Source organism: Acomys russatus, chromosome 6, assembly GCF_903995435.1.
Source record: "Acomys russatus chromosome 6, mAcoRus1.1, whole genome shotgun sequence".
NCBI classification, from domain to species: domain Eukaryota; kingdom Metazoa; phylum Chordata; class Mammalia; order Rodentia; family Muridae; genus Acomys; species Acomys russatus.
Genome location: NC_067142.1, coordinates 30,413,461 through 30,483,848, shown reverse-complemented (window position 1 = coordinate 30,483,848; position 70,388 = coordinate 30,413,461). Strand labels below are relative to the sequence as shown.

General features: G+C 48.7%; 1 protein-coding gene and 1 pseudogene across 1 annotated transcript; both read left to right on the top strand.

The window, feature by feature from the left end:
- Positions 1–13,695: 13,695 nt before the first annotated feature.
- On the top strand, positions 13,696–62,882 carry Mapkapk2 (MAPK activated protein kinase 2). Its single transcript, XM_051147339.1, has 10 exons — positions 13,696–14,091; positions 57,119–57,258; positions 57,436–57,500; positions 57,765–57,844; positions 58,267–58,393; positions 58,898–58,973; positions 59,772–59,896; positions 60,468–60,553; positions 60,668–60,748; positions 61,284–62,882. Exons 1-10 carry the CDS (start codon positions 13,852–13,854, stop codon positions 61,425–61,427), a joined length of 1,164 nt encoding a protein of 387 aa, XP_051003296.1. The 5' UTR covers positions 13,696–13,851; the 3' UTR covers positions 61,428–62,882.
- LOC127191279 (uncharacterized) lies at positions 39,489–39,581 on the top strand (annotated as a pseudogene).
- Positions 62,883–70,388: the final 7,506 nt, after the last annotated feature.

Below are 70,388 nucleotides of genomic sequence, written 5' to 3'. Positions count from 1 at the left end.
TCAGCCTGCTTTCTTATACCATCCAAGACCAAGGGGCCAGGAATGGTCCCACCTGCACTGGGCTAGGCCCTCCCACATCAGTTATTAACCAAGAAAATGCTCTGTAGGCTTGCCCACAGCCCGATCTTCTGGAAGCATTTTCTCAACTGACTCCCCCTCTGCTCCGATGACTGGAGCTTGTATCAAGTTGACAAAACAAATAAACCAAACAAACTAGCTAGTACAGCTATAGACTACCACTTAGATTTTTTTTTTTCTCTTAAATGGGAAATTTGCCAGCATGGATGAACCTTGAGGGCAACATGTATAGTGAAACAAAAAAGGGATATAAATTCTGCAGATGTCACATCTATGAGATATCTGAAAAAGTCAAATTCCTAAGGTTTAAAAAGAAAATGTGGATGGTAGTTTCCAGGAGTTGGTGGTGGGGAGAAAATGAAGTCAGCACAGAGTGAGTATAAAGTTTCAGGAAAATAGCATAAGCACACTCTAGAGATCTTCTGTACAATGGAATCTGTAGTCACAAATAAGATACTGTAATAAACTGCAAAGTGTGTTAGGAGGGTAGAGCTCATGACTCATGCTAAGTGCTCTTACCACAGTGGCATGACATGACATGGCAGGGGGTGATACAACATAAGTGTAGACAACAATTCTGGGACAGAGCATGACACAGTACACATGGAATATATGGTTTAAATGACACGGTGGTGCACCTGGGAAAAATGACAGTCTTGTTCTTTCTACTGGTTTTTTTTTTTTTTTTTTTTCCTGAGCCTAGACTAGGAAGCAATCTCAAAGGTTGAGGTGGGGACAAGGCTCATGGAGGGGAATCTGCAGAGATATACTGGGCCCAAGTTTCTTCATTTGGGCCATTGGGAAGCCATTGGTGACACCCACTTTATGATTTTTTTTTTTTCTGGGACATTGACTGAGTCAGCACGTTGGAACCACAGCCATGTCAGATCACAGTAATTACTCACTAAATGGGATCTATTATCATGACCTTTTAAATTTGTTTTTCTGTCTGCCATCAGTCATCCTCCAAACTAACCAGCCAGTAAAAATACAAGTGTCCTGTTTTGTGACCTGCATTTGGCAAGTCACCAGGATGATACAAAGTTTCTACAGCATAAATCTCAGGTGTAGTCTACTTCCCCAGGCTTCTGCTATTTTACATTTTTATTATCTCCCCCTCTTCACTCAACCCTTTGTTGGGGATGGCATCTAGGACCTTTCCCTTTCTGGGTGAGTGCTCCACCATTGACCTTTATTCTGTTATATTCAGTCCTTTCTTGGCAAAAACAAACAAACAAACAAACAAAGCACACAACAGGTGGTATTCCATCCAACTCCTCTTCCTCCCCAACACAGTTCTTTGAGGATTTGGGCTTCAAGTATCTTGATCAAGGAAGGCCAGGGAAAGCCAACATCTTTTCAGGCTCTCTGTCTTGGTGAGGAAGGCCTTGCCTGGGCGGAAGTTTTGGAGTTCACTGGTCCTCCCATTCAGCAATTCTCCTACACAGGTTTCCCTTCCCAGGCCCCAGGCTCCTCCACAGGCTTTCTGGGAAGCTGGAGGAAGGATGCTGTGTTAGGTAAACAAGAACCAGATTCCTGAGCAGTGATGTGGGTGGGCACACTGGTCCAGGCGGCTGAGATCACATGGAGAAATGACGAAACACTTCTGTGCAGCTCTGACCTACCTGGGGAGGGCCCAAGGGAGAGGCTGCCCTCCTCTCCCCCCTCCTCCTCCTTCAGTTTTCCTTGGCCTGTCCACCAATAGGATGGATCTTCAGATATAAAAAACCACCCAGCCTGACAACCGCCCAGCTCCTCATATGTTCATCTCCCACCCTTGGTTGGTTGCCTTTCATTCTTGTTCCTGCATGAGGGAGAATTCTGAAGAGCACTTTTGGTCCCAGGAGCTCGCCCTGTTTGATGGTCCTAGGAGGACCATGGTCCTGGGAGGCTCTGCTGGAGTTTGGTACCTGTCCATAGGTGGCCAATTCAGGAGACTGGATTTTCTTCTGAAAATAGGTGACTTATAGGTATAGTTAAGGCTTCCTTGAGATTAACGTAGAACCTTTTGGACTTTTGAACTATAAGAATATATCAATGGCTTTCGGGGTGGGGGTGGGGAGAGATAGAGACAGAAAGACACAGAGAGAGGAGAGGTAAGAAGGTAACCATTTCTGTGGTTTCCCTATAGTATGGCGATCTAGAGAGCAGCCTTTGCTTTGAATCCTCATGGCAGAAAGCTGTGAGACGCCACACTAGGTAGATGGCTAGTCTTCAGCCTTAGTAGGACTGCTAAAGGCTGATTTGGTTTGAGAGTTTCCAAGTGTCTGTATTCAGTACTATAAAGGAGGCACTGCTGTGTGCAATAAGCCAGGAAGGAGGAGGAGTCTGTGGATTTTGCAGTCCTGGACAGCACTGACTCTGTCATGTAATGGCTAGTAGGGACCCCTTTAGACGTTAAGGGTCCCAGGAGCAGCCTATCTGTGCCCTCTGTTGGTTAACTTTGTGTTTGGAGTGGAGAGGCCAGGGTCAGCACCCTGGAGAGTCAGTGTCTTCCCATTGCCAGAAGCAGCCACTGTTTTCCATGCACGTGGAGGGGTAAGAGGAAGCTACTGTTTAACAGGTGTAGGATTGCAGTTTTGAAAACAAAACAAAACAAAAAAACCGAGCACACATTCTGCAGATTGATGGCAGCAGTAGTTGCACAATAGTGTGTGTGTACTCTCAATGCCACTGAACTGTGCATTGTAAAACAGCTACAACAGTGAACTTTAAAGGCTGGAGCCGTCGCTCAGCTGGCAAAGCACTTGCCGCAAAACTGTTAAGACCTGAGTGGGAGCCCCCAGCACCTACTCAAGAAAAAGATGGGCACAGTGGTGTGTGCTTGTACTCCTGTAGCGCCCTGGCCAGCCAGCCTAGCCAAGTTGGTGCACTCTGGGTTCACTAAAAGACCTTGTATCCTGAGAGGTTTTTTTTTTTTTTTTTTTTTTTTTTTTTTTTTTTTGTCGTTGTTGTCAACTTGAAACAACTCAACAGTTGTCTGGGAAGAGGGAGTCTTTTTTTTTTTTTTTTAATTTTATTAATTTATTCAGATTACAATTCAATTGTTATCCCATCACTTGTATCCTCCCATGCCTCCCTCATGCTTTCACCCTATTCCCCTCCCCTAGGTCTATGACTGAGGGGGACCTCCTCCCCCACTATATGGTCATAGGCTATCAAGTCTCATCTTGGTAGTCTGCTTATTCTTTCTCTGAGTGCCACCAGGCCTCCCGACCAAGGGGAGGTGGTCAAATATGGAGCACCAGAGTTCATGTCAGAGTCAGTCCCTGTTTGCCACATAACTGTAAAGAATATCCTGTCCATTGGGTAGATCAGAGTAGGGGTTCTATATTTACTACTTGTATTGTCCTTGGTTAGTGCAATAGTTTGAGCAGACCCCCCGGGCCCCGATCCACCCATCACGATGTTCTTTCTGTAGGTTTCTAGGACTCTCTGGCTCCTCCTATTTCCCCATCTCCTATATTTCTCTTACGTAGAGTCTCAGTAGGATGTCCTCACATCTATCCCAATCTCCTGGTAAGTGAAGACTTTCATGGGACATGCCTTTTGGGCTAGTGCCCAATTCTAAGTGAGTATATACCATGTGAGTCTTTCTGCTTCTGGGTTAACTCACTTATTATGATCATCTCTAGTCCCATCCATTTGTCCACAAATGTCTGGATTTCCTTTTTTTAATAGCTGAGTAGTATTCCATAGTGTAAATGTACCACAGTTTCTTTATCCAAGGAAGAGGGAGTCTTAATCAACAAAATGCCTGTATTAGACTGGCCTGAGGGCTGTGTTCTTGGGAATGTCTTGATTGTTGAGATAGGAGGGTGCAGCCCACTGTGAGTGGTGCCAACTCTGGGAAAGTGGTCCTGGGTTGTATGTGAAAGATGCTGAGCACAGCCAGAGACAGCGAGGCAGGCAGCAGAGTTCTTCCTTGATTCCTGCCTCCAATTCCTGCCTGATTGCCCTCGACGGTGGACTGCAAGTTGTATCGTAAAATAAACCTTTCCTCTTCAAGTTGCTTTTGGTCATGGTTTTTATCGAAGCAACAGAAACCTAACTAGAATACCTTGCCTCAAAAAGTAAGGTGGAGAATGGCTGAGGGAGGCATTTGATGGCCTCTGACCTCCACACACATGTACACATGTGCATGCACACCTATAAGCACATGAATACCTACATACATAGCACACACATTTTTATATTGAGTATTTTCTTCTTCTCCATCTCTCTCTCTCTCGTGTGTGTGTGTGTGTGTGTGTGTGTGTGTGTGTGTGTGTGTTTATGTAAGCCTTCTAAAGAGAGTCATCTTGCTCCTCTGTTTGATGACAAACGCATCACAGATCGTGGACACTCTGGTGATCATCACAGCACTTGGTACTGGTGCTCAGTCAACATTGATTGCTTTGAAAGGGATCATGGAGTCAATAAGGGCTAAAGATATCCCTGACTAACAGGCTAGAACCATGTGTCCTTTCAGGACATTCTGCTGTCCTTTGCATCTGTGACTGGCCCCACTGGAGGAGGCCACCAGCATCATTGAGTGCCCTTTTAGGAACAAGGAACTTGTCTTCCGTAGGAAGACCCCTTTTATGGTGTGATATGGCACTTGGAGTTTTGAGAACCTGGTTTGTAAAGTCATTCACTTGTGTGGTTGGTGCTGTAGATGTGGTCTTAGGACAAGGGGAGGACCAGGCCCTCAGAGCTCCCTTTCACTGGGGAATGCGAGGGGGAGGGAAACCTCGCCCTGTCTGTCATTGGATGACAAAACCAAAATAACCTATAATACAGGCTCTAATCTGGAAACCTGAGACTTTTTGATCAGTGATAGGATGTTCTGAAATTTTAGAGTTTGGAACATTTGGGATCTTTGAGTTAGGCGTGCTCAATTAGTGAGTCACAAGCATTTTGGATAAAGATATGTGATCTGTCTATCTGTCTGATATGTGCCTCTTATATGAGGTCCTTCCTCACAAGCTTGCCAATGCTCTGAGTACATATTCATTACTGCTTGCTGACTCTCTTCTTGGCCTTTGACACTGTCATAGATGAAAGCCTCTGGCAACTGAGTAGTTTCCAGCTTCAGAGTGTGTCTCCCTCCCTTGAGTCACCAGGAGGCCCGCAGGTGTTAGGAGGCTGGACCACCTTCATGAGCATTTAGGGTCATGGGCTCTGACACATGCAGACACAGAGAGGGTTGGAATCCTGGTCTTTCTCCCTCTGCTTGGTTGATGACTTTTTACCTGGTTGATTAATTACCAATTCCTTTACTGTAACAAAATACCCAAAACAACTTAGAAAGAGGAAAGGCATACTGTGACTCACATTTTGGGGGTGTTAAGCCTGTTGTAGTTGGGCCTGTTGCTTTGGGGGTCTCTGGTAAGGCAGTACATCGTGTCATAAGCACATGCATAGTGAAGGCCCATTCACTTCAAGCCCAGAAGGAGAGAGGAAGGAGAAAAGACTAGCGCCTCACATTCCCCTCTGAAAGCTCACCCCCAATGGCCTAACTCTTCCCATTAGGCTCCACCACCACCTCCCACAATCTAGTAACACATGAGAGACTTTCAAGATCCAAAGTGGTTAGCAGTTTTCTGAGTGACAAGTGTTGTCAGTGGTGAGCATAACAGAGTGTAGCTGAGAAAGTAGGATGAGATGATTCTTTTTGTTGTTGTTACTGTTGAGACAGGGTCTTACCCTGTAGCCTATGATGTCTTGGAATTCCTCCTGTAGCACAGGATGACCTCAAATTTGTAGCAATAGTTCTTCCTTGTCCTCTTGAGTGCTAAAATTACAGGCACTAATAAGCATGTGTGTGTGAGTGCATATATGCGTGCGTGCGTGTGTGTGTGTGTGTGTGTGTGTGTGTGTGTGTGTGCGCGCGCGCGCGCGTGCGTGCACGCTCTGGCATTGAGCTACATTCCCAGTAGACTGGGATGATTCTTATGAAAGGAGCTGTCATATAACCATATAACAATTCACACTAATAGAAGCCAATTACTATGAGCCAAGAACAGCTCAAAAGAACAGCTCTAAATACCACTCTTGTATTGAATCAAGGAAATAACATCTCTTCATCATCCAAGGCAACGTTGAGGCGTGATTGGGATTTGAACCCCTGCATTTGGTTCCACTGTATTTGGCTGCCTCAAACTTACGTTCTTTAGTGAAGCTTTAGTGAAGATGCCATTGCATTCTCAGGAAGCCTCCACTCATACACATGCCTGTCCTCACTACCTTTCCTGCCCTCCTGCCTCCTGTTCACCAAGCATCATCGTCACCTGGATACCAGGCACAGACCTATGCATCCTTTTCCTTGATCCACCCTGGATAGCAAGTTTCTTTCTTCTTTTTAATCCCTTCCCCAATGCATTACCCAAACTGTATATTTTCCTGAGTAGCAAGTGGTATGCAAGACACACGATAAACAGGGGGCAGAACCCTTGATCCAGGAACCTGGGCTGGGTCTTCTGGAAGACAGGTAGCCATTTCCCTCACATCAGCCTAGTGGTGGGATTTAAACATCAGAGCCATTTGCCTGGGCCTCGCTGTGTTGTCTGTTGACTGACAGGGGTGACGTTTCTCTTCCTCTTTGGGCGCTTCCTCTTCCTCTTTCCAGTCCCATTCTTCACAGCTGCTCTGGCTGCTCCTCACTGTGGCTTCCATGGGGTGCAGATAAGGGTCCCTGCTGGGGGGAGCGTGGCACTTCCTCTCCTAGACGTTCTTGGGGAAGACATTGCTAACAACACTTGGTATGGGTAGAGTTTCTTTTCTGTGAGGTGGAAGGGAGGATGGAAACCATAGAGACTGTTCTGCTTTGGGAGGGGAAAAATAACTCTCTCATTTCCTCTATGAAATTTAGTCTTATGGCTTGAAGACAGCTTGGATCTTTTTGGCATCAAGCCATGGTCTGATATGTCAGCCATGCCAGCCACAGACACAAAGCTGCTCCATCTGTGTGCACCCGCCTTTCTTTCAGTCAGGCAGTGGGTGGCTCTAGCTTGTCCAAGAAGCTCTCTGAACATTCTAAGAAACTACCCTTCACAGATCTCCGTGCCTCTGCACCATCCACCCTTCATACCACATCAGAATAAAATATGAAACTTTCTCCTTGGTGGCTTGGATTTAGGGTTAGGGAAGTTTGGAGAAAAGACAGTGTCGTTGGCGCCTATATGGTTCCAGCCGTGCAGGTTTACATTGACCTATGCTATAAAACCAGAATAGGCCAAGGTGGGAATAAGTCTGTGAGCTTTAAAGTTGGTCAAAAATGGGGTTATAGCCAATGCTTCTTTAGAATACTTTTGCTTACAAATGGGAAAACCATGTCTTAGACATGGAGGGTATGTGGATGGAAGTGAGAGCAATTGGAGTATGGCATCTTGATAATTGATCACCTGAACGGATTCTGTCAATCAGGATGGCTAAATGGGTGGCCCCTTCCTCCCTCACCACTCCATGTGTGTTTCTATAAGGCTGTATGCTCCACCCAAAGGAACGGGGTCCTCTATAGAGGAAGGTCCCTCTTTGGTTAGTGATGGTAGTTGGCCTTTCTTGCCGGAAGCTCCAAACAGCTCTCAAGAGGATGTGTGGGAGTATATCTACTTAGGATGTACATGGGAGCCATGAGCATGGACTGTGGGCCAGAAAGACTTGGTTCTGACCTTTGCTGGAAGAACAACGCCAATGAAGTTATTTCTCTACAGGTTAATTTTTACATTTATACAATAGGTATTTGTGAATAACAACACATACCACGTAGGGGTGGGTTATAGTATAGATGTAGATGTAATAGAGACCCTAGAACACTAGGCACTTTGACAAGAAGGACTTTCATTTGTCTTCTGTATGAATGGCTGTGGAAGTGATTTAAGACTGAAATGAGTGATCTGTGTTCACTAGGACACAGGTTCCTTGACCTTTTTATCTGTCACCCTCAAACTATAGCTTTCATTTCCGTGATCCAGGAAGGCTGCCCAACCTCCAGAGATTTTCATTCTACCTAATAGGAAAGAGAAAAGAGGAGGGGGGGGGGAAGTTTTATGACACTATAACTGGGGAGACATAACAAACCTCTACTCACCCCAAACTAGGAAGCCAATGACAGAACAAAGTAAGGATACCACCAAAGTACAATTTGGTGAATCAAGGAGTTTCATTGGTGTTACTTACACAGATATGAGCAAGGGATCACTACAGGGCCAGAAGTGAGTCAAAGACAGCTGCATGAGCAAAGCCCAACCCAGTACGGGTGACATCTCATGAAAGCCAGACACAGAGTTCATTTATCAACCTGCAAGTAGCTCAATTGGCTGGAGAGCATCCTTTTCAGGTAATTAAGTTGGTTTGAACTCCCTCCTGGCAACTGGGCTGGTCTCTGTTTCTTCCAGGTAGCTTGGCTAGTCTGAACCTCTTTTAGACAACTTAGCTTGTCTGATAGTGTCTCTCAGCAGTCTTTACACCTGTGTGTGCTTGGGGTAGGAGGGACCTAGTGTATCTGGGAGTTTCAGGGACTTCCTGAAGCCTTTGAATTGTTTACTTCCTGTCCTAAGGACTTCCCCCACGTGATAGAATGTTTAACTTCCCCTTAAAACGTCCTATTGTTTCACCCTCATTTTAACCTCCTGTGTTTCAAGGAGTGCCCTTCAAAATGGGATGTTTTAGCCGCAGAGGAAACTCCTCCACAAGGAGGGAGAAGGAAGAAGACCTTTGATTTCCCTTTAGAACCCTTCTGTTTACAGGTCACTGGATAGAACTAAAAATCTTGCATAGGAACCAGCTGTAACAGAAGTGGAGAAATTAGTAGATAAAATTTGTATTTAGATAAGGCGTATGCTTATTGGATTTCTGTCATTGTCGAAGAGCTGGAGGATAAAATGGCGTTGATTGGCAAAAACAAAAAAACAAAACAAACAAACAAACAACCCCCCCAAAAAAAACCCCAAAACAAACAAAACAAAACCCCCCAGCAATCTCAGCTACAGACATTTGTGAAATTTAAAGAAGACAATCTGAGTTGAGAGAAACTGGAGCCACTGGAGGGGTGTGGAACCCTCTCGCCTGTTGTTGCCATCCCCAGCGCCGTCTCCATGAGGTGGTGGGAACGCTGTGAAACTACGACATTAAAGGGATCCATGCCTGCTTCTCTTCTCTTAAAAGATACTCTGAGCTTCATTGTTTATATCATTTTATTTAATTTTGGTTTGTTTGAGACAGAGCCATGCTATGTAGCCTGCCTGGGCTGCCCTGGAACTTACTATGTAGCCTAGAGTGGCCTCACATTTGCATCAGTCCTCCCATGGCAACCTCCAAAGTGTGGAGATGGCAGGCTTGAACCATCCTATGCAGCTTTTAAAGCTATCTTTAACTATCTCTTCATAAACTAAAACTGTACAAAAAGGAAAGGAAGGAGAAGGCGGATGGAGCGTGCAGGCTGATGGCTGTCTTGGGTAACGTACACAGGGATGAGCCGTAGGGCTATCTGAGGAATCAACTCTTTAGATGCATGCTATTGTCCAAGTCTGGGTTTGTGTTTTGGGTTATGGGTACACAGGTGCCTATGGCATTATTAAATAACTATAACAACAACAACAAAAGCTAAAACAGAAACGCAGAGACCAACGATCTAATAACAAACATGTGCCATGAACCCAGGACTCCAACTGATGCAGTTCTATATACTCATGATCTTTGTTTTCTTTTTTAAAATTTTTTTATTAATTTATTCAGATTACAATTCAATTGTTATCCCATCACTTGTATCCTCCCATGCCTCCCTCCCTCACGCTTTCACCCTATTCCACTCCCCTAGGTCTATGACCAAGGGGGATCTCTTCCCCCACTATATGGTCATAGGATATAAAGTCTCATCTTGGTAGCTTGCTTATTCTTTCTCTGAGTGCCACCAGGCCTCCCCACCAAGGGGAGGTGGTCATATATGGAGCAGCAGAGTTCATGTCAGAGTCAGTCCCTGCTCTCCATATAACTGTGGAGAACGCCCTGTCCATTGGGTAGATCAGAGTAGGGATTCGATGTTTACTATTGTATTGTCTTTGGTTAGTGCAATAGTTTGAGCAGACACCCTTGGGCCCTGATCCACCTGTCATGATGTTCTTCTTGTAGGTTTCTAGGACCCTCTGGATCCTTCTATTTCCCCCATCTCCTATATTTCTCTTACCTAGAGTCTCAGTAGGATGTCCTCACATCTATCCCAATCTCCTGGTAAGTGAAGACTTTTGTGGGACATTCCTTTTGGGCTGGGCCCAATTATATGTGAGTATATACCATGTGCGTCTTTCTGCTTCCGGGGTAACTCACTCAGTATGATCATCTCTAGTCCCATCGATTTGTCCACAAATTTCTGGATTTCCTTGTTTTCAATAGCTGAGTTGTATTCCATAGTGTAAATGTACCACAGTTTCTTTATCCATTCTTCAACTGAGGGGGCATTTAGGCTGTTTCCAGGTTCTGGCTGTTATGAATACAGCCGCTATGAACATGGTTGAGCATATGTCCTTGTTGTGTGGTTTGTTTTCATGCGTACTATACTACACTGCATGATAAATGCATTTGCATGTCAATATAAATCATAATTCTTTGTAAATAAATTTCCAACGTTTTTGTAATGCTTCGCTGGGGCTCACACCTGGGGCTTTGCACATGATATGCATATAATCTGTTACTGAGCTCCAGCCTGACTTCCAGCTTTTGAATTGCTTTACACATCCTTAACAGATACTGCTTAATTAGAGCATTACAGATAGCTGAGAGCTTGGTGTCAGACGAGCAAGACTTTGGGTTTTATTTCGTCTTTATAATATCGCCACAATGTGGGCAGAGCAGATGTTGTTTCTACTACTTTTTTAGACAAGAAAGAAGGAACTGAGGGGCAAAGGGCTTTCATAAGGTCACATGGCTAGCCAGTGTTAGAATGGAAGGTTCTGGATCTCTTGTAGAGTGTCTTTTCCTGCCGGGCATCCTCTCATCCAGCTATTCATTAGTTACCTGATTCATTAGTTCATACCTGATGCCTTGTCCTTTTGAGCTGTGTTCACATGAGTGCACTTTTGCTGTGTGTGTGTGTGTGTGTGTGTGTGTGTGTGTGTGTGCGCGCGCGCGTCTGTGTACATGTATTCATTCATGTGTGTGTGTGTGTATGTGCATGTGCGTGTGTCTTGGCCATCCTGTGTGCTCCCTAGGTCCATCTAGCCTTTGTAACTCAGGGAGAAATGCCTTACCGGGGTTCTGTGAGCTATCATTCCTAGGATCTCAGATTCAGGCATCTTCCCAGAATTTCCCTTACATAGGAAGGCTGCCCAGTGTCAGGAGCACGTCTACGCAATGGGAACAGAGCAACGAGCAAGGAGGCAATGCTTGAGGAATGGTGGTGTTTAATATTTCATAAGAGTTGATGCTGCCTGCCTTATGAAGAGTTCTCCTAGATGTCGCCTCATTTAATTCTTCCTGAGTTGTGAGTGGAAAATGTTAGGATTTTTCTCATTTTCCCAGAGAGAGGTATTAAGTGGTTTACCTAAGGCGCCTTACTAGGATAGTTGGATTCTGCTCATATCTATTTTGCAGTTTCCCATTGTGCCTTGATGCCTCTGAATAGCTCATCCAGCCATGTGGAAAGAAACAGACAACAGTCGAATGCTAACAAGAAGTCCGGAAGACCTTCTGTGGAAGCACAGGCCAACACAGAGCTGAGGCCGTGAGGATGGGAACTCCTTCTACCCGGAGCCATTGAAGCTTCCCTCCCCGTCCCCCTGTCTCCATCGCAGCATCTCCATGGCCCCAAGCAGTGACTTTGGAGCTGGGAGTTGTCTAGCTCCATCCTCAGGGTAGAGGGTAGCTAACCAGGGCAGACAGAAGTGAGTTAATCTGCGTTCTATTTCCAGGCCCATATCTGCCACGTGGGCAGCATTGAGCATGGTGCTGAAGAAAGCGCTGTCTGAAGGGGACCAGATGTCTGCTTGGTCCTTAGCGAGTCTTGATGGATCCTGTGAGGGTGACTACAGTTTTTCACCTGTTCATCTCTGTCTTCCTGGGGACAAATATCTTTTGGAAATCTGAAGAGGGAATAGAAACTAGCCCATGCGCCTTACCCTTCTTGGGTTGTCTCCAAAGCACTTTTCTCATCTCCAGAGGTATGTGTGTGTATGTGTGTGTGTGTTTATATATATAAAATTTATTCATATTACATCTCAATTGTTATCCCATCCCTTGTATCCTCCTATTCCTCCCTCCCTCCCGCTTTCCCCCTACTACCCTCCCCTAGGACTGTGACTGAGGGGGACCTCCTCCCCCTGTATATGCTCATAGGGTATCAAGTCTCTTTTGGTAGCCTGCTATCCTTCTTCCAAGTGCCACCAGGCCTCCCCATCCAGGGGACGTGGTAAAATATGAGGCACCAGAGTTCGTGTGAAAGTCAGTCCCCACTCTCCACTCAACTGTGGGGAATGTCCTGTCCATTGGCTAGATCTGGGTAGGGGTTCGATCTCCAGAGTTTTGTTGGGGCATATTAGAGACTATGTGTTGTTGGGGCATATTAGAGACTATGTGTGGCCACGGGTCAGGCCTCATCTTTAATTGGTCTGTTCAGTAAGTAAGCTGCAGCGGTGTACCTATTTTGTCCCTTTGTCTCATTTCTTAACTGCTCCGACAGTCAAACCCTCAGCTAGGCTAGCCTGAACTCACAGAGATCCGCCTGCCTCTGCCTCCGGAGTGCAGGGATTAAAGGCGTGTGCGCCACGATGGGTTTGTGGGTATTTTGAGAGAGAGTTTGCCTTTGTTGTCAGGCTGGCTCTCGGGACTTGGCATCCTCCTGCTTCAGCCCCGAGGGATTACAGGGGGCTACCGATGCTCCATCCTTTCCAATCTTGGGTCATTTTTGATTTACATAAAAATACGTTCAAATGCATAATAACTAAATTGTTCACGGTTACACGGCAATACATTTTCACTGAAAAACTAAGTCCACGAGGGAAAAAAAAAAAAGAGGCAAAACTCACAAGAATGTTAAGAAGGTCGTTACTAAAACCTGATACCTGATCCTAGGACGAACAGTTTCTGTAACCACAGCATAGCCTGGGTATCCGCCAACCCCCAGGGTCTATGTTGGAAGATTCAATCATCGTTTCCTTCAAAATGTACCTCCTCCCCAAATTCTCCGATGGCCTATCTTCTAGATCCAAGCAGCTGGAGAACTGTAGGTTTTGTTTGGATTATCCAGACGCCTTTCTTTTGCCCTCTCCTTTCCCTTTACCAGGCCCCGCTAAAGAACTAGAATTTCTAGGTGCTCTCTCCTTGACTACCAGCCCACAGTCCCTGCTAGCGAGCCAGGTCCCATTGGTCTCCCGCCACTGGACTTCCTCCCCTTTAAGGTCCACCCCTCCCCCATGCCCACGCCTCCCCTAAGCCCCACCCTCGATCCTCCCCTTTAAGGACCAGCCCAGGACGCAGAGCAGCCTGTGACGCGGCCGCCGCCCCCGGGCTGGTACTTCTCGGCGCGGCGATTACCCCCGAGCCAGCCCCCGCCGTCCCGCGTTCCCCGGAGCGCGTCTCCGGGGGAGGGAGGGAGGGAGCAAGGCTGGTGGGCGCCCGCGGCGCACAGCGGGACCCACGGGGCCCCGCGACCCGCCGAGCCTGGAGCCGGGCCGGGGCGGGGCAGCCGGCTCCAGCCCGGAGCAAACTTCGTCGCCGGGCGGGGCGTGGCGGGGACCCGGACCGGAGCCGGAGGAGGGGGCGGCCGCGGCCCCTGCCTCTGCGCGCGAGTCCCCCGGCACCATGCTGTCCGGCTCTCCGGGCCAGACCCCGCCGGCGCCGTTCCCCAGCCCGCCGCCACCCGCCCCGGCCCAGCCGCCGCCGCCGCCGTTCCCCCAGTTCCACGTCAAGTCGGGCCTGCAGATCCGAAAGAACGCCATCACCGACGACTACAAGGTCACCAGCCAGGTGCTCGGCCTGGGCATCAACGGGAAGGTGCTGCGGATCTTCGACAAGAGAACCCAGCAAAAATTCGCCCTGAAGGTAAGTCTGGGCCGCCTTGGAGCGCGCTGGGATCCGGGGCAGCTTCCGGTCACCTCGCGAGTGGCCGGGACCCGAGAGGACTTACGAGGACTGCCATGTTGGAGTGTGAGTGGGATCCAGCCGGGTGGCCACGCTTGGGTCGGGGACAGCCACTGTTCGCTTCACCCGGCGGCGAGGACACGGTGGCCTCGTCCCTCCCTCCTTTTCTGCGGGCACAAAAGGCCCTTTACTCATTGAGCTGGTTGGTCGGTCGGTTTGGAGAAGTTCGCTCTCTGAGGTTTTCTGAACCCTGCGCCTTATTTGGGAGCCAGAATGTGACTTCGCTCTCCCCGGCCTCGCGAGGTCGGCGCGCAGCGGTGGGGCGCGTCGGCGCAGCGCTGGAGACTGGGGACCCCGCCTCCGTGGCCCGCGATTGTCTGGAACCGCCAGCTCCTGGTTTGCGCTGCCCTATAGGCTGCGCCGTGCTGCTTCCATTGCTCCACGCACCATAGTAGAAACCTTGTTTGCAAGCCAGGCTCAGCTCAGTGCTGGTAAACTGGTCCTGGTAGCTGGCGACTCAAAGCAGGAAACGCTCTTCTTCGGTTTTGGAAACCCACTCCTCATCTTTCTAGGTCTGTCTGTCTCTGTGTCGCCTCTGTGTCTCTGTTTCTGTGGTAGGGGAGAATGGGGATTTCAAAAGGTCCCAATGAAGTGTGTGAGTCTGTCATTCAGGGTCACTACAAAGTTTTCTTCTTAAGGGTTTCAGGTTACACCCTATCAATAAAGGTCACTTGTCGGGTTTCTTTCCCCTGGGATGTCTCAATAATTGGAGGAGCAAACTACTTCCCGTGTTTTATTTTTCTCTTCCCCTTCAGCCCACACAACTTGCTTTGTTTCGGCTAGTATATTGTACAGATAGATGAGTTGTGGGTGAGACTGTTGTCAGACACAGTAACTGGATCAAACCCTGATTACTTTGTATGTATGTCCTGTTTCTACGATACTGTTTTTGTCGTTTTCATCCTCAACATCAGATTTTTTTTTTTTTAATAGCTGGTTGTTGCTTGGTGTTGAATGTTGTAGAGGGACTCTTAGCCTTGAATTCTGCAACATTTGTGCTTCTCATTTCGAATTCCGTCCATTTTAGTAGCCAAGGGAGGAAAGAGTTTTGATTGAACAGTGGCTCTGACCTTGGGGACTGGAGGTGAGTGAATAGTTTGGCCATAGTTAACTGTATTGTTTGAGGAAGTGACAGATGTTCTTTCCCGGAAAGGTTTCTCCGACCTCTGAGATGCCATCTGCCTTTACCCATCAGCAGGCTGGGGGGTGCTGGCTGTTCATTCTCTTGGCTACTTGGAACAAAATAGAAAGACTTCACAACAAAAGCACTTCACAACCCTTCCTATTCTGTTTAAACACACAGGCACACACCGTCTTCTAGAAATGTGTTAGGGTGTCAATTCCGATTTCTGGTATAATTCCCGGAAGAGAAGTTTGTATATTTTTCTCCTTTGAATAGTTTTGAAAGGAAAGAACCGAGCAGCTTTCCCTTCTTTAGGAGGAGTGGGTGAGGACTGAAGTCAGTCTGTTTTGACAGGCAGCCTTCCGCTCCCAGAATCTTCGAGGCTGACTCAGCTGCCAAATTCCAGATTTCTCATACATCTTTGTGTTAAGGTTTAATAATACAGGAAGAAGGAGAGCTAAGATGTTTGGAGAAATGGCAGCAGTGTCAACACACTTTCATACCCAAATATTGGCAGAGGCGTGATCGCAGCCGCGGGGGAATCCAGTGAAAAGAAATCCCGTTTCAGTGACATGTGCTGTGGAGATTGGAGATTGCTGCTTCTTAGACTTTAAAAACTAGTGCCCAGTAGTGAGATGCCTTCAGAACATGGAGCCTTTTTATCTTGCAGCCAGGGAAGAGGACACAGTGGAACAGGCTGGGCTGATGGTCCCTTTGGATGTTAAGAGGAGACCTGTGCTCTGTACAGTGTACTGAGCCTATGCCTAGGAACCTAGTGCACAGTGTAGTCAGGAGCCTGGCTCTCATGGGGCTTCAAAAGGCTGCTGTCCTTAGCCCTCAGAAATGTTGGAAAATGAAGGTTGCTAGTAGGTTCAACTCTTCATTCTAGTAAGTGAAACCGGAGCTTTAAAAATGGTCTAAAGATGGCTCAGCGCTTAGGAACATATGCTGCTTGTGCATAGGACCCAGTTGGGTAATGACTGTCTGTGACCCCAGTTCCAGGGGCTCTGACACCCTTTTCTGCCCGCTGTTCACGTTATGTACTTGGTGCACATACGTATGTACACACATGTGGGCAAAACACTCTCGCACTCGTATAAAATAAAAGTAAATAAATAAAGGAACCAACTGGTCCTTCTGCTTTTTTTTCCTTTGTGCTCTTCAGAGAGCGGATGTCTAGATGCTTCTTGTGGATGCTGTCACCTTGTTTCCTCATCCCTCCTCGCCAGCCCTGAGTCATGCCCACGCTTCCAGGCAGTTAGAAGCCAGTTGAGAGGCCGTCACCACCCAACACCTTCATTTAGTAGGTGAAGAAAACCAAAGCCCAGAATGAAGAAGGCATGACTTACCCAAGGCCGTTCACTTGACGGAGGCGGGAACTCAACCTAGCTCTTCTGTGTCCCAGTCTCAGGCCTCCTGACAGGCATACAGCTGGTTGCTGTTTCACATTGCTCTGAGCCGGAAGAACCGCTCCATTTGTTGGCCAGAGGACACTGGTGGGTATATGCCACCTTCCAGCCCCACTAACTAAATTTGGAGAGGCAGCTTCTAAGCCAGCAGCTTCATGAGTTTGGGTTGCATAACAGGCCCCATCCTCCCAATAGAGAGTTTGTGACACAAATCTTATTTAGTGCTTTTTGGGGGATTCTGGTATATTTTGGGGGGGGGGACACCTAATCTCAATCCATTTCTGTATGAATTGGCTCTATTCCCCATGGGTTGCTTGGCTGCCTTCTGCTTCACCGTGTCATGGTAACGCGTGGGTATTAGCTGAACAAATTTAATTAGAGCTTGTACTATTGTCCCACTCTGCTGTTCAAGGCTGATTAGGTGAAGCATGTTATTGCTTTACAGTGTTGTCATAACTTATCTCTGTTTATCTTTCCATTGCGTAGCCTAGAGGAAGCAAGGTCCTGTGGTTCCTTCCCTCTCTCCAGTATGACTCCTTCGCTAGGTCATTTAAGTGTCACAGTGACGTCACTGCTTTCTGTAACACGAGGGAGAGATTAGGACCTCTCACAGTTAGCCTGGATTTTGTCGAAGGGCAACACCAGCACCCCCGCCCCCTGCCCCCCCTCCCCCGCAGTATGGGCAATGTCCTGGTTTCTGTGTCCTCACTGGAGAGATGACCTGATAGCATGGCTGGCAGGGGGCAGTATCTAAGTTTGACGTGTGCTGGATGGAAACATGAGGTGAGGAAAGTCTCAAGGTCATGCCATCCAGTTTGGTTCCAGGTAGTTGACCGTTTGTGGAGCGTTTACGGTATATTTATTAGGCTAGAGGGCAGTGGCATTAGTGTCCCGTAAAATGTTGGGGGTCAAGGAGAAGGCAAGATCAGTAAATGTAGTCTAGGGCAGCGATGTCAAATACGGTAGTGACTCTTTGTATATAGCTGTTTATATTAAAAGTGGCCAACATGAAGGCATAAAAGCAAATGAAAAAAAAAAAAAAAAGGCAGTTGTCAGCCACAGTTTGAGTGCTAAGAAGATTGTTCCTTCCCATAGGAAAGTCTATTGGGCTTTGCTAGCCAGGGGGCTAAATTGTATGCCCGGGAATAAAGGGGTTCTGTAGGAGGGACATCTGTGAGGACTGATAATGCCAAGGGAAGCTTTGCCTGGTGGTAGTGGGAACTTGCCGGGCCTCCGAGCAATGAGTGGGTCTGCCAGAAGTTGTGAGACTGGCTGTGCCTAGAGCCGAGGGGAAGGGGAGGTCAGAGCATTGGGGCCAGAAGCTGGAACCGAATTTACTTGTCTTTGGGTCAAATCAGCTTCAAACCTTTTTGGAGTGGTGGGGGATGCGGGGGTGGGGCCTGAAGATGTTATAAAGAAAGGCTAGGCGTCATTGAAGTTGGGGTTTTGTGGACTTTTGGACAGAAGGGTCAAGTTTCTGCTTTCTGAGACTGCTTCCCCCTTTTGAAGAAGACTCCAGGCATGCGGTCCTGGTGTGGTCTTCCCTCTCTCTCCTGAATTGGGGTTCTGGGCATCCCTTGATACAGGGTTAGAAGTAGGTTAGTTCCATGGTCCTTTTTCATTTGTGAAATCTGGACTTTCACAGAATCTGAAAACCCTCTAGTTGAGGTTATGGTTGGGCATCTGAAAGGAGAGGAAAAGAAACAGCATCCTAGAGCTTCAGAGCCACATATTGGTGGGGGGCTGGGAAACAAAGTGCTCTTTCTAGGGGAGGGTGAAGGCATGGGTATCCATGATTGGAGAGACAAGGAGTTGGGGTGTTGTCAGTGGGGCAGGTGTGAGAATGGGAGCAGGAGCAAAATCCTGGGACTGGAGGTGGAGTCAAGCTCCTGTTCCCTACAGGCACCGGCGGCGTGTGAGGGGTCTGTGCCAGAAGGCGTGCCATCTAAGGTGGGTAGGTGTCAGTGCCTGGGTGGGAGTAGTTTTGAGGTGCCAGGGTAGACCTGCTTTGCTCATAACCATTTCTCTTTCTGATTGTTTCTGTGGCGTAGCAGTCCACGCTGGCCTGTTTTCTCTCTGTTTCACGCCCTCCTGTGGGTCATGTTGAGGTCTCACCCCTTGACTCCACTTTTGTGTGGTTCTTTGCCTTGGATGGAGGTGAGTGGGCAAGGCAGGGTTATTTGTAGGGACTGGAACACCTCTTGATAGTTGGGTAATAATGGACACTCCTTGGTCATCCTTGTCACCTCCTCCATCCCACTGAGGAAGAGGCTGGGCTGCTGCTGAAAAGGTGCAGTGCTGTGTCCCAACATCTTGCTTGCTTGTGGTCAGTGAGGCCATATGCTGTGGAACCTGCTCTTGGCGTAGGTTCCATAGGCTGTTCTGTTACCAGCAGCAAATGGTGTGGTAACTGACAATCTGTCAGCCTCAAACTCAGCTCCCTGGTCCCCTCACTAGTAGCTTTTCATTAGCTGGGTGTGGTGTTGCACACTTTTGATCCCAGCAGAGGCAGAGGCAGGCAGATCTTTGTGAGTTCGAAGCCAGTCTGATCCACAAAGCAAGTCCAGGACAGCCAAGGCCACACGGAGAAACCTCTGTTTTGAAAAACCAAAGCAAACCAAAACAAAACCCTGCAAAACCCCAACACCCCCCAAAACAAAACAAACCACAAACAAACAAACAGACACAACAAGTAGCTTTTCACATAGCTCCCGGTGTAAATGGGGGCATTGGTAAGGAAAAAGGGCCACGCTGGAACAGCTAGATTTTACATATACCAGTAAGGCTGAACTATCTTTTCTAATGTTAGGGCTGATACCTTTTAGGACCTTTAAGACTTGACATTTTATATGTTGAGGTATATATAAGTTACATGTAAGTTCAAATATAAATGAACATAGATAAGCTTGTTTTTTTTGTTTGTTTGTTTTTTTGAGGTGGTGGTGGTTATGTGCTAGATAAAAAATTAAAAACAACAACAACAAAACAAACCTAAATTCTGAAATGGTCTAGGTTTTGTACCCTGATAACTACTTGTGTTGACTTTGAGTAGGTCGTCACCTTCTGGTGCCCCACTGCCTGCCCACATCTGAGAGTTGGGCTCTAGCCATCACTGGGCAAGTACTGGGTGTTTGTGTGTGTGTGTGTGTGTGTGTGTGTGGTAGAAGAGGCCATGCAGGAGAACACAGGCTCGGGGCAAGACTCACACTGTATTGAATGATCAGCAATACTTGGGCCAGTGTGGATGCCCTTTGATAGGTGTAATGTGTCCAGCCAGCTAGTAACCTTTACTGACCAGCTGCTCTCTCCCATAAGAAAGCTTAGAAAGTATTCCAGCTTGCTGCTCAGCAGAGAGGATGGGCTATGTCAGCCTTGCCTTGAAATTAGAAGACTCTTAGTGGGGTGGAGGAACAAGGCAGAGATGGGGACCCTTTGTTTTCCTTCGCCAGACTCTTTGCCATTTGAAGTCTTTGGGACATTTGAAGGCCACTGCAATTGGCTGTGAAGGCAGTGCCCTACACTGGGGCACCTGACTTGGGGGTAAGTATGGCTGAACTGTAGCCATGATAGTACTGTTAGCTAACGTTTTGTCTTGGCATGAGACTTCATTCACTCCAAGGAGTACTTTTTAATTCATCCACAGTCTCAGTTATGGGCAAGGGGCTGTTCTGAGCCTGTGGATGGGGACTGATCCCCAGAGCTGATGAGGATGTTAGGGTTTCTGTGTGGGCCCGCTGGCTCTCAGAGGAGAGGGCACATCTGGAGGAGACTGCCCTTTCCTTCCTGTTGGCACCAGGCAAGAGCAGCGGTTCGGCGTGCACGTGGGCTCATGGGCTCTTGTGTGCTAGGTTGTCCTGATTTGCTTGGACGAGGCAGCACCGAAATGGAGGGACCGTGAGGTTGGGCTTGGACTCTGTTCTTGGAGACTTTCTCCTGTGGTCCAGTAAACATCTCAGTATGCCAGCTGGAGGTGGTGAAGCCTGCGACTTAGCTCAAGGTCAGCCTCTATTTGCATGGGATGTTCCCCCTTCAAGCTGCATGTTTATTCTGCTGGGAACTTGAGCTCTCCAGAAGGGCCACATGAAAGGGCATCTTATTCTTGAGGGACGGACGGCTTCGGGCATCTCCTCAGCAGTCCCAATTTGAACTCATCTGGGGGACGAGAGTGGGTAGCAGCTCTGTGGCCATCCAGGTAACAGGAGGGAGCTGTGGTGTTGATGTCTTCCTTCTAGTTTAGCTTCTAGATGAGTCTAAATATGTCTAGATGACATATCTTTTGTCCTTGGGGAGAAGAGGGAACCCAGAGGAGTCTTTCTGGCTTGTGCCTCAGCTGACGCTTGTATCTTCCCTTGGAGCTCCTTACCCTCCATCATCTTTGTGGCAGGTGATTTTGAGTTGGTCCTTTCGGTGGCATTTTGATTATCCATGTTATTGGGAGCCTCCCAGGCCACACTGGCCATTTACAGCCTGGCCTCCTGCCTCAGGCCCAGGACTCATAGGCAGCCCCTCTGTCTCAGTGTCTAAAAATAAACTCGCCACTGTTGCATTTCTCTCTTCAAAGCCAGGCCCTGGTGTCTCGCCCAGGTCTTCTTGCCACACGCTGAACTGTTTATCTCATTTTTCACCTGTGCCCTCCTTCTGTGCCCTTTTCCCTTCCAGCCTGAGCTTGGTAGGCACTTTGGGCCAAATCTCTGTCCTGTGGCCTGGGTGATGAGCCGCAGCTGGGGCTTCTTCAGGTGTCTTGAGTCACTTGGGACAGCTCTAAGGGGCTGTCCCCAGGCAGGAGAGGCCAGACAGAGGGAGGTGGGCAAGTGTTTACTTCTGCTATGCTTGCCTCCGTCTTTGCTGCTTCTTAGCTCTTACCAGTGTGTGTGAATCTGCCTCAGTGCCTACCCCGTCTCACCTGGGACTCAGTGTGCTACCTCTTTGTCCTCCTGCCCTATTCCTAAGTTCCACTCCCCACCCCACAGTGTGGCTTTATGTTACCACATCCCGAAGTCTGTGACCTCATTATATTGACTTCCAGGAGTGACTGGGCCCTGGCTTTCTGAGAACCTCCTTGCTGCGTTGGGTCACGGCCCTTCAGGGCCACCTAGCTCAGCCAGCTAAGAAGGGCATCAAGAGCAGAAGGCCTTTTAACCCTCTCACCGCAGGGGCAGAGGGAATAATTTGTGTCCTCTTTCTCTAACTCCTCCTGGGGGTTCTGTGACAAGGAAGCTCATGAGGTAGAGTGTCTCTTAGCTGGAGACACTGGGCAGGGACTCTCTCCTTCACTTCTGTCTGAGCATTCTGGTTCTTGGACAGGTGTGGACACAAGCCGTGGCTCAGATTCATGTGCTGTGTCTGTGTATTTGAGGGGCAAAGGTATGTGGGATGAGTGATAGGCACCAAGAGGTAAGACTTAGGGAGTCCTCTGGTTCAGTGGAGTTAACTACCTGGACCCTGGTTTGTTGGCTGCCCTCACCGGCCTGTTATCCCCAGGGCCTCATGTCGTCTGCATCAGCCATGACCCCATGGCCTCTCTAGATGGGAGTTGGGTGTAGTAGGTAAGAGTTTATTTTTAACTGTGACAGAAGGGGCCCCATCCTAGGAATAGCATGTTTTCTCGTTTTCCCATCTAAGCCTTCTTTCTTCCCCAGTCTCTAATTCTTAGGAGAAAGCTAGTAAAACCCTGAAGGAGCAGGCTTTGCAGGAACTGGGGAGGGAAGACACTAAGGGGAGAGTCTGCAGATTGCTTCAAGTGTCTTGCTGTAGGGGAGTGCAGGGTGGCCAGGGCCACGTGTGGAAGGAACCTGGAACATCCTAGGAATACAGGTAGACTGGCGGAGACCACCCATGTTCTGGAGTGGTGTTGGAGGCGCTAGGAGAGTCAGGGGGTATCTCATGCCTTTCCCCTCCTCACTACTGGCATCCAGGCCACAGTGAGAAAACAAACTATGTTGTAACCTTTGTTAATGCTTCCAAAGAAAGCTCGGCATCCTCCTCAGACCACCGGGCTCACAAGCATCTTTGCTGTCCCCCGGAGCAGGCCAGGGGTGCTCAGGCCTTGGTTGTCTTTCTTTCCCTCCCTCTGTGCTGTAAGAGGGCAGTGGGAACAGCACCCCTCTCCTGCAGCTCGCACTGTGTTCACATCACACCCTTGATCGCCTTGGCTCAGATTCTTTGAAAGGAAGTAAGATTGATTTGAGGTGTAAGTAGAAAAAGAAGCAATAGAGAGAAATGACAAGGAGCATGGGGGACAGTGAAAACCAGGGGACAGTGAGCAGTGGACTGGGGGCGGGGCTTCCTTCAGTTCCTTGGTGTGCTTAGTGGGTTAGTTTGCTGAAGTCCAGCTGTGATCATGCAGCTTCCCGATTGGGTTTCTTCTGTCGCCTGTTATAGTGACTCAGCCAGTTGGGGCTGGTTCTCATCAGCATCCCCCCTCCCGTTGCCATGTTTGAATATTTACCTGCTTTCTTGCCCCATTCCCATACCTTTGCATCGATCTCTCTTTCCCACTTTTAACTATATCGACTTTTTCCTGTCCTGCACAAGGGCTGGCCTTTCCTGAAGTCTCTCCAAGTGAGTCCTGAAGCAGAGGCATGCAGAGCCTGTGCTTGGCGTGTGTGCGAAGGGCCCTGGCTTCAATCCCCAGAACTCTTTCCTGCTCCTCACCTCCCAAAAGGAAGTAGAAAAAAAAAAGTAACCCTTCCTGTCAAACGGAAGAGACCCTTGCCTGTTACTCACATTCTAAGCGCAGTTCTCCGTGCGCAAGCAAGCAGCGAGATTAGCTGTTAATTCCTTGGGAATCCATGTCTTTATTATTTTTTTCTTACATCATCTTTTTTCGTCTTTAAAATTTGTGAGATACATCATTCATTCATTCATTCATTCAGTGTATATTTGTGTGTGTGTGTGTGTGTGTGTGTGTGTGTGTGTGTGTTTCCTTTTCCACCTTATGGGTTCCTTGGGCTGAACTCAGATCATCAGGTTTGTGAGCAAACACCTTTACCTACTGACCCCTCTCACTAACTGCGTCCTCTTTTTCAACATAGTGACTTGATGCTCTCACTAGAAGCAAACCTCAGGATTCGGTGCACGGTGGTAGCACATGGGATAGTGCTGGCCCGGCTCTGAGATTTAGCCAGGGGTATAGTAAAGCCCTCCCCGGTCAGTGTGTCCCTGCCCAGTGTCCTGGCAGCTGCTCCAGAGTCATCTTCTGGGTGACATCTCCTGCATCCACTCAGATGGTCTATTCAAGGAGTTCCCTCGTGCTTCTGGTAGTGGAATTCTCATTCTTAACGTGAGGATTACAGGAGCTAATGCTTCTGCCTCCCCCTCTTCCCTGCCCTCGGGACCCCTCACTTTCCTCTCTGTGAGGAAGACCCTCTGCCACACATGTGAAGTGTGCCAACTTTCCTACAGTTCTTGGCTAGCTGTAGACCCACACAGAGACATAGATGCTGGCTGGCGATTTCCTTCTGTTGGCCTTGTGCCTGAGTGTTTCAAGATAGGCCGGTGTCGAGCGTCACGCTGCTGGGTCTGAGGTCAGAGCTTTCATTCTCATGGGGCCTGTTATCTCCCATGTTCCGCAGCCTGAATAGAAAAGTGAACCCGAGTGACCTGGTTTCCAGCCCTACCAGTGTGGCCCTGGGCAAGTCCGAGACCATGTTTGGATCCCCCTCAGTTTCTCTGTTTGTAAGTCGAAAGGAGGAGACAAAGCAAGACTTGCGCACTGAATGCTCTCCTTGGTTGTTACTGCATTCCCACTGGTGGGAAGGTGACTTAATGCTGGGAAAGGAGTGGTCACCTGGGTCCTAGAGAGAGAGCTACACAGGGATCCCTTCTCAAAGCCCCCCACCCCCAGGCCAGTGTTACTTTAATCTCCTCTTGGCTGTAGTATTTTTATTCACTTACCCAGTGTTTGTAAATATTTGTTTCCCCCATGATGCCCCCCGCTTCCCTGCTGACTGGCCATCAGAGGGCCCCACCCCCCATGGCTGGATGTTATCCCTTCTGTGTCTGCTGTGAGATAGAGGACATTGGAGCTTCAAGTATGTATGTGTGTATGTATGTATGTATTTAGTTTCAGCAATGTGGGCTAGACCCTGCATTTCTAAGCAGGGTTTACCTTAGAGTAATTTCCAACCCCCCCCCCCCAAATCCAGAATAACTTGCTACTTAAGGAACCTAAGTAGGTTTGATGAGATGGCTCACTGGCTACCCCACTGATAAGCCCAACCTGAGTTTGATCCTGAGGACCCACATGTGTGTTGTGGCATGCGTGTGTCTTACTCCCCCTCGCCTCCATAAGATGTAAGTAGTAAAAAGAAAATTAGCAGTGTCAGGAATGACTTTTGTAGCCTCCCGTCGGGTAGATCAGAGCCACATGCTGGCTTTGATTCCTAAAGCAACCTTCTGTCATTCAGGCCTCTGCTGGAAGCTCAGCTGCTCCAGAGACTCCTGCATGAATAGCAAGTTGTCACTGGAGCAGGTGCAGTGGATGCGGCAGTGCAGTCGATGCTGTGTGAGCCCTTGTTAGTCCCTGCAGTGTTACCGCCACGTAAAAGCCAGTTTTCTACAGAAGAGGAAACATGTTCTGAATAACTAATTCATTATCAGTTATTGGACGCTAAGTGCTAAGCATTATTTTAGGTTCTGGGAACATATCAGCTTATAAAACAGACCAAAAAAAAAAACCCCCCCAAAAAAACAAAACAAAAACAAAACCAAACCAATCTCATCTGCAGGGGATGTGTATTCCTGTAGGGGAAGACAGAACACAGTGATAAAATGGCACAGCTTGTCAGATATTAGTGGGTACAGAGGAGAAAATAAAAAAGGAAGAGTCTCTGAAATTGAAATGTCAGGAGTCAGTCTCTGTCTGCCTGCCTGCCTGTCTCTGTGTGATGTTTTAGTTTTATTATTTTATATTAAATACTTATTTATGTTTATGTATATGGCTATTTTGCCTGCCTGTGTGAATATGTACCATATACATGCAGTGCCCACAAAGGAGGGCATCAGATTCACTAGGACTGGAGCTACCGATGGATGTGAACCAGGCCATTTGGAAGATAGGAGTCCTCTTAACCGGCGGAACAGTCTCTCCAGCCTGGTGCTTTAGTTTTAATTGGCAGGTTAGGAAAGGCTTCCTGGAGGAGGTGACTTGGTACTTGGCAGAAGAGGATATATTAGGCAAAAAGAACAGCCAAGGCCAGAAGCTACAGATGATGGAAATGCCTGACTCTAAGCTTTATTTTTCTTTCTTTTTTTTGGGACAGAGCTTCACTATGTAGCTTGAGCTGACCTCGATCCCTGATTTGGGGTCCCGAGTGCTGAGAGAACAAGTGTGGGCTACTTTGCTGGGCACGAAGAGTGACAAACCCTAAAACCTAGTCCTTTCGCAGTCTGTAGTTTGTCTCTGAGTAGTTTCTTCCATGATCCCATTATAATTCGGATCATTGGTGAGCTAGCAACTAATGTTCTATTTTTAATACTTACGAAATGTTTATTTGTACAAATCGCTACAATGGTAAGGATAGTTAGTACGCCTTCTCTTTGGAGCTTACAGACTTATACAAAATGCATAAAATGAATGAAAACAAGCATGGCTACTCCAGTCTGCCCTTTAATCCAGATCCCCCTCTGGTCTGATACTGGCTCAGGGAGCTGGTGGCAGAGAAAGGCCACAGGAGGCCAGTAAAGGAAACAGGCACCTGAGTGGGCTCCCCAAGGCAGGGTGGGTAGAGGTGGGATCACTTCATTGTGTAGCCCAGGACACTGTGTGGACACACACCTGAGACAGGCTGTGGAGGGTACGGGCAAAACCCTAGGCAGCAGCTGGTCTCTAGGAAGTGGGTGGGACTGCAGGCTGCTCCCTTCTGTTTGATCAAGGAGAGATTGTTTCGCTTAATTGACAATTCTAAAGGGCTGGAGGGGAGTGAGAGCTGGCAAGAAGTGCTGGGCTGAAGTTGTGGCAGCAGTTTTTTTTTTTTTTTTTTTTTTTTTTTTTTTTGCTTGGTTTTGTTTTGTTTTTCTCCTCCTTGGGCCCCAGAGTACGCTGCATGGTTAATTGTGTGTAGGCTCGTAGGTGGAGGCCAGTGCCCAGCCTGGGTCCCCTCGGAGAGCTGAGGGCAGGTCTGGGGAACGAAGGTTTGCCCGTTAATGCAGTTGAGAAAGTGAAGCAATGGGTTAGGCCTGTTTTTTTTTATTTCCCCCTAAGCATGTGCTGTGACAAAGGAAGTTGCAACATTTTCTTTTCTTTTTATAGAGTAAGAAGGAGGGGGAAAAAACCCCTCACCTTCCAGTAAGCATCCAAAAAAAAAAGTGTGTGTGGTCTTGGATGGTTTATTGTCCATCTGCCTCTACCTCTCTGTGCTTTTCTTATGTAGTCTTCTTAGGATGTTCTTTCCCACCCACACCTTTCTGTCCTTCTCCGTGAGGCTGCCCTTGTGGAAAGCTAGCTTCCTCTCTAGGGAGGAGGCAGCCATGACTTGGACTGAGGATCTTGACAAAGCTCCTGTCTGTGGCATTCCGGGGGGCTGTTCTGCCGACACACACTTGGAAGGTTGCTGCCTCTTTTTGCATAAGCGGGCCCTGGTGCCCGCACAGCGCGCTTCCTGCCACGCGGGCGGGTCTGTGTTCATCGGAAGGTTAAAGCAGCTTCTGTTTCTCAGCTCTGATAGCCACTGTCTTGTGTGTTTAGGCACAAGCAAGGTGTGTGAGGCAGAGCTCGAAGCATGAACAATCACTCATGTTAATGTGGATTTCTGGTCATGTCTGATTTTGGCCCCTGGGCTGGAACTGGCAGGAATCCAGTTGTATTTGGAAATGTAGAGATGATATATTTTTACTATGGAAACTTTGTGAGATTTGGAAAAGTCGAGGAACTTAACTGACTTCCTGTATTTCTTTGGTCAGATTAATTTCCTTTGTCTTGGCTTTCTGTACTTCAGCAAAACCCAAAGGTTCCAGTGCAGTCCAGCTTTGAGGCTCTGGCTTTAGTTCCATCAGGATGTGGTCATCTTTGGGCCTTGCTGGTAGCATGCTGGACTGCCCAGGGCAGGTGTCTGTTAATTCTCTTGCAGGGAGAAAACGGTGACGTCCTGTGGTCTTGGGCGCCTTTGTTCTTTGTATGCAGCACCCAGATCCTGGGAGCACAAGACTCTCCTCTCTTGCTGTTGTCTTTGGAGTTCATCATTCCATCTTCAGGGTGGAGAGTGCTGTGAGGATGGGGTCACAGTCTACCCCTGGATCCCATAGTTGAGTACATGAGCCTGCTCCCGAAGAAGCCTCTGTGGCCAGTATGAGGGCAGCTGCCATGTTCTCACGTGCAGTTGTTTAAATGGAAATCAAGTAAGTCCTCGCCCCATCTCCAGTGCCCAGTAGTCGGCTGGTGGCCACTGTACCATGCAGCACAAGTGGAGGGCGTCCTGTCATCACAGGGCATTCCTAACTGGAGGGAGGAGTCATCCAGCATCATCTAATGGAGGAGACTTGGGGAAGGGCAAGTAGAAACCATTTATTTAGAGACAGATCTTTTCAAAGCATTTAGCTTGTCTCTTTCAGATGACAGCCTATCCTAGAGATTTCGTCTAGGCTTGCGGCCTCTAACACAAACTGACCATCAGACTCATTTGTGGGTAATAGCATTTAAGGTGTAGCATTCTGGGCGATTCTCCTGCGTTTTATGGAGTCCTAGACTTTGCAGCGGAAGGATTCAAAAGCATGTATCTTTTTCAAAAAAATTAAAAATCTAAAGTTAGCATGCAGAGATGGGTTTCGTTCTAGCATTTTCTTTAAAAAAGAAACTTTATTTTTCTTGTGTGTATGTATGTCCGCATGCACATTTTGAATGGTGCGTATGTCAGAGGCCAAGGGTACCCTAGTGGAATTGGTTCTCGTCTTCTGTCTTGTTGTGGATTTTGAGATTGAACTCTGGTCGTCAGGCTTACACAAGCACTATGTGCTGAGCCATCTTGTCAGCCTATGTTATGGGATTTTCATACAGAGATGTCATTATATACTGCTCTGTATTATCCTCCTTCTGACTAGGAATGTGTATTTTTAGGATACTTGATTTTTAGGATATTTTTAGGTTGCCCGAGTCTGGCAACCACTCATCTGTCTAGCCTATTTTTAAATTTTTTAGTGTCAGGAGCTTTATTCTTTTTCAAGGAAACCTTACACGTTAAAAACAATAACTTTATTGAATAACACTTTTGTTCTTGATCTTGTAAAAAATCTTTTGATGCTCTTACCTTCTTCAGACCCATGGCAGAATGTATCACCCCATGCCTCTGTCTAGGCAGATGGTCAAGCACACTGCAGCGTGGACCCTGGCAGGCACGTTTTCAGGGAGCTTAGGTAGCCAGGGGTTCTAGGGAGACCCAGAGATGTAACACCATTCCCAGGATTCTTTTGGCTGTCTGGCCTGGCTGAGGACTGAGGGGAGATCTGGATCCCTGGGAGGTTGCAGCTGGAGTGCCCACAGGTACCTTCCGCATGTCTGCATCCTTTCCTGCTGTTGCAGCTCTGCCTGGCTGGCACATGCGCTCAAGGATGCCCATCTGCTTCCATCGGAGACTTTGAGGGATTCAGCCATCCATACGGCTTCTGTTTAGAGATCTTCAGTAGACGCCCCCTATTTCCTAAGCACACACCCCTAAATCTGGGATACAAGAAAGTTGAGCTTGATCTCTCTTCCAGGCAGCTCCTCCCTCTCCCCACTGCACATGTAGTTACCCCTTTATTTTCCCTTGACACCTTCCATATGCTTTATCCTTCAGCGTCCTGTTTGCTGGGCTTTCCATCATCTTCTGAGACCCATGTAAGATCTTACCTGCCCGCATTCTGCCAATCCGGGCAAAACCAACTGCAGATGGACCTGCCTGCATGGGTGCACAGACTTGAGTTACTGTCACCTCCACCCCAGCTCAGCTAGCTCAGCCAGCTCAGCTGCAGGAGGAGGAGCAGTGCTCCCCATTGTTTGGCATTCCCTCAAGCAGGCCCAGTGCCCAGACTCCTCAAGGTGTGCTGAAATGGCAGGAGTGGATCCATGTTTTTGTCTCTTTATTCTTTGGGGGCTTTGGGGTTTGAGAAGGCTCTGAAGAGGGCTTTGCCTGTGCACCAGCATCCTCACCCTCAGCACCCAGCAGCAGCTCAGCAGCTCCAATGAGGAAAGTGCTGTGTAGCAGCTGATAATTAGCAAGCAGCATTTGGGGCGTGGCTGCCTCAGAGGCAGAACTGGTGTTTAAACAATAAAATGTTTAATATCAAGTATTTAAGCACCAGCTGTTATTAACCTAGCCCTACCCAGCTACAGTGACAAAGAAGTGAGTACAGCCTTGAGCAGAGTAGAGGGGTCTGGATGGGTGCAGGAAATACCTAGCAGGGATTTTCCTCTCTGGGCTGGGACTGCTCAGAGAAAGGCTGCTGTCAGCATTCGCTTCAAGTCCAGTGTTTCCCAGGTGGGACAATTTTGCTGACTGAGCAAGAAGAGAATTTGGAGAGACAGGGTAGGAATAAACTTGGATATCTATCTTAGGGTATAAAGTACACGAAAGTATTTTTATTTTAAGCATTTTGTTATTGTTGTTTTTATTTCATATGCTTTGGTATTGTGTCTGCATGTGTATGCAGGTGCATGCCTTGTGCCTGTGGAGGTGAGAAGAGGGTGTCAGATTCCCTGGAACTGGAGTTACAGATGGTTTTGAGCCATCATGTAAGTGCTGGGAATCATGTAGGAACCGCCAGTGCTCTTAGCCACGGAGCCTGGTGTTCTTATTTTTAAATAGTGCATCTTCGGTACTGTTTGATGAGACCTCTTGAGTTTTTGTTTTTGTTTTTCCGATGCAGTGGAGATGACAGGGTGGGGTGGTGGGCTAACGTAGGGCTTCCTCCCTTCCAGGATGCGCAGAGCTGGAGGAATTCCCCAGCCTCTTGATGGTGCCGAGACACTAACCACAACCAGCAGCCCTGTCAAAGGTGTTCTGAGAAACGCATGTGCTAGGAATAGCCTGAGCTTTCAGAGAAGAGCAGTTAGGTAGTTTGTAAGAGGCCTCCTGTGTGTCCGGGAAGGGGGGTAGTGTTTGAGAGTGCTCTGCTCCTGCAGGGGACCCTCCCCCCAATCACCCCTCCCCACCCTGTGTGTATGTGTGTGTGTGTGTGTGTGTTTGTGTGTGTACACACGTACAGGCTTGCAGGCTGTAGTACATACAGCTATTGGTGCTCAACCACACAGGTCAGGAGATACCTTCCAAGGTCAGCTTCATTGTGAGCCGAGTAGAAAGTCCACCCCCCAGGAAGGCAACTAGGCAGCCAGAGGCTTATTTTCTCTTAAGTTCAACCCAAGGTACTGGTGTTGTCTTTTCCCATACAAAGTTGGACTCGATTTAACTAATAGTTTTTCTTGGGGAGTAAGGAGTGTTTTCAATTTTGAAAGGAAACCTGAGATGTGTAATTTGAATATGAAGTTTCTGAGCAACGGTGAGGTTCTGTGTGTTGTCTGACTGTGTGTTACTGTGTGTGTGCCATTATCTGGCGCTGTATAGGATGGTCGGGTGAGAAGTACCCAGGAATCCCCTCTGGTCAAGGTCTGTGGGTCTTCCTCCTGCTCCATTCTCTTCTGGAACTAGGGGTGCTGGTGGCTGAGTTCCCCTGGGTCATGTGTGGTGGTTACGGTGTAGATGGTGTGCGTGGCGTGCCCAGGTGCTCTGACGGACAGCGTGAGGGCTGGTGAGGGTTGGGGCAGGGAAGGCTCCGTAAGAGAATAACACTAGCTGGCCCAGGGCTGGAGAGGTGGCTCAGTGGTGAGGTCACTTGTTCCTCTTGCAGGGGACTTGGGTTTGTTTATAGGCAGATCACAACCATCTAAAACTCCAGTTCCAGGGGATCTGGCACCTTCTTCTGACCTCCTCCAGCACTGTACTCATGTGGTGCATTCACATACACGCAGACGAAACACTCAAACACATAAAGTAAAACTAAACAAAAGTAAAGAACCTCACCAACGACAACCATAAAAACTAGCTGGTTCATGAGGCATGCCCATATTTTCTGTGGCATTAGCTTGAGTGATGTGTGAGTTCTGTCCCTCTTACTAGTTTCGAATGGTCCCTGCGGAAGCCCTATCGCCACTGGACCAAACAGCAAAGGCAGCGTCACTGTGTGTGTGCATCCATCAGCTGTTCCTTTCCCTCTTGCCCAAGCTAATAGAAGAGGAAATGAAGCAAGGTGATTCTTCTCTGCTCCAGGTAATGGAAGAGCTAATCTGGGGTTTAGGGAACCGTGAAAGAAAGGGCTGCTTGTTTCACTAAACTCTGAAGTCAATCCCAAAGTGTTCTGTGATGTCACATAGGTGGGGAGGCATTCGATTCTGCATGTGTGTGTCACCACATAAAAGGGCCTGAGAAGCTCTCAGTAATAGAAGCAGGGATACTTTGTGTCCCCCCCCCCCCGCTTTCTCCCCACCCCCATCATTAGCATCCTATGGCATACTATCTGAAAAACAATAAAATATTCCTTTTCTGAGAGAACTGTCTAGTGATTCAAAGAAAGTCACCTGAACTGAGCCAGCAAGCTGTGTGTTTGTGTGTGTGCCTGTGTATGTATGTGCGCATGCATGCTGGGGGGTGGGGGATGGTAGACAAGGGACCCGGCAGGTGGCTTCTCTTAAAGGTGGCTCTGCCTGAAGCCCTTTTGCTTTGTGTTTCTGGGGAAGCTTTGTCTTGCCTTGGAAGCAATGAATAGCAGCTACATCTGCCACGCCTGGGAAGTGCAGTTCGTAGTGTGGGGGTGACCTAGCAGTTGGCAGACATTGGTGCTGGAGGCTTTGGCTGCCTGGAGCTTTCTTGGTATTCGGGAAGGCGGGGCTGGGGATCCTTGGGCAGCTGCTTGCTAATCCTGGCAATGGGAGGAGTAAGATTTAGCCTGCTTTTATCTCCCTGCATTCTTTTCTGACTACAAGGCCAGGCTGCTATACTGACCCTTGAGGGACCAGCTAGGGAAAAACAGGTGACTTGGGGGTTTTCTCCCTTCCTCACTGTCCTGAGAGGGCTTTGGACAACAGACCAGAAGATAAGGCACTCAGTTAATTCAGAATTGTGAAACAAACAAACAAACAAAGAAATAACTAAGGCTTGTGGAAGTTTAAAATACTTTTTAATTAAAATAAACTTTTTTCACTTTTTTACTTTATATGAATGGAGTTTTGCCTGTGTGTATGACTGAGCATCACATGCATGCCTGTTGCTTTGGGAGCCAGAGAGATTGTCAGATCCCCAGGGACTGGAGTTTCAAATGGTTGTGCAGCAACATGTGTGTGCTGGGAGTCGAACGCAGGTCCCCTGGAAGAGCATTTGGTGCTCTTAACCACTGAGCCATCTCTCCAGCCCTTTCTTGTACTTTATAGAGTCCTGATTGGAACTGTTTTTAGAGCATTGTTGGTATTGGTTGAAGGTGAGTGAAGCCTAGATGTCAGGCTCCCTGGGACAGTTCAGAAAGGCCTTACTGGATTCTTTACCTGGAACAAACTAGGCCAAGGGGTTTCCAGAGCCAGTTCATGGTTTCAGTGCTCTTCCTGGGCAATGTGTAGGGGAATCTGGTTCCCTCTCCTTCTCCCCCTTCCTCCCTCTCCCTTTCCCTCCTTCCTTCCCCCCTCTTTGTTGTACACACAGGGTTTTTCTGTGTGTAGTCCTGGCTGTCCTGGAACTTGCTTTGTAGACCAGACTGGCTTTGAGCTCACAGAGATCCGCCTGTCTCTGCCTCCTGAGTGCTGGGCTTAAAGGCGTGCGCCACCACGCCTGGCATAGTCTGGCTATTTGTAAGGAAATCCATGCCCAGGGACAAATAGGAATCAGTCACTTCCTGGGGCTATATGCTGGCACTGCTGGGAGGCCTCCGGGAGACTCAGGCTTAGCCAGGCCTCCTATCCTTCTCTGTTGTACCCGCTTAATTGTAGTCTGCTTTCTCCCTTTTGAGCTTTTATAGAGGAGTTAGTCTGTCCTCAGCAAGATCTAAGTGTGGCGTCTCTCGTTTTCCAACTCTTTGCCATGTTCTTGGGCCTCATACAGAGCTAGAGGCCCGGTTACTGATGGGGAAGGGGTAAGCCCTGGGGAGAAAGGGCTCATGCTGACCCTGAGACCCAGCCACCCAACCTTGGTGTAAGAAGCAGCAGATTTGGAGCTGGAGAGATGGCTCAGAGGTTAAGAGCACCGTCTGCTCTTCCAAAGGTCCTGAGTTCAATTCCCAGCAATCACATGGTAGCTCACAACCATCTATAATGAGATCTGGTGTCCTCTTCTGGCCTGCAGGTGTACATGCAGGCAGAATGCTGTATAAATAATAAGTAAATCTTTAAAAAAATATAAAAAATACATATAATATGTAAAATATTAAAAAATGTATAATATAAAATATATATTATATATATATAAATATAAAAAAATATATAAAAGAAGCAGCAGATTTAACCACTGCTGCCAACTGGGGTTGTGCCTGCAGACTCCTTGCCTCCAGGACCCACAGCTGTGACTGCTCAAGACTTGCAGTTCTCTGGTAGGAAAGGAACGCTACTCATTGAGGTAGAAGTGGGCTGAGGGGTGGAGGCGGCCTGAACACATGGGAGGAGCGTGAGATGACTCCCCCATCAGCTGGCGATGCATCACTGCTAATAGGAAGACCTTTAGACAGCTTCCAGATGAACTGGTCTTGATGGAAACTCTACCCCTCCCCGACCCCCATGGAGCTTTATTCATTCAGAAATCTTCACTTTTTCCAGGTTGTGGCAATGCTAGCTATTTACCCAAGTCCCTGAAGGCTAGGAAGTAGGCGGTGGCTGAGTCTGTTGCTGTAATGGCCGCCTGTCCATATCTTCTGGTCAGGGCCTCTAGCTATCTTAGGGTTCTAGGCGGAATGCCATGAGCTTGAGCTGGGAGCTGGGGAAGAGCTGACACTGCACTCCTTGCCTCTTTCAGAGCTAGCCTGTGTCACTGCCCTCTGGCCCTAGATGACATCCCTCTGTTTTGTGTGATGAGCATCTCAGGGTTTTCCTTGCTGCTCGCACAGTTATTCCACGGTAGTAGCAGGACTCCCCTACCCCAGGTGCTGCAGGGGCTTCCTCCAACTTCTTCAGGCTCCTTTTTTAGGGTTTTGACCTCTGTGTTCATTACTTTGCTGTTGCTACGATAAAGTACCATGACCAAACAAAGGGAATTTAAGAAAAGAAAGTCTATTTTGTCTTACAGTTTCAGAGGGATAAGAGTCCATCATGGCAAACCAGAGGCATGGCAGTCAGCAGCAGGCATGGAGGTCAGCAACAGGCATGGAGGTCAGCGGCAACAGGCATGGAGGTCAGCAGTAGGCATGGAGGTCAGCGGCAACAGGCATGGAGGTCAGCGGCAACAGGCATGGAGGTCAGCAGTAGGCATGGAGGTCAGCAGTAGGCATGGAGGCCAGCGGCAGCAGGCATGGAGGTCAGCAGTAGGCATGGAGGTCAGAGGCAGGCATGGAGATCAGCAGCAGCAGGCATGGAGGTCAGCGGCAGCAGGCATGGAGGTCAGAGGCAGGCATGGAGGTCAGCAGCAGCAGGCATGGAGGTCAGCGGCAGCAGGTATGGAGGTCAGCGGCGGCAGCCATGGAGGTCAGCGGCGGCAGCCATGGAGGTCAGCGGCAGGCATGGAGGTCAGAGGCAGGCATGGAGGTCAGCGGCAACAGGCATGGAGGTCAGCGGCAGCAGGCATGGAGGTCAGCGGCAGGCATGGAGGTCAGCAGCAGCAGGCATGGAGGTCAGCGGCAGCAGGCATGGAGGTCAGAGGCAGGCATGGAGGTCAGCGGCAGCAGGCATGGAGGTCAGCGGCAGCAGGTATGGAGGTCAGCGGCGGCAGCCATGGAGGTCAGCGGCAGGCATGGAGGTCAGAGGCAGGCATGGAGGTCAGCGGCAACAGGCATGGAGGTCAGGCAGCAGGCATGGAGGTCAGCGGCAGCAGGCATGGAGGTCAGCGGCAACAGGCATGGAGGTCAGCGGCAGCAGGCATGGAGATCAGCGGCAACAGGCATGGAGGTCAGCGGCAACAGGCATGGAGGTCAGCAGTAGGCATGGAGGTCAGCAGTAGGCATGGAGGTCAGCGGCAACAGGCATGGAGGTCAGCAGTAGGCATGGAGGTCAGCGGCAACAGGCATGGAGGTCAGCAGTAGGCATGGAGGTCAGCAGCAGCAGGCGTGGAGGTCAGCGGCGGCAGGCATGGAGGTCAGCGGCGGCAGGCATGGAGGTCAGCGGCGGCAGGCATGGAGGTCAGCGGCAGCAGGCATGGAGGTCAGCGGCAGCAGGCATGGAGGTCAGCGGCAGCAGGCATGGAGGTCAGCGGCAGCAGGCATGGAGGTCAGCGGCAGGCATGGAGGTCAGCGGCAGGCATGGAGGTCAGCGGCAGCAGGCATGGAGGTCAGCAACAGGCATGGAGGTCAGCGACAGGCATGGAGGTCAGCAGTAGGCATGGAGGTCAGCGGCAGCAGGCATGGAGGTCAGCAACAGGCATGGAGGTCAGCAGTAGGCATGGAGGTCAGCGGCAGCAGGCATGGAGGTCAGCGGCAGGGATGGAGGTCAGCAGCAGCAGGCATGGAAGTCAGCGGCAGCAGGCATGGAGGTCAGCGGCAGCAGGCATGGAGGTCAGCAGCAGGCATGGAGGTCAGAGGCAGGCATGGAGGTCAGCGGCAGTAGGCATGGAGGTCAGCGGCAGTAGGCATGGAGGTCAGCAGCAGCAGGTATGGAGGTCAGCAGCAGGCATGGTGGCAGGACCAGGAACTGAGTGTCCATCTTGAAGTGTGGAGGAGGAACTGGAAGTGGGGCTTTAAACTCTCAAAGGTCCTCAGTGACTGTTTTCTACTCTAGTAGGCCACAGTCTCCGCACAGCGCCACCATCTGGAGACCAAGTGTTGAAATGCCCGAGTCTTATGGGACATTTTCTCCTCCTACCTGTGGCGTAGCAGTTGTTCTGTTTTGTGAGACATTTTTATTTGAAATGTATATTTGCTCCTTCATTTTGAGTCCAGAAGCTCCAGATGGTCCGGATTCCCTGGAAAACTAGCAAGGCGAGGAAAGATCTGGCCAGCTGTAGGCATTGATAGCCAGGAGGGGTGCCCTGGGGTCCTGTGCTTTTCTGGGGGGGGGGGTCAATGCCAGGCTTGGCTTAGGTCATATAGGGAAGAAAAGAGTGAGAATGGCTTGTCTGTAGGTTCTCAGGAAACTAACTGTAGCACTTAAGTTAGAACCCACTTGCTCTGCGTTCTGATTTTCTGACAAAGTCCGTCACATGTTGTCTATGTGGCCAGATTCAGATAATCTGTGCCATTGAATTAGAGGAGGGGCCAGAGAAGGTAATCTGAAAATTATTGAAACTGGGCTTTTGAAAATATGAGTGATTTTTGTTGTTGTTCAGAAACTTCATCTCTTTAATTCTTTTTGGTTTCTATAAATGTGCTTTGTTCCAGAAGCGCTTGCACGCGTGCGTGTACACACACACACACACACACACACACACACACACACACACACACACACACACACACACACACACACACACACACCAGAGAGACAGAGACAGATAGACAGAGAGAGACACAGTCAGAGAAAGACAGACAGAGACTAGGGCTGGGGGAGTGGGCTTCTGTTTATTGGTTCAGGTTTTTCTTGTGGCTCATCTGCAGAGTGGAACAGCTGTGGTCAAGGGCCTATTGGACCTTAGGCTGTTTCTTGAGGCCGTTGGTGAAACAGCAGGCTCCCTGCTTTTGGCCTGTCTAGAACTGCTGGAGATCAAAGAAGCTCTGAGTGGCATCTGTGTATTTGGTTTCTATCTAGAAAAGTGGTCTCTAGAGATATTATAAATAGTGGGTTGTCAAAGATGAACAGCACGTGTACTCTAAACCCCACACTGGGCGCTAGAATGGGATGGACTTGTTTCTGACCGTCACACAATGATGCAGCTGGTCCCTTGGGAGAAGGTATTGATGACATCCAAGGTCTGAGCACTAGCCTTAACATCTGTTCTGTGCTGGCCAGTGTTGCCTGTACAGGTCAGCCTGGCCTTTCACAGTTCTTGTCTTGAGAGGCATTTTTGTGGGCTGAGACCAGCACTCTGTGTACACTTTTCCTCCTGTGACCTCCGGTCACCTCCTGGTCCCAATGTGCACTTAATGACATCTGCCCAGCCACCTAGTTCTCCCACCAGCCATTTACTATATTTTTTGTCACTCTTCCCACTTTCAGCTGACCTGTACATACAGTTCATTGTGTCTTGCAGGATGTGTTTTTCATAGTTGGTTTCAGTGCATTTCACCTCATACTTTGAGCACACCTTTGAGTTAGAATCTAATATTTGCTAATGTGTGTGGGTTATTTTATGTATTGTTTTTGGCGGTAAAATTAAATAGAAGTGAGTTAAAATTTTTTTAATTTGATGAAGCTTGACAGAGGTTCCATATACAACCCAAATCTCTATATAACAAAAAGGTTATTACTCTAGTAAATTCCCCCATGCTCCTCTTCCCAATTATACCAATACCGTGTGTGTGTAGATGCACACATGCACGCATGTACACACACATGCACACACACACCCCATTCCACTTGTGGATGTATGTATGTTTGTGCCTGTGTGTAGGTTTGTGTGAACTGTGGTGTGAGGCTTACCCACATGGTGCATGTATTGGTTGTCTGTTACTTCCTGTTCTGCGTCCTGTTCCATTGTGTGGGTAGGATGACTAGCTTATCTTTCCTCCTGCGGATGGGTGCTGTGGTTGTTCCCAGCTTTGAGAACTGATGAATAAAGCTCCAAGTGCCTTCTTGCGCAGGTCTTTTTCTTGTGATCCTAATGTTTTCATTTCTCTTGGCTAAATAGCTGGCATGCAGCAGCTTGGGTCCTGGAGGCTGTTGCTTGTCTCTGGCCAACTGCCCTGTCTTCCCAAAATGGTGGCCTCTCCCTGGAGCCCACCCAAGTCTTTGAGGAAGTGGAAAGTGGCTATCTTACAAGATTTTTTTCATTGTTGACTTGCTTACTGCCACTGAGGAAAGTAGAATTTGGTCCCTTTTTGGTGGCACCCCATGGGATTTTAGGACTGCAACTGCTTTGACCCCTTGTTGGCCTCTGAAGGTTTTTCTTCAGGCCTGTCGCTCTGGTTTATCGAACTGTTTCTCTTGCCTTGTGGTTCTCAGAGCTGCAACAGCCTGGTTTCTCTCTTCTGAGAAGGAGCACAGTTCTCACCGTGTGGCCTAGAATGGTGCAGCAGCTCTGGATGTGATTCTTGTGTGTGTGCAATGCAGAAAGTGGGTGGAGCTGTGCCACATCAGAGCAATCATCAAAGTGCTGTCCCTCCAGTGTGCTATTAAGATGCTCAGCATGATGTCCTGTTGAACCTTGGATGCTGACAACATGAGCTGCATATGTTCTGCTCGCCATTGTGCCATTTAATCCTTGTTCCTGTCTTAGGAGGAAGCTACTATTAAGATCAACTTAATCAGGACTCTTGTTTAAGTCAGCCTTTCTTAGCCATGAGATTATTGATTAGATGCTTCTTCATGGTGGGGGATGGGAAGAGTGGGGGGGGCGGCAGAGGGTGATATTATTCTATGCATTGTAGGGATTAGCAGCACTACGGCGTCTACTCTGTAGGTGCAATTGCAGTGTGTTCCCCAAAGAAGTGATGATCAACATTTTTTTTTTTTTTTTTTTTTTTTTTTTTTTTTTGCCAGATACTGCCAAGTGTGCTGTAGGGGCAAACATTAAATTAGTTTGGTGGTACCATATTCACTAAAATTGGAGCTATACAAAGAAGACTGGCATGACCCCTGCACGTGACAAGGACATCATGAAGCAATCTATATTATTTTTAAAAAATATGTATTTGTTTATTATATGTATACAGTGCTCTGCCTGATGTACATGTGCAGAAGAGGGTATCAGGTCTCACTATAGATGCTTATGAGCCACCCTGTGGTTGCTGGGAATTGAACTCAGGACCTCTGGAAGAGCAGGCGGGGCTTTTAACCTCTGAGCCATCTCTCCAGCCCCACAATCTATATTCTTAAGTTTTGTTTCTCTTCCACGTTCCAGAGGACGAGTCTGTGTTAGGATTGTGGGGCAGTATTCCTCTGGAGATCATTATGTAGAGCTGGAATTGGAATGCTTTGTTCCTGCCTTTTTGTTTTTCAAGACAGGGTTTCTTTGTGTAGTCTTGGACTCGCTTTGTAGACCAGGCTGTTCTCGAACTCACAGCGGTCCGCCTGCCTCTGCCTCCTGAGTGCTGGGATTAAAAGCGCGTGCTACCACGCCTGGCTTGAATAAAGCGATCTTGATCCAGGCGGGGATATCAACGTAGTTTGAAAACCAGGTCTAAATGGTAGCTTTTCCTAAAGCTAATCACTGTGGGTCTTTAGTGTGCACACTTCAAGTTATGTGTTTTGTGTAGTCTTCATTTTCCATTGTTCATGAATTACACTTACTATAGATTAAATAGCCAGTCCTTGGCAGCACAGCTTAGATTTCAGCTGCCATGGTGTATTAATTAACATTGAGTAATGGCATAGAATACACACTTTGCTGTGAGCTCTTCAGCTCATGGGTCACTGTGTATGTGGCAGATGATAAATTGTGCGCAGTAACAAATCATCATTCCTCTCAAAGAGTCAGTTGGTTACTGGTCAGCTGGCCATCTGGGGAGGTTTGTGCTTGCTTTTTCTTTGTCTCCTACTGTGAAACTCATGGTGTATCTTGTAAAAACAGATAGTTGATAGATAGTAACAAAGATGGAATATCTGCCAAGAAGTGGTAATTCTGGGAATTGAAGATTGAGCCAAATCTAAGTAAAATTCTAGACTAATACCTAAAAGTGGGAGAGTGGATATTGCTGCTGTCCAGGACTGTGTGCGGATAGGAACTGAGAAGGCAGCCCCAGGACATCACTGTGGATAGGGGTTTGGTTGAGAGATAAGGAGGCCTCTGCATTGGGAAACCTCCACTCTTGGGCGCAGAGGGTAGAGTTACCAACTAGTGCCGACCTGGAAAGGAAGAGAAAGTCAGTTTATGAAGCTAGGGAGCGTGTTGACTCCACAGCAGATGCACATAGCATGGAGGCAGGCATAGGTTTGGTCGCAAGAAAGTGAAGCACTCACTGTCAGTGTCTCTAATGTATTACATGAAGTACAAGTTTTGTTTCAAGATTTCTGTCTTCATTTATAACGTAAAGGAAATTTTAATGTCTTGAAAATTTTAGAGAGCACTTGTGGCTTTCTCTCCAGCCCTGCCTCTGTTCTCAAAAGTGTAGGTGAACGTAGACTCAGGTATATATTTGTTTTTCTGTTTCAAAACATTTCTTAAAAATGGGATCAGACTGTGTGTATCACTTTGCAACTTGCTTTCCCAGAGTATTCAAAGAATGGTGTCGGTGTCCACTTGATCTCTCCAGCGATTTCATCATTCAGTGGTACAGCTAGATCATGTATTTTTAAGAGACACTGGTTTATTTTCAACATTTCCCCACGCCAACCAACAGAAGTAGGCAGTGTTGAGTGAATATTTTCGATGCATACTATCTTTTGTCTCCGGTTAATGGTTGAGGGCAATGTAGATTTAGAAAAGTGACATAACTGGTTACAGCCTGGCAGGCTCCCAAGCTTGAAGTTGGTGTTTGAATTAATTTCAGAACTATGCTTTTAATCACAATTCTTTACAGTCTTCATTCTTTTTAGAAGTAGCTTAATAACAAACATCAGCAACAAATAAATTAATTGAAGGAGGCACAGTTCTAAGTACAGTTTTACTAACACTGAGAGGTGGATCCATTATTGTCCCTGCATTGTGGCAGGTGGGACGGTGGGAAAACCCTATGGGCCGCTGCCCAGATGGCAGATGGCAGAATAACTGGGTCCCACCCGAGGCCAGCAGTCTTTGCTCCTCTGGCGTCTGGAGCTGACTCCTGGGAGAAGGTTCTTTCCTCCTTTGCGTGGTAGTGACTCTTTGGAAGCACTAACAGGACTTCGGGGAGGTGATTTTGGCTCATGTTTCTCCTATTGCATGTCAAACAAACAAGCAAGCAAGCAAACCCTGGAACACCTCCTGACCTCTCCTCCGTTTACATCTTGTCCCTTGCAGGTTTGGCAAGCTTGTTGTCTGTGATGTCTTCAGTCAGTTCACCGGCACTTCTAGACAGAGCCAAGCATGTTTTGTCCTTGTTTTGTCGTGGGGTGGATTCTCTGGGTTAGTCAGCAGGCAGATTTTTATGGACTACCTCTCAAATGCCATGTAGTGGGGTGGTGGGGGTTGAAGACTTGGAATCAGAGGACGGACAAAGCATTGCCTTGGTCTGCGGTGGGAGAGGAGCCGTATTATAGTGACACCAGAGCTTTAAACTTTTGCTTTGTTATGACCAAACACCTTAGCAGAAGTAGTGTGAGGAGGGTTTTGTCCTGGCTCAGGGGGTCTAGTCTGTGCTCGCTTGGCCCGTGGGCTTTGAAGAATGCGACAGAGAAGAGCTGTTTACCTGTGGCAGCCAGGGGAGCCAGTGGCAGCGTCCGTTCAAGCACTCATCCTAGCGACCTGCTTTCTCCAGTCAGGTCGCAACCTCTTAAAACATCCAGAACCTCCCAAGGTAGCACCACCAATGGGGGCCTAGGCTTTAACACATGAGCCCAGGGACCAACCATTAAGTGCTGTGATTTACACGTTTATGGGGATGAGGAAGAAAGAGGGACAGGCCCTGCCTTGAAGCAGCCAGAGACGTTTTACAGGAATGGCGGACTCTGCATGGATATTTATTTAATATTTATTATACAGTGTTCTGCCTGCATGTACATCTGCAGGCCAGAAGAGGGCGCCAGATCTCATTATAGATAGTTGTGAGCTACCAGGTGGTTGCTGGGAATTGAACTCAGGACCTCTGGAAGAGCAGTCAGTGCATTTGACTTCTGAGCCATCTCTCTAGCCCCTGATTTTTTTTTTTAAAGGTACAAAGACAGGAAGTCCTGAAACGCCTTGTGACATTACATGTAATGTAGCTTAAATATCGAGAATGTTGGGAGATGAGAGTAGATATGGAAGGACCGAATTCAGAATTTGGATTTTGTTTTCTTAGCCAATGGAGATGCTTATAGACAAGAAGATCCTGCTCAGATCAACATTTCAGAAGGTGTCCTGGTCAGCATTAATTGTCATCGTGAGCCATATTGAGGGGAAAGCTTCCTTTGAGGAATTGCCTAGATCAGATTGGTCTGTGGGTTTGTCTTGATTAGTAATTAACACAGGCGGGCCCCGCCCACTGTGGGCAGCACCATCTCTAGGCATGCAGGTGGTCCTGGCCTGTCTAGGAAAACCCCCTGAACACCAGTCTATAAGCGAGTTGTCAAGCGCATCCCTCCATGGTCTCTGGTTCAGATTCCTGCCCTAACCTCTCTCAGAGATGCACGCAACTTGCAATTACAAGCCAAATAAACCCTTTCCTCTCCTAGGTTGTTTTCCTCCCCCAAGCTGCTTTCGGTGATTGCTGAACCACAGGACCTGGACTAGAAGGCAGTCCAGATGTATTAGGAGCAGAGTACTTTCTACTGTCTACAAAGTGCTTAGAATGGGGAACTGCAGCCAAGCACACAGGGCAGAGAGCTTGGCCAGGGAAGATGGGTTTGGGGCATCTCCTCAGACATGCTGTTGAATTGCTTCCATCAGGGAGGACAGAGGCTGAGTGAGGACCGCATAATTTTTATCTGCACTAGACCATGGCATCAGTACCATGGACTGAGGTCTCAGTGTTAATTGGAGGGCCGGTGGTTTTAGTTTTGTGTTAGCAGCTTGTTCTGGATCCATTCAACAACATTCCTGTGGTCTGGCAGGAGACTGTGCCTGTGTCCCCTATGGTCAAGGCCCCTTGTGCCTGGCGTTCCTTTGGTGCATAATTTAGTAACTCTTTGAGAGAGGAAAAGAGTCATAGCCGTGGTTTCTCCGGGAGCCTAGGCTGGATGGTGAATATCTAGCTGACCCCAGAGCTTTGCCAGACACGGGCATGTACAACAGTCCACCTGTCCAGCCCTTTTCCTTTAAACATGCAGTAAAACTCCTCTTAGTTATTTGCACTGTGTTAGCACTTACGTTTGTATATTGTTTCTTTTCCCCTCAGCTGTGAACACCCGGAGCTCAATCTAGTGATAGGGGGTTGTGGGCACTAAGGAGGCGTGTGTGACCCGTCGCCCGGCCCCTCTCTCAGCTGCTGAGTTGTCACAGCCCGCTGTGGTTCCATCTTGCTGCATCTCAGGCTGGGATTCTTCTAAGGTTGAGGGATTGTAACTCAGTTCTTAGTCTAGCTTGGATTCCACATTTCCTTAAGAGCCAGCATGTCTGTGTGGTTTTACATGTTAGCTTGTTCTAGTCTGAAGAACCAGCCTTCTTGCTAGAAAAGATGGGACATCCCCCACTTTCTCCCTCTGTCTCCATCAGGGGCTGTTTTTCTCCCCAATCCTTTTTTACTTTGTCATGTTCGTGCATTTTCAGATGTTCTGATCTCTCTCTCTCTCTTTAATATTTAATTGTAATTTATGTGCATTGGTGTGAGGGTGCCAGATCTTGGAGTTACAGACAGTTGTGAGCTGCCATGTGGGAGCTGGGAATTGAACCTGGGTCCTTTGGAAGAGCAAGCAGTGCTCTTAACCACTGAGCTACCTCTCCAGCCCCAGGTCTGCTCTCGTTTTGTGAGCCTACACCTCTATCTGCCCTGCCCTGGCTTGCTAGCAGTTTATGTCTTGGGACACATCCTTTGGTACCTCCCTTTCCCTGTGTTGTGGTCCTGACCCTCTGTGGCAGGCCGGACCTCCTGCCTCCTCCTTCCTGGGTTATGTTAGATCTCACTTGTGGGAGACCAGCTATACCTTTACAGGCGGACTCCGTCCTTGTAAGGTCTTCTTTCCCATTGCTGCCCTCTCTCAACATCCAAATATTGGTCTCGCCACTCCCACCTCCCCTCTTGTAATTTGAGCAAGCCTACTTTCTCCCAGTGTGGTGCCCTTCTTGCTTTTGCTAAGGGGTATCTATGCTTAAGGACCACACCTTCCCTGGTCAGTCAGTTTAGAGTGATAGCTCCTCACTTACGTCTTCAGCTGGGTGAAGATGGTGTCTTGAGTGAGACAAAACAAGACATTACCGACTGCCCCCTTCTTAGAAAAACGGAAGTTAACTTCTCTGTCAGTGTATTCTTGTGTTAGGGACTTGAGCGCTGTCCTGTCTCTGGACCACTTTTATTAATGATGTCTTCCTCTCTCTTAGTCCTTCTCCCGAGTGTTACGGCTCTGGTTCTCTTCCTTGACCCAGTTGTTCACCAGCGTTAGAGGAGTGTGCATTTGCACGCTCACATATCCCTGAATGTTGGCTCTCACTTTGTCGGGGCTACTTTGTCTTCTGCCCTTCCCTTCCCCCTCCCCGCTTCTTGCCATCAGACCTGTTAAGGTTTGTGTGCCATGAGTGTCTTTCAGCTAAGGTGGAGTCCAGAAGATGACACTGCGTGTTATCATTTGGATTAAAACTTGACACTTGCTATGGCCTGGCACATTGCCTGAGCTCTTGATTGCCTTCTTCCGTAATTAAAGATCTCTGCTGAGTCTTACAAGTCTCACCTACTTTTAACAAAAGAAAAAATCATTTTTCTTTCTGTCCCTTGAACTTTAGCCCAAGATCAAATTAAAGAGCTTGACATGTCTCCTTTCCTCCTGCCTTTGTCTTGATTTCTGGGAAAGATGCCTTGTGGTTTATTGGAAGCCTTGGCCTGTGGCTGATCCAGTCTGTCCATTTACTCAGTGTTCATAGTGACCTTTCTATGTCAGGGTTTGCACTGGGCCTCAGAAGTGTGTGTGTGTGTGTGTGTGTGTGTGGTGTGTGTATGCGTGTGTTTACATGTGCACACGTGTGAGTGATGATAATGAGCTGCAAAGACCTGGGAGCACAGCAGGGGTGGTGTCTTAGTTAGGGATTCTATTGCTGTGATGCAACACCATGCCCAAAAGCAAAGTTGGGAAGGAAGTCAGGAATGGGGCAGGAACCTGGAGGCAGGAGCTGAGGTAGAGGCCATGGAGGGGTGCTGCTTTTTTGCTTGCTCCCCATAGTTTGCTCAGCCTGCTTTCTTACAGAACTCAGTACCACCAGCCCAGGGACAGTCCCACCCACCAATCACTAACTAAGAAAATACCCTTCAGGTTTACCTACAGCACAGTCTTATGGAGGCATTTTCTTAATTTGGTTTCCTTCCTCTTAGATGACTCCAGCCCATGTCAAGTTGGCATAAAAGAAGCAAGCACACCAGGAGATGTCTAGATGAATGAGTTCCATCACCAGTAAATATTTGCCCCTCAACTCTTTAAAACTCATTTATGGCTGGTCGGTGGTGGTGCACGCCTTTAATCCCAGCACTTGGGAGGCAGAGGCAGGTGGATCGTTGTGAGTTCGAGGCCACCCTGGTCTACAAAGTGAGTCCAGGATTGCCAAGGCTACACAGAGAAACCATGTCTTGAAAAACCAACCAACCAACCAACCAAACAACAACAAAAAATCAAACCAAAACTCATTTATGGAAAGAACAAACCACCACCATCAAGCCATAAACCAAACAAACCAAAACTCACCACAACCTAAGGTTGGGGGTGTGAGTTTTAGATTCATCATTTACTAGCAGCTCGGGCAGGTGCTTGCTTGTTCCCTGTAGGGTTCTTAGGTGTAAGTGCAGCAAAGTTGCCTTGTATGAAGTGTAACTGGCACCAGATAGTTCAGTATAACTGAATTCTTTTTGTCTCTAGGTCATAGTCATCTGTTGGAACAGAAAGAAGCCTCTGTGTTCCCTAGTCTTTCACCCTCTTACTTAGATTAAGTATTATTTTTCTGTGATAAGTACTACGATCAAAAGCATTTGATCAAAAGTAACTTGAGAGTTTACTTTGGCTTATGATTCCAGGAGAGCAGAGTCCATGCAGTGCTCCTGCCAGCAAGGCTGCACATCCTGAAAGCTCCATACTCTCTGATTTCATTTCTAAAAAGCAGCACCACTGGGGACCAAGTGTTCAAATACTCTGAGCTTCTGGGGGTCACTTTGCATTCAAGTCACCACACTACCTAGGACTCCTGAGAAGGGCTGTTGCACTCTGCACAGGTTCATTTCCACACAGTCAGAAGTTGTAAGCAGTGCTAGTTTGGACCTGTCATTTTGCCTTCTGTCATATTTTGGCTTCATTCTCCAGTACTGCACTGCCTTCTTACGATCGTTTGTACTTGTGCAGCAGGCATCCTCCTGCGTCATTGTGCTGTCCCTCAGCTCTGCTCCTTTTCCTCCAGAAGGAAGGACACCTGGCCTGTGGAGTGCACGCAGCTCTCCCCCAGTGTCAGGCGAGTGCAAAGGGAAGACCTAAGGCACAGTGCTCCTCCTTAGAAGAAATTCATGCAGACATTAAAGACATCGCAGACAAGCATAGAAAGTAGAAAAAGGGGGTGGATAGAATACATGTTTCTCTATATGACCTACTTACTGGTGATCAGCACTGTTAACTCTTTTTTTTCAAAGATTTATTTATTTATTATTATGTATACAGTGTTTTGCCTGCATGTACACCTGCAGGCCAGAAGAGGGGATCAGATCATATTACAGATGATTGTAAGCCACCATGTGATTGCTGGGAATTGAACTCATGACTTTTGAAGAGCAGGTGGCGTTCTTAACCATTGAGCCATCTCTCCAGCTGTGCTAACTCTTTTTTTGACATTTTACTTTTACTTTATGTAAATGAGTATTTTTCCAGAATCCATGTCTGGCCACCATGTGTGTGCATTGCCAGTAGAGGCCAGAAGAAAGTATTAAATTCCCAATAACTGCTCTTTAACACTGAGCCATCTCTCCAGCCCCGCACCATTAACTAAGAATATTCCCCAAAGAAGACCTTAGGCATCCATGAGGCCGTATATTTCTTCTCTACACACATTCTTACTTACAACTTGTGGGATCTGTTCTCGCCTTCTACCATGGGTCTGTGGATTGAAGTCAGGGCATCAGCCCTGACTCTGGATTTTTTCCATTGAGTGGTCTTGCTAGCCTTTCTTTCCTCTGTTTTAAGAAACAAAACGACTCACTCTGCCTCTACTAGTTGAGGCTTGGATTCTGGTCTTTTCCAAGACAAAGAGATTTTGTTTGGAGCCGGTTTTTGAGGCTTCTGTCTATTGCTGTAGAGGAGCCATCACAGATGTGGACCCAGAAACTCCTCAGACAAGCAATGCAGAAGACTCCTCGGATGATTCAGAAATCCTACAGCCAGAAACCTTAGTAAAGGTCATGAAGAAGCTGAACCTCAACTCCAGTCACCTGCTTCCCAGTCCCCCGCCCTGCGCCCCCGCCCCCAGAAGTGAAAGCAATCTTAAGGGAGGTTCTAAGTCCCTTTCCCAGGAGAGGTGTCCGCACATTATTGTCTGTGCAGAAAGGTCCTATAGCAAGGATGAAAAGGTTTATTTGGATGGAGAAGAAACTAAGAAATCTTGGTGAAATGAAAATGGAGAAGGGAGCCATGCAGATGTCTCTGCACTTTCTGCCTGTATCAAGGGTGGGCTTCTTCTGAGGATGCTGACACAGGGGAACATTTAGAGTCGACTTAACCTGTGCACTGTCCTCACTGCTGTCAGTACCATGCCGCAGATGTGAACGCCTCTCAGCTTTCACAGTGCTGGGCAATCTTTCCCAAAGGTGCTAACCTGTAAGTTATATAGAATGTGTGACGTTTAATGTTCATCAATGACAAAGAAGCAAGAATGAGTGGAAAGTATTTTGTGAGCTTTAGAAGCCTCAAGTCTGGGGTTAAGAATAGAATTTGTGGTAGCTTGGTTTAGAAGGTAATTGTAATAGATCTTTAGATTTTCTAATTTTTAGAAATTTGTAATAAGGTAATCTTAATCTTTAATAAATAAATATACAGAACGAATTAAAATAAAAACAACAAAACACATAAGGAGAATTGTACATTCTGTTTAATATCACTCTCATTCTCTCTCTCTGTCCCTCTCTCCTCCCTCCCTCCCTCCCTTCTTTCTTTCTTTCTTTCTTCTTTTTTTTTTTTGGATTTTTTGAGACAGGGTTTCTCTGTGGACTCACTTTGTATACCAGGCTGCCCTGGAACTCAAAATCGATCTACCTACCTCTGCCTCCTGAATGCTAGGATTAAAGGTGTGCGCCACCATGCCTGGCTTTTTCTTTCCTCTTTTTAAAGAAATCTAACAGCTATACAAAAGGAAAAAAAAATGCTTCTCATAATTCTTCTCATTTATAATAAACATAAATTAACCTGTTGCTGTGTTTTCATCTTGTCTTGAGGACTGTGCTTTCAAATTTACTAATGAAATGTGAATGTAGTTCCATTTTAAAAAGGACACTAAACACAGCCCGAGCATCACCTGGTTCTTTGTTTGCTTTCCCAATAAATAACGTCCTGTTCTCTCATAGTGAGCCACTTCATCCTTTCACAGAGGGCGACACCGTGTTGTGTGCTCTGCCGCTCACTCCTCTTGATCAGCTCCTTATTTGTAGACCCCTGGGTGCTAGTGGGCCTCCTGCCATTGCTGTGCCGCAAGAAAGGGACGTGGGGCCCAGTAGGGGATGGAAGATTTAAACACAGTAAGATATGGCCAGATTAGTCTACAATGACAATCCTTTCAGTCCTCAGTGAGAATTTGTTTCCTGAATCTTTGCCAATCTAGGAGTTTATTCAAATGTTAAAGTTTTCTAGCCTGGTATAGTTATTAAAGCCTTTTGTGTAAGTATTCCTCTTTATGACTTGTAAGTCCTTTCCACTTGGCAACCACTGTACCGCCTTTCTTATCCTTTTAGTCGTTTTTATGTTGGGTTGGTGATCTTTGCTAAAGTTCAGCTAGCATTTATCCATCCTGCCTTGCAACTTTTTAAAAGCTTTGTCATTTACAGTGTGACCTTTTGTTGAGCCTTTTTGGTGTTTCTGGAACAGGATGGGGCAGAGTAGAGAGAGATCACTTCTGCGCAGTGTGCCAAGAGTGTTTAGGGCTTTTGGTACTAGGATTTCTTTTTTTATTTTATTTATTTTTTTGGTTTTTCGGGACAGGGTTTCTCTGTGCAGCCTTGGCTGTCCTGGACTCGCTTTGTAGACCAGGCTGGCCTCGAACTCACAGCGATCTGCCAGCCTCTGTCTCCTGAGTGCTGGGATTAAAGGCGTGCGCCACCACCGCCAGGTAGGATTTCTCATTGTCAGTGTCATTTTGGGTAGACTTTCAGCCGTTACGGCTATAAAATTCAGTAAGAAGTAGTTGATTTTTACATCCTGACCAAATGTATGGAATATTCATCAGCACATAGTATTTTCATGCACCTCATTGGCTGCCTTCTGAGGAGTTTAGGATGTGTTGTAGCTTTTGTGTTGAGATCAGTTTCTAGGGAGGCTTACCTGCCATCCTCACTGAGCTTTGCGAAGGCTCAGGCATGCTGCTGTACTCCTTCATCTCTTTATGAGTGATTAAATGGACATGCATCTGGTGTCATGTCTCGTGCCCTGGAGCAGGCACAGAAGAGCAGGAAAGTGTAGCCTGTCTTTCTAGCCTGTTGGCATCCGTCAGTGGTTTTGGGAGTTAAGACCCTCCCTCAGCACCATGGCTGTTTCTATAGCAGCATCTTACTATTTATTTATTTTTTTAATTATTTATTTTATGTATATGACAGATCTATCTGCATGTACACCTGCAGGCCAGGCCAGGGCGTCAGATTCTAGTATAGATGGTCGTGAGCCACCATGTGCTTGCTGGGAATTGAACTCAGGACCTCTGGAAGAGCAGGTAGTGCTCATAACTGCTGAGCCAATTTTCCAGCCTCAATTTTACCTGTTTCATTTGCAGAACAAATTACAACATATAGTCAGTTTGTGTGTGTGTGTGTGTGTGTGTGTGCATGCGCCTGAAGCTTGTGTATTTCCGTATAATATAGTTAAACTCACCACTCCCTTAGAGTGTTGGGGTCTCATGGTGTATTTGCTAATGTTCCCCGTTGTATCTCACCCCCTGAGCCAGTGTGGGTACACACTAAGCACTCTAGATTTTTCCAGACTGAGGGCATTCTGTGTCTGTGTGTGCTTCTCCCTTGGACTCCTCTCTGGCCTCGGATCTAGGCTTGTGGACTCATGAGGATGTGACGTAAGGACAGTGCGTCCTGCTCTCAAAGCTCTGTGACTTCTCCAGGCCTTCTCTGAACGGTTGTCTAACTACAACTAAGTGTGCTGCTTTGTGTGGGTGTGGGGGCTCCACTCCCCAGGCTTTCTGCTGGAAGGAGAGGCCTAGACATTTTTGAGGCGATGTGACACTTCCCTTCTCCCTGGGAAGGGCTGTCTGTGGTGCCAGGGTAGGGATGAGTCCGGGTAGAGTGGGTCAGAGAATGGCTCAGCAGGCTTGGTCTCCTCTGCTCCTTCCTGGGGTGGGGGTGGGGGACGTCTGGGGCAGGGCGGGGCGCCTTGAGCCTGGACCCGCGGACTTGAGCTGCTTTCTCGCTGGAGACTGAGAACTTAGGAGATAGCCTGCATTGATTGGTGTCTAGTTGCCAGGATGGAAGTGCTGTCACAGGGAGCTTCATAGTCAAGTCCTGGCACAGCTGCATGAAAGGTTCTCTGGAGGGATTGCTCCATAACGGATGACCTCATTCATAAAATAGGATGTTTGCTCTCAGGGCGGCCATGAGCCAGGTGAGATGACACATTGGAAGTACTTAGCTCATTTTATTTGGAGACACCACCCCCATCTCGAGCTCTGCCTGCTGCCCACTCAAGAAGCTGCTGAGACTTGCCTACAGTGGCTGCCTTTCCAGGTCCAACTTTCCCTTTAACCCTGGAAAGCATCTGGGGCAACCGTGTGCCATAAAAGACGCATTTGTGGTCCAGAATGAAGGGATGATGGCCCTGGTCTAAGGGAGTGGTGAGTTTGGTGCCTGACACAGGGCTTTCCCCTAGTGCGCCCCCCCCCCCCCACGCTGCTTCCTGGATATTCAGAGGGATCTTGTTTAACAACATGATAGCACACTTGCTGCCTGAATTGGACTTTTGCATCACTCTTGGCACCAGGTCGGAATCAGCACTTCCTGTTCCAGCTGTCCCCTTTAAGTGGTTTGTGGAGGGGAAACTCAGGCTGCACTGTGTCCTGGGTCCCCACTGGCTGCTGCCTAGAGCTATGAATAACCCCTAAGCGAGGTGGGTGTGACTGGGATCCCAGCTGCCTACCTCAGGGGACTAACACACAGGAATAGGAGTGGAATAATAATAGCAGGACACTGATGGCAGTGCTCATCGGGTGCCAGGCCCTTCTCGGTAGCCTGCAAGCTATGTACATATTACACTTGCTAAATATAGTGACCCCAGAGGCCTGTTAGTGGCCTGCTGAGCAGGTGAGGAAATGAGAGGCCCAAAGGGGTTAGGAGACCCCCTCTCTTGCAGTTCACAGAGCTTGTGAAGTCTTTTTAGTGTGGAGGGTGCATGGGCAGTTAATTTGTTGCTGTAGTCCTCATGTTTGCCGTCATCCTTGCGGCTGCTGTTGGTGAGTAGTGGGGCAGACCCAAGCTGCTCTCTGTCTCTTCCCCATCTGGCTGTTGGTTTGATTTAGAATATCTTCAGGAGATCCCATGATGGAAGATCTGCAGAAAACGTCAGGGAGTCAGAGGTATGTGCAGCCAGAGTCTAGCCTGGGAATGCAGGCCTAGGTGGGGGTCCCTGGGTGGGGGAGGTTTCCCTACACCCCCCTCCCCTCACTGCCACTGTCTTAGAATTCCCTTCCTGGCTTGTGACCTGATCCTGACCCCTGCCATGCTTGTCAGGCTGCCTTGGCTGTTGCACCTTGGGTTAGAACACACATCTTTTGGTCTTTTCCACAAGAGAATTTCAGACACACCATACAGGGCTGAGTCAAGGCACAGAATTGGTTTCAGTCTTAGCATGGGTACCATGGACTCCTCAGTTCCTCCCAGGCGTGACTTCTCTGGGGGCCTTGGATTTTTTTTTAGTAGAAAAGTCCATTTTCTGCCCCCAGAGCTAAGGTCCTGAGTGCTTTGTTCTCCAATGTCCTTGCTGCCCTGGAGGAGGAACACCTTACCCGTGTGGCTCTCCTGGCTCTGTTGCCCCTGCTGCCCTGGCTCACCCTGCTGAGGTCCTGGGAGCTCCCTGTCCCCTCTCTGCCTGGAAGGCTCAGGCCGCCTCTCTTGACTTTCCTCACTTAGCCATGTACTTCAGATTTGCACATTCTTCGTTCGTCTCTCCAGGTGTTCTGTGTGCTATACTTGTCTGCAAGTGTCTTTGGCACCTCATGGCCCTGACCTGTGACATCAGCCAGCTTGCCTGTGAAGGTCTTTCATAGCTTCAGTTAATATTCATATCCAGTGAAGGTTTGATAAATACGCGACTGGGATATATAGGGAGACCCTTTCTCAAATGAAACGAAACAAAAATGAAACTCCACTAAAAACTCCAGCCATACTTTGAAAGTTAACTCTTTTCTTACCTATGCCTCACCCTCTAACCTAGCCAAGTTTCTAGAGGACAAAACCCAATTTCATTTCAGTTACTTGCCTTCCTGGGATATTTACATTTCTCTAAGAATTGAGAATTCTCCTAACCTTGCTTCAGTTGACTTCCACTGGAGGAGAGAGGCCTACCTGCAGCATGGGGGTGGGCGGCTGGGAGGGAGGAAAGAGATGCCTACACTCCCCTACCTCCCACCCCCACCCCCACTCCCACCCCACTCCCGCTGGGAAGGAGGAGATAGTAAGGCAAAGTTTGTAACAGGTCTTTGCTACTTTGTGGCTTCTTTCTTCCTCCTTTTCAACCCCCTTACACTAGACTTGAGAGAAAAAAGGACACAGAGCAAAGGAAAAAGATCCCTGAAAAAGTCAGGGGCAGGAAGGAGGATGATGTCATCGGTTAGACTACTTCCTGCTGCTTGGGGTGGAGCTCTTTGGGGCAAGTTTGCTCTTCCCTGTCTGGATAGATAATCTCCTCTCTTGACCCCCACCTCTTGAAGCCCAACATTTATATACCTTCTGATAAGTTCCCAAAATTCCAAACATCACACAATCACATCCCTGCCAGAGCTTGAGGCAAATCATAGTCAGCTGCTTGGAAGCAGCCCTGTATCCCCACACCTGGATTTCAAATGAAAACACGTTCTTACTATATTTCTTTTGTTTTTTGTTTTTTTGTTTGTTTGTTTGTTGTTTATTTTTTGTTTTTTGTTTTTGTTTTTTTGAGACAGAGTTTCTCTGTGTAGCCTTGGCTGTCCTAGACTCACTTTGTAGACCAGGCTGGCCTCGAACTGACAGTGATCTGCCTGCCTCTGCCTCCCAGGTGCTGGGATTAAAAGGGTGCGCCACTGCTGCCCGGCTATTTCTGTGTTTTTAAAGAAACCAAAATTCCAAAATTGTCAGTACAAAAGTAGCACTGGGAAAGGGTATAACTCCAGACTCCCTTTCCCTGTCAGAGAGAACTAGAAAATACATTTCTATTAGGTGCAGGAAGAAGGAGGAGGGATTTAAAGAAATCAAATCTTGTTTCACCTGTTTGAAACATGGGTTGTGGGAGAAGGCATCAGAATGGAAAGGGTTAATGTTAGATGAAGGGAAGAGTATTCCATATAGATCTTCTTGGCTGTTTTTGTTGTGTTTGTAATAGGGTCTCCCTGGCCTATAGGGTCTTCTGTATAGCCCAGGCTGGCAGAGAACTCCTACTGCCCAGCCATGAGTGGTGACATTATGGGTGTTTGACACTATTGGAAATTTATTTGCCAGGAAGGACGCTTCCTGTTCAGCTGGACCTGCACACACCTTCCCTGTTGAGAGTGTTTGGCTGTAGCACTGTCTGTGAGGTGGAGCCAGGCTTTGGATACCGTGCTTGGGTCTTGTTTGATCCCAAGACAGCTGTTTTCCTGTATCCCAAGCCAAGGGTCCAGTCTGAGGACTGGTTTGTCGTCAGCACTCTTGTCAGCTGTCTTTAGAATTTTGTCTGCTTTGCCTTTGGCTGTGCAGGGGCTGAACGCTTGGCACACAGGATCTAGTGATGCACCTGGCTTGAAAACACAGGCTCTTGGCCAGGAACCTGCTCTGACACCTTCGTTGCCTGCCTGTTCATCTGTGGCATTTCCTGTCACTAGATGTGGAGGCAGAGTGTGAGGGTGTGAGTTCTGCCCCGCCCCCAAGGTTCTTTTTACTTCATTCTGCACTGTGATGGAGAGTGGGAGAGTTGAGTTATAACCATTTCCAGGGTCCACCTCTTGTATCTCTCCTCCCTTCTGCACTAGCCTGAACATTCAGATTGTCAGTCTGTTTTGGTTTTGACATTCAGTACCAGGTGTGGCCTCTAGTAGTTCAGTCACTACTTGATGAAGTGAGTTACATGCACGTGGAATTGGCCAGTGTCTCTTTCTGTTCCTCTTACAGCCCGGGAAAGTAAATATACGCACCCCCACAATAAACGGAGCTTATGCCATGCCCTCATTTGACCAGAAGGTGGCAGTGTGACACAGCTCTGAGCTTGCATCCTGTCTTCTGTCTTGGGAGCTTAGCTATCTAGTTGATTTTTTGTTGCCTCTTTGAAGCCACTCGGAGACATTTCAGCCTCCAGTGTTCTCTTAGGCTTTGGGCCATAGGGTGGAAAGAAATGGAATTTGGTGTCTGTCAGGCCTGGTCCAGCTCATGACTGTCTTCCTAGAAGCTTAGCCTTGGGCAGGCTAACTCTCTGACACGGTTCAGCATGACTGCAGCATGAAAGCACGTTACCTTTGTCGTTGGAGATTTGCTGCTTGCCTTTGGCTGTCTGATACCAGACTTCAGCTATCCTCTCAGTCATCCCTGCTTATCTGCTCAGCCAGATTGACTTTATGTCTGTCAGTGCCTAGTCCTCACCTTATCACACGTCCGGATGCCTTCCCGCCGTCTGCCTGCCCATTTGCTCTCTGGCCTGTTTCAGCCTGCAATGTGTCCAGAGCTGTTGGAAGAGTGATGTATTGGTGACTCTGTGCGGGCCTCTGTCTTAAGGATTGTGGCATCCGTGCCCTGCACTGAGCAGGCACTCCAGTAAAAATGATAGCTATTAGTACTGAGCCCAGTTCAAGCCTCCTAGCATATCTGTGAGCAAAAGCGGCCACTCCATTGTACAAAGTAGAGGTGTGCTAGGATGCCTTTGGTTCCAACAGTGGAATTCTACTAAAAGAGTTTACGCAACCAGGATGTTATTCTTGTGTTTTTGTTTTGTTTTGGAGACAGGGTCTCACAGAGCTCAGGCTTGCCTTGGACTCACTGTGGAGCCAAGATTGGCCTTTGAACCCTTGCTCTCTTGCCTAGTTTCCCAGTTGCTGGCATTGCAGGTGTGCCTGGCAGGAAATGGGACACTTGGTTATGTCTCAGGGATCCAGGAAGCTGCAGTCTTTCACTTTCTTCCCTCATTGCACTACTCTGCAGTCTTTAGGCCAGTCCCCTTCCTGGTACTATGGTGACAGCATGCTCCTAGCTTTTAAAAAAAATTTATTTTATTTTATTATCTATCTATTTATTTTTTCTGGTCTCCTAGCTTTTAAAAAAAATTTATTTTATTTTATTATCTATCTATTTATTTATTTTTTATTTTTTTGGTCTCTCAGTCAATTGCCTTCAGGGTTCTTCTGGGCCGTTTGGATCTTGGGATTGTTCCTAAGTTAGTCAGTAAAAGGACAGAAGCCAGGTAGCTGGTTACACTGATCAGAATCCAGCCTTTAAGGCTGGCGAGGGGCCAGCTTCATGGAATGGCCCTGGGCACCTGGTCTAGGGAAAAGAAGGGACATGAAGGCGGCTCCCATCTGCTCGCGTAGATATGGTGAACTCCAGGGTTCCGACAGGCACCTGGCTGACTCCAGAGGCTGTCTCTCTGAAACTGCTGTAGCCTCAATGGTTTTGTCTTCTGTTCCTGCTGACGCTGGCATCTCTCCCATTCTTGTCTACCCTTTCCTTGTAGTGATTCTTTTCTGTCTGTCTCCCTGGGACACTGTCATCTAACACTTGTCTGCCGCCTGGTTCCCGTAGACTTCATGCTCTTAGCCGAGCAAGGCCTTGGTGGCCGTTGGGAATGGGAGTTGTCTCAGTCAGCCTTGCTGTTCAGGCTCTGGATGGGTCAAGACGAAATTTTATGTTGAGCGGTTAGATTTGCCGCAGAGTGATCTTATGGTCCTAGATCGGGGAGAGACTGGGGAAGATGCCATGTAAGTGGCCTTAGGCCTTGAGAGAGAGCAATGCAGTGTTGGGAAAGCTGGCACGTGGGTATAGGCTTCCAACAAGCCTGGGATGGGGGTGGGGGGCACTAGCCATTTCCTGTAGCCATGTTATCACTGAGGAGGTGCTGGCCTTACAGATGCTCCAGGACTGTCCAAAGGCTCGCAGGGAGGTGGAGCTGCACTGGAGGGCCTCCCAGTGCCCGCACATCGTGCGCATCGTGGACGTCTACGAGAACCTGTATGCTGGGAGGAAGTGCCTGCTCATCGTCATGGAGTGGTGAGCCCCCTGCTGTGCTCTGTCCAGCTCGTCTGCAGGCCACACTGAGTGCCTCTGCCTCTGGGGACAGCCCAGTGTGGAATGTCAGCATCTGACTTGCTTTGGGGGCAGTGGAGAGTGGTTGGGGGTGGGGCGGTTGGCTCGCTGCCAGGTATTCCACTGTGCCTTTTCTTCCAGTCTTGATGGTGGAGAGCTCTTTAGTCGAATCCAGGACCGAGGAGACCAGGCATTCACAGAAAGAGGTAGAGAGGGTGTGCTGTGGGGATGGATAGCTTGGGCAGGGCAGTAGGCAACTGTAGATCCTTGGCAGGACCCACTCACTGGAGAGGTTGAGGGTGCTGCTTCTCAGGCTCACTGCTAGGAGCGTCTTTCTCCTGCAGCCGTGGGCTAGCTCCTAGCTTCTCTGTGTCTCTGATGAGTTGGTGGGCGCGGGAGACTGAGGCTGCACTGGGCGGTTGGTGTGTAGAGCTTTCAGGCCTCTAGCTCCCGTTTTTCTCTCTCTGCAGAAGCATCAGAAATCATGAAGAGCATTGGCGAGGCCATCCAGTATTTACATTCTATCAACATTGCTCACCGGGATGTCAAGGTACCACCTGTTTGTACCCCAGAAGCTGTGAGGATGGGACAGTGGGAGTCCCCTTACACCCTGATTGCCTGATTCCTTAGGTCAGGATGGGGGTGCAGCCCAGTCTGTGGCCTGTAGGGCTTGGCACAGGGAACCATAAACTTAGGAGTGAGGCCCTCTTTGGCTACGCTCAGCCCTGTGCGTCTCTTCGTCAGCACCTCACTGTCCCACCCATAACTCTGAGCCAGCAGCGTTGCCCACAGCTCCATTCGTCTCTGGTCTCTTGGCCCTCCATAGCAGGTGGCTGATGCTCTCCCGCTGTCCAGTGCCGAGGGACTTGACAGATGGATATTGGTTGAGCAGAGGATGGGAGGGCACAGTCCTTCCACTTGGGTTTCTCGGCATTTCTGCAGGGTTGTGACTTCCTGTCTCTCTCTCTCTAGCCCGAGAACCTCTTATATACTTCCAAAAGGCCCAATGCCATCCTGAAACTCACCGATTTTGGCTTTGCCAAGGAAACCACCAGTCACAACTCTCTGACCACTCCGTGCTACACACCATACTATGTGGGTGAGTTCATGGGAGGCCCAAGGACCGAGTCTTAACCCTCATTTTGCTGGCCTCAGGAGACCATAGACGCTAGGCATGTTGGGTCTTTACATCCGTATCTGGTACTGGCTCTGACAAGACTCCACCATGAGCGGCCTGCTAGAGTTAAGCGGTGACCAAGGGTTATGGAAATAGTCTGCAGGGTCTAGGGCAGAATTCAGCATCTGTGTTCTCTTCCTGAGAAGAGCTGTAGTTTCTGTCACATTCTCTGTGGAATCTGGGACTCGGATTTTGCTCTAAAGTCCCTGCCAACTCATAGGATAAGCTCCCAAACCACGCTGGTGAAGTTAAGTGGGTAACATGCATTCGCGAGTGTTGAGCAGCTCAGCAACGTTTTCACCCTAAGCTTCCAGCTGCAGAGTCCCTTCGGGGGAGGGTCCTCCACTTCCCTCCCACTCCACTTGCTCTCCTGTTACGACGGGATGAGGGACTCTGAAACAACCCACAGTGATCTTTGCTTTGCAGCTCCAGAAGTGCTGGGCCCAGAGAAGTATGACAAGTCCTGTGACATGTGGTCCTTGGGTGTCATCATGTACATTCTGTGAGTGGGCTAGTGTGGGGGCTGGGGTAGGGGCTGGGGTGAGAGCTAGGATGGGAGCTGGGGTGTGGGCTGGACTGGGGGCTGGGGTAGGAGCTGGGGCGTGGGCTGGGCTAGGGGCTTGGGTGGGGCCTGGGGTGGGGGCTGGGGTGTGGGCTGGGCTAGGGGCTTGGGTGGGACCTGAGGTAGGAGCTGGGCTGGGGCTGGGGCTGGGCTGGGGGCTAGGGTGGGAGCTGGGGTGGAGGCTGGGATGGAGGCTGGGGTGTGGGCTGGGATGGAGGCTGGGGTGGGAGCTGGGGTGGGGGCTGGGCTGGGGGCTAAGCTAGGGGCTTGGGTGAGACCTGGAGTTTGGACTGGGGTGAGGGCTGGGGTGGGGGCTGGGCTGGGGGCTGGGTGGGAGCTGGGGTGTGGGCCGGGGTGTAGGCTGGGGTGTGGGCCGGGGTGTAGGCTGGGGTGTGGGCTGAGGCTAGGCTACAGTTCGTCAGGGAGCTGGGGAAGCCTGTGCCTCTGCAGGACAAGAGGAAGAACAGACATTAGTGCTTCCTCTTTGGATGGGGGAATCCCCTGGGAATCCCCAGTATCCCTGCTTCATTTGATGCTTTGTGGGGTCTGGTTGCTAAGAGATGATAGAAACTAGCTAATGGGCTAGACTGTTTAGTTGACATCCTTGGCACATTGGACTCTGTCTATACCAACAGTTTCCTATTTTTCAATGTGCCTATTACAGGAAGAGCCTGTTTCTCACCCGATCCTTGGTGCAGGGTTTCTAAGTAACACTCACTTTCTCCTTCTCTTCCTTAGGCTGTGTGGGTACCCCCCCTTCTATTCCAATCATGGCCTTGCCATCTCTCCGGGCATGAAGACTCGTATTCGAATGGGCCAGTATGAATTCCCTAACCCAGAATGGTCCGAAGTATCAGAAGAAGGTAGGAGGGCCCAGCCTTCCGGGACACGGGAGGCGGTGTGCGAGAATGCATGTGTAGGTGAAGGTGCCTGTCTCACATGGTGCTTACAGCTGGTCCTATGCCTTCTTGGTGTCTCTTGCCTGCGTGAAGTGCCTAAGGCAGGGTCAGAGTCATCTGTGTAGAGCTTGTCCAGTGGCTTAGCATGGTGGTCCTTGGAGTCACTGCTTCTTGGGTAGCTACCTCCATGTAGTCTAAGTAATGCAGGAGAGTGCAGGGCAAAGTATAGCTCCTGAGCTGTCCCTGTCCCCTGAGCTATCCATCCACCTCTGACCCCTGCCTGAGCTATTCATTCACCTCTGACCCCTGAGCTGTTTATTCACCTCTGACCCCTGAGCTGTCCGTCCACCTCTGACCCCTGAGCTGTCCATCCACCTCTGACCCCTGAGCTATCCCTGTCACCTGAGCTGTCCTGTTCCCTGAGCTGTCTCGTCCCTCGAGCTGTCCTGTCCCCTGAGCTGTCCCTTCCCCCAAGCTGTCCCGTCCCAAGCTGTCCCGTCCTCTGAGTTGTCGTGTCCTCTGCCTCACCCTGTAGTGAAGATGCTTATCCGGAATCTGCTGAAAACAGAGCCCACCCAGAGAATGACCATCACAGAATTCATGAACCACCCCTGGATCATGGTAAGCTTTGTGGGTTGGGGAGACGTGGGTGCAAGGGACTGTTGCTCAGTATGTTGCCTTCACCAGGACTTTACTGCCCCAGAATGCCACTTGATCCCATTTCTGTCTCCTCAGCAATCTACGAAGGTCCCTCAGACCCCACTGCACACCAGCCGCGTCCTGAAGGAGGACAAGGAGCGATGGGAGGATGTCAAGGTGAGGGACGCCGCTGAGTAAGAGATCTCAGGGAGGCGGTGTAGGGGAAGTCCCAGCATGAGGGCTGGCCCTGGCCAAGGGCAGTTTGGGTCTGTGTTCTTCATCCCAGTGTCTCCATAGCAACAAAACGATAACTGGGAGCCATTGCCTTCACTGGTTTGTGGCAAAGGTTCTGGCTAGACTCTGCTGTCTGTTTCCCATGTGCCCTCCTCTCCCTGGGGCTCTAGTGAGATCTGAAAGGGCACCGGGTACTGCTGTCTCCTCAGTTTCCAGATGAGGGCATTAAAGCCCCAGACAAGTACATGTCCTACAGGATGGCTGGCCCAGGGCTCTTTCCTCTATTGTGGGCTTGTCAGGGGGTTCCTGGCAGACTAGCTGCACAGCGGCCAGCCTGTGCTGATGCAGTGAGTGCTGAAGGACACCCACATCTGGCCCGTGCTCGCTGTGCCCTTTTCCTGCATTGCCTGTGTGTCTCTGACCGCTTATGTCTCTTCCGCCCTCTTTCCCTGCTGCGTCATCCCGACCCTGCTCCCAGGAGGAGATGACCAGTGCCTTGGCCACGATGCGTGTCGACTATGAGCAGATCAAGATAAAGAAGATAGAAGATGCAACCAACCCGCTGCTTCTGAAGCGGCGGAAGAAAGTCCGGGCCGCGGAGGCTGCGGCCCTTGCCCACTGAGCCGCGGTGTCTCCCACCCCACTGGAGGACAAGCAATAACTCTACACGAATCTATTTTTTAAACAAAGAGACACAAGTTGCCCACCGCTGCCTCCTGTTCTCCTGGGCTGCGTGGAGCCCAGAAATGCCTCCAGCTTGATTCTGCCCTTGGCTCTGGCCTCCCCAGAGATGGGGGGCTGGAGGATGTGTGAGGATGTGTGTGGTGCTCCTGAGCCCACACTCCTTTGCGTTTTGTCTGTAATTTGGCGTAGGCTTTCTATAGGCCCTCTTTTGTTGTCCCTTTACCCGCTCCTCGCCCTTTCCCACCTGCAAAGGCTGGGGCTTACCCACGGGCATTGTGGCCACTGTTACAGGAAATGTCCCTGGTTGTCCCTCTGTCCTCCCTGGCCTCCTATTATAGCCCAAGGTCCCTACTGGCTCTAGAATATGGGAGCTCCAGGAAGAGGGGGAAAGAGTGGCCACTTGCCCCCCGCTGAAGCCCTCAGCCATCACCAGTGTGCACAGGAGAGGAATGTGTCCGTGCGTGCCATGGTCCATGCCAGTGACTGGGCATGGGAGGGCCTGGGAAAGGCAGGGCTGCAGGGGATCCTGCTTGAGCTGAGTCTGCCTAAATGCCTAGGTAGCTTGTCTAGAGCCAGAGCCAAGTAGTCATCCCCTCTGTGTTAGCTGGGCGGGGGGAGGCAGGAAGGGGTGAGTGGGCACTGGCAGCCATCAGGAGGACTGGGTCCCCTCAGGACACCTTTTCCTAAAGTAGTGCAGTGTTGGTCCTAGGTCCCTGAGGCACCGACTCACTGAGTAGTCTCTGCTCGCCCTTCTTGCCATTAGTAACCCACTCCTGTCGAGTTCTCTCAAGTTTTTAGCCATTTCTCAGTGGGCTGTCTCTCTGCTCCCATGGGTGAGCCTGGGAAGGTTATATGGCTGGAAAGGTGTTTGCATTTTGTGCATCCTCCCTGAGCTCCAGGGTACCTGCCAACCTCCCTTTGCCAAGGGCAGGACCACAGTTGGTCTTCCCAGATTTCCACCTTGTGGCCCGGTGGGTGGGATAGTCTTCGCACCAAAGATGTCTTGACTCTGTCCCTGCCCACTAGCCACCTTACCCTCTAATTACTCAGCCTGGGCGGGGGCTCCCCAGGATTGAGAAGGAGCAGGTGGGGAAGAGTCTTTGTGCCATGGTCCCCCATGCCCCTCCCGCTGCGGGAGGGGTGGCTCCCTCAGGGGTTGGTGGGGGAGGGGCTCCTGGGCATCTGCGGGCCTGGGGGCGGGACCCAGATGTCTGCAGCTCCTCCCTTGTCTTTGATGGTGTGTTCAACACTCAGACTGTTGTAAACTGTTGTTTTGTATGAGCAAAATTGTCTTTACTAAACAAATTTAATAGTTGAAAGTTTCTCATTCTCTTCCTTCCTGGGGCTCAGGCCCCTGGATCACTTACGCTCTGTTCTTCCAGCCTGTGGAGAGTTTTCTGTGATGAGTTGCAGAGCCCTATGCCCTGGGAGCGAAGAAGAGGACCTCCTGGATGGATAAACATAGGAATAGCTCCTCTTTGTTGAGGGCCTGTGACAATGAGCTGATTTTCTTTGGAGCCTGAGATGACAGGTTCTAATCATTAAGACCAAGAAAACAGGGTGGTATAGTACCTTAGAGTTCCAGGAGGGGGCAGTACAAGCCAGGCAGAAACAAAAGTGCCTTGAGTTAGGCAGTGAAGCTAGCCGCCTCAGAAACCCTGTGATGAACTGAGTGTCCTTGCCAGGGCCTACGGTAGAAGCTGGTTTGCTGACTCTACTGCTTCTGTTTCCAGTCCAAGGAAAAAGGCTGGGGCAGCATGGCTAGTTAGCCCTGCCTTGTGAGTTTACCAACCCAGAGCGGAAGGCACTGTGCTGGCAGTCATACAGCTGTTGGTTTGGGCTAGAACCCAGGCCTCAGGATCTTGGGGCCTCGCAAGTCCTCTCTCTTCCACCAGCCTTCTCTCTGGAAGATGCACCTGCCTGCTGCCTTAGCCATCAGAGGGATCACGCCCACTCAACCTGAGACCACGCCCATCACCTTGAGTACTGCTGAGACTCACCCTGCATGCTTGCTTGTAAAGAACTCAGCCTGCACTTACAAGAGGGGTCCAGGGCGAGGGAGGAAGGAGGGCTAGTAGGAAGTTGTCAGAGCCTGCCATCTGAGTGCCAGGCTTGAGCAGGTCCCTGTTGTGGCTGTGCTGAGCACAGTGGCACAGGGTATGGTTATCTGGATGAGAAGCCTGCTACAGCCTCACTGTGCTTGCAGGGGCTCTGCAGAGCCACATTGCTTGGCTTGGGGCCTCTTTCTCTGTCTTTGAAACCAGCCACTTTGTACCAGTCCTCTCCTTGTGTTATCATCTCTCTGACATGGCCTGAAGAATTTCCCTGAGGCCCAGTATGATGAGATTGGGCTAGCCCAGGTAACCCATTGCTAAAACCCCCCCCCCCCCCCCCCCCCCGGTCCCCTGCCCCAATCTCCATCTGCAAAGTCCTTTATGCTGTGGACAATGACAAATCCACTGGACCAGGAATAGAGTGTGTTTCTTTGGGGGCCAATTTTCTGCCACAGAGGACTGTCTTACAGCTTCCTCATCTTAGGAAGTATTAATCACCCCTGTGTTGCATTTCCCTCTCAGTCCAGCTTACAAGGTGACTAATATTTAGTCACCAAGGAAGGTGACTAAAAAGGGTCTGGGGGTGTGGCCATGATTTTGTTAACCCCCCACCCCCTGCTCCCCTCACTCTACCCTAAGGTCTTGAGATTCTCTGTCTAACTTGGTAGGGGTTTAAAAAAATTTTTTTTATGTGACTTTGTTAATGTCACATATATAATGCCACATATATAGAGATGTGTATGGCTGGAAGAGGGTGTCAGGTCCCTTGAAACTGGGGTTACAGGTGATTGTGAGCCATTCAGTGTGAGTGCTCTTGAACAGCAGGGAACAGATTGTTAGGCCTGGTGCCAGCTCTATAGCCCACCTTTCTCCAATTCAACCAACTCCTGATGAGCTGTGTTAAATGGCATTAGAAACTCAAGGCAGATGTTAGCATTCATGGGTGTGAGGTTGGGGGAGGAGAACAGGCTAGGTATACTCAAATACACCAAGGGGAATGCTTGACATCCTTGGGTGTTTACTGAGTTAAGTGCTGTTGCTAGGTTCATCTTGTCGTCGTTGTAAGTCCTACAAGGTGGGGGGAAAGGTTAGGGAAAGTGTCCACGCCACTGTGAGTGTAAACAAGCCACTGGATCCTGTTCTGTGTGGGGCTGAGTGAAGGAGCAGAGGTCTGGGGGGTGCAGCCTGGATGACACAACCCCTTCGTGGATCTGCCTCGTCATGCCTACATTTGGGTGCCCAGCTGCCTTAGGTGCCTTAGGTGAGCCTGACTGAGTTTGGGAACAAGCACTTTTTAGAAGGGACTTCAGGCATCAGCTCCAGGGGTTGCCTTCTCCTTGTATGGAGTCAGGCCAGCATGGAGAGCTTTCCCACTATGCCACCACATTTAGTTTGTTTGCTTATTTATTTTTCTTTCCAAGACAGGGTTTCTCTGTGTAGCCTTGACTGTCTTGGACTCCCCTTATAGACCAAGCTGGCCTTGAACTTACAGTGATCCCCCTGCCTCTGCCTTCCAGAGTACTGGGATTACAGGCATACGCTGTCCACTTGAACACACCCCCCTTTCCCAACCTTTCAGAGCCTTAGCAGTTTTGAGGCAGGCAAAATGAGCAAGTGGGAGGAAGCTGATGGTGGCCCTCCGTTCCAAGATAAAGCATTCATAGCCTTGCTTTGGCATGTCAAAAGTTAAATGATATTTTAAAATTTTATTTATTCATTATATGTATACGAGTGCTCTGTCTTCATGTACACCCACATGCCAGAAAGGTTGTGAGCCACCGTGTGGTTGCCTGGAATTGAACTCAGGACCTCTGGAAGAGCAGGCAGTACTCTTAACCGCTGAGCCATCTCTCCAGCCCCTGTGCATGTCAAAGTTAAATAAGGACTTTGAGTGTGGGGAGCAGTTCTTGAGTTTGAAGGTTAGTGTCATTTCTTCTGCTTTAGGATCAGTTGATGTGATGAGGACTTTGAGTCACCATTGAGTAAAGATGCCACTGTTGGCATTCTCCTTGCTGACAATACCTGGTGTGAGTCAGCCCAGTGGAAAGCTGCAGTTGGATTAGCAGTGGGTTCTCAGGGATGGACAGGTGTTACCAAAGCAGAGGGAGGACCATGCTGCCTTTGGAGAAGCAGCTGTCAGAGCCCAGGGAGAGCTTCCCTGTGGCCCTTGGGGTTGACCCTCATGTGGCACTCTGGTAGAAATGAGGGGACAGTATTGAGAGTTCTCATTGGCCTCTGCCTTTCTGCTGAGCCTGGTCCTCCCTTTTCCCCTCAATGGCAGGCACACCTTGTTTTTTTCTCAGCTGCTGTCCACTCAGCATTTTTGTTTGGTGCTTGACCGTATAGACTCTGTCCCTTCAGTGGGAAGGAACAAGCATTTCTTTCCTACCCCTCTCGCCTCTACTCTTCATTCTCAAGTGTCTGCTCTCCCCAACCAAAATTTGGGAACATATTCTAATAGGGGTTTTCCCATTAGTTTTTCAGTTCATTAATAATAATGAAAAAAAAAAAAAAACTACATGAAATGATACCTTCCTCTGAGCTGACTTTTAGACATTTTGTGAATCACTAGGAAAAGCTGGCTTTGCATGACATGGGACCATTTTTAGAAGATTGGGAAGAGTGGGCCCCAGGGCTGCCTTAACTACCATTTAAAGGTCATGGCTCTGTGAAGTTTTCCAAGGGCCTTGATGTGGGAAATCCCCTTGTCAGTAGATAGGAAGACTTCAGGAGCCTCCTTGGAGCAAGTGGTAAAGTTAATAGCATAAGCTTCCCACCTTTTGTATTTTGTATTTTGATCACCAGCGTGTCAACTAAGCTTCCCTGGGCATGTACATATGCTCTGCTGTGAGGGTGTTACCACCCAAAGCCTTTGACCTGGAGAGCTTACATGTGTCAAATCGGTAGGATTTCAGGAGGGATCCTGGGGCAGTGTGGTAAATTGTCATTAAAGACCAGGGCTGTCATGCAAATGCATTCATTTGCCTAACTTTCATGATCTCAGGGACAGCAAAATTTCTTACTCTCAACTCATACCTCTGTTACGATTTGCAAGTAAAATACTAAAACTAATTTTCCCCCTCTGCCACCCACTGAAACCTTACGTGGCCAAATATGAACCGGTGTCAGCCGCACTGTCTTAAGTGAGTCCAGTTCCTGGGACCTCGGAGTATTGACAAAGACTGTGAGAGAGTCCCTGTCAGGGCTCTAGCCAAAGCCCAAGGCAGGCTGCTCTAGTCCCTGAGAAATGTGAGGGATTGCTTGTTGCTTAGACGTGGCAACTGTGAGTCTCTGTTTCCTAAAACAGCTCACTTGAGGTAACCAGGCCTCCAGTTTCAGAGAGAGATGAGTTTTCCCAGCCTTGCCCTCTGATTTATAAACCTGTGGTTCTGAATTCACCAGTCAAAGGTTTACTTTTCAAAGAAACCATGACCTCTTCTGGGGTTGAGGCCTAGACCTTGGTTAGCCAGAGTCTACAGAGTGCTTGCTTTTGCAGTAAAAAGGGGGTGGGAAGGGGGCGGAGGCGGTGGTCTGGGTTTCTGGCATTTGGCTACCTCCTGTTCTGGTCATAAACCATTCTAAAAAGACAGTCCTCATAAGGAGACAACAGCCCTGCCTCCTCCTCTGCCGCCTGCAGGACGAACAGGATGGGGTAGGCTCTCAGCTAGCTTGCAAGGAGGAGGGATGCAGGTGAGAAAGCCAGTCTGACTTGCTTATTCAAGGTTCCAAAACTGAGGGGTGCTTGGTATCTGTTGCACAGCTACCCACCTGAGCAAAACCAAGCACTGTGGCAGTGGTTCAAGTGTAGTACAGATGACACGAATTGTTTGGCCTTACAGAGTGAAGTGGCAACTCCTTGAAAATCCTCTCTTTGTTCTAGTTCCTTCTCCAGAAAAGCCTCCTTCGGAGCTCGGTATGGTGCCGCACACCTTTAATTCAGCGCTTGGGAGCCAGATGCAGGTAGATCTCTGTGAGTTCGAGACCAGGGCAACCCAGAGAAATCCTATCTTGAAAAATAAAACAAAAACCCAACCAACCAACAAAAAAAACCCTTTCATTTATACTTTGATTTGTGTCCAAAGAGTTCATTATCCACAAACTTTGAACGTGTCATTAGGCATATTCGGCAATTTGCCTTTAAAAGCTGTGACAACACACACTTTACCATTTCCGTCATTCAAAATAATTCAAAAGACTTATGCATTTATTTATGTAAGTATCTGTGAGCACATGCCGTGTACTGGGTGCATGCCTTTATGCTCATGTGAGGCCAGAAGAGTGTTGGGTGTTCTTTCTTACTCTCCTAGTCCTTGGAGGCATGCTGTCTCTCTGAACCTGGGGGTCTTGTTTTCTCAGCTATACTGGAATCCAGCAAGCCCCAGCGGTCGGTCCTCCTGTCTCTGAGCCCACTAGGAGCTGGGGTTTCAGGTGTTTGCTGGATGACCAGCTCTGAACTCTAGTCCTCAGCACTCTGAACTCCTGAGCCATCTCAGGGGTTAGCTTAGCTCCCATCTTCACCTCTCCCCTTCCACTCGGTAGCCCTGGCTGGCCAGGAACTCAGACTGGCCTCCAAATCACAGAGCCCCTTGGCCTCCATAGTGCTGAGCTCAAAGGCCATGCCACCTTCGTCTTCACCATTTTTAAGTGTGCCATTTGGTAGTCTGTTTTTGGTGTTATACAAGCAACCTTCAGACATTTCTCCTGCTCATTAAATACTATGCAACTTAGCTTTAAAGCTACACTCTATGCTGATGCCTTGGCTTCTTAGCACATCTTACTGGATTTCTGTGACTAAACACAGTTCATTCATAATTACTCTTCTTATTTCTTTTTTAGCGCAAGTGCTTTCCCACTGGCCTATACCCTAATCCTTAATCTTTCTTCTTTGCATTTGAATGTGTAGTGTGCATGCATGTGTGTATGCCTGTTTGCATGTCTGAGCATGCAGGTGTGTGTGTAGGCTCAAAGTGGTACTATCCTTACCACTCTTAGTTATTGAGTAGGGTCTTTTGCTGAACCACTAGTGAGGTGGTTGTGGGGGTCTCCCTGTCTCTGTTCCCCACGTCCCAGCATGACAGGAGGCTGCCGTGTATGCTTGGCTTTTAGGTAGGTTGGAGGATTCGAACTTCACTCCTTTATCCACTGAACCATCTCCCTAGGCCCTCTTTTTTGAAACTTAAAAGCAAGCAAGCAAACACAAACAGTTTTAACTTCATGGTATGGAATGCCATAATTAAGCTTGTGTGTTGATGGGTATTTTGTTTCCACCATTCTCCTTTTAAAAAAAATTATCATTTGTTTGTGTCTGCACAAACGTGTATTTCGTGTACCCTGCATGAGTGGAGGTAAGAGACCAACCTAAGAGTGAGGGTCAGTTCTCTCCTTCCACTATGTGGGTCTCAGGGATCGAACTTGAGGTTGTCTGGCTTGGTGTCAGGTGCCTTTACTTGCTGAGCCATCAGGCCAGAATCCCCCCTCCCCCCTTTAATAATCATAGATGGTTTGGATGTCGGGTACAGTGTTTCTAAGTGCACCTATGAGGATTCTGTAGGATTCATTCCTAAATGATCTGAGACTGTATACACTGTGATCTTGATAGGCATTGCCAAATAATAATAATAATAATAACAAAACAAAAAACCCGGTATGGATTGTTCAGTGATAAGCATACTTTGCATGATTATGAGGGAGAGGTCTGTGAAAAGACTCCTCCCCTCCCTCCTCCCCCCTCCCCCCCCCCCCCCCCCCCCCCCGCAGTGGAGCAGTCTGGTCACAGAGTAAGTCAGCTGCGAATAAGGGGACATTTGAAGCATTTCCCCAAACTCACAGATGCACATCGTTGGCAGAGTTGTGGGCGACTGGAAAAACAAGGGCAAGGGAATTCTGTAAGCCTGTCCCTGCCACAGAGGCTTTACTTGGTCAGTAGTGGCCATTTGCATATGCTTAGGCATGCAGGCAGAAGGCACAAATAAAAGTTTGAGTTTGGGCCTTGTCTCAACTGGGCTGCCTGGCCTGCTTCTCATGCCATGGTGGATGGAGAAGGTAGCAAGTGTGCAGATAACAGAAGGCTGCTGGTGGGGACTGTAAAGACACCCAGAGTGCTGTGGGGCAGGTTATGGCTATTCAGGAAAGGCATTCCACAGAGGAGATGACTCTTGCTTGGAGATTTAGGTGTTATGTGACTCAGAACACATACAAGCATTCTTCTGTATAGGGGCTCAGCCACACTTCCTACGAGAAAACTTGATAGGCCATTCACTTATCACGCCGAGTCCTCTGTGACTGTTGTGCAGTCAGGCTTGTAATGTGGTAAATGGCTCAGAGACCCACAGGAGAAAGCTTAGGGCTGTGAGACGATGGCTTGACCCTTGCAAGCCTCGGTTTATTGCCTGATGAAGTGGAGACAAGGGCAACCTTGAGCCTTGGAAGGGACCTTAATTGTCCTCAGGCTACAGCTGCTGTGTTCTGGTTGCATCTGTGCAGAGGCTGTCCTTCCTTCTACCTTGCTCCCAGCCCCTGAGCAAGGCGCATTTTCCTGGAAGAACCATGTTTCCACTGCTGGCTGGCTTTAGCTATAGGACTCCCTGAAGCTTGTGGAAGCCTCTAGATGATGTAATGTTCAGGACACTTGGAGCCTGTGCTTCTCTCAGTTGGGTAGATGTGCTTCTGTGCCTCACCCAGTCCCCCTTCACACTCCTGGTTTTCTTACATAAAGCCGTTTACCCTGAAAACTTTGCATAGCTTGACATTTATTTCTTGGCGAGTACAGGCTAACATTTCTTACTTCCTAGGCTTTAACGCTTTGTGAAAGCCCCTTTAACATAGTCAAACCATTAGAGTACCAT

Excerpts from the sequence above, each read along its gene's own strand:
- Mapkapk2 (XM_051147339.1), top strand. The coding sequence starts at position 13,852 with ATGCTGTCCGGCTCTCCGGGCCAGACCCCGCCGGCGCCGTTCCCCAGC. Across the intron at positions 14,092-57,118 it reads AGCAAAAATTCGCCCTGAAG|ATGCTCCAGGACTGTCCAAA; the intron begins GTAAGTCTGGGC and ends CTGGCCTTACAG. Across the intron at positions 58,974-59,771 it reads GGTGTCATCATGTACATTCT|GCTGTGTGGGTACCCCCCCT; the intron begins GTGAGTGGGCTA and ends TCTCTTCCTTAG.